Below are 72089 nucleotides of genomic sequence, written 5' to 3'. Positions count from 1 at the left end.
GTGGTTGATTGGTTTTGTGAATGATCAGCATTGTCATAATTACTAGCGAAATCCATTGATTCAGACTACCAGAGAATGTGTGTGTGTGTGTGTGTGTGTGGGGGGGGGGGGGGGGGGTGGGTGGGGGGGGGGGGGACGACTGACAGGAATAACAGGTGAGAAAGATTACATACTATCTTCTCAGTGTACCCAAGAAAATGAAATTTTGACAGAAAATGTTTGGCCGGGTGGCTACACTAATAAAGACCAGTTGTACAGTCCTTGGCTAGCAGACGCGTAAGGTCTATTCTGGAAGTAATGCGGAAAACGTGTTGTACGAACGTGTAATAACGCCTAACCGACAAACAATCGCGGTACAACTAAACTTGTGATTCTGGCAGGGTTAGTGAAGTCAGTTGGCGAACAAATTTTGACAATGGCAGGAATAACTGCAGAATTGGTGATGACAAGATTGTTTGTTAGAACGAGGAAGGAGAAGAAACGGGGACATCACACAAATTATGGAAGACTGAGATGATTCCAAATTTATATAAAAATTTCTTAATACGATTTTTCGATCTCGTGCTTGAGAAGCTGGTGCTTGTAGTAGGCTAGAGGCATTTGATATTAGTACTTTGTGAATTATATTCTGACGCGTTATAAAAATGACCATTTGTGCTGAAACAGTCTCGTTTATTTGGTGTGTCTTACAAAATTGCTCCAATATTTAGAAAGGCCTATTCTTTTTACCTAGCAGACAGTGACAAAATAGACGCAATCAGATCGAGAAACCACACCAATCTTCGGTATTATTTGTGTTAACAGCTTTTTCAGTATTGGATAACGACATTTCGATTTCATGTAGCGAAACGTTTGATGAGGTAATAGATTGTTTTTCAGAAAGGAAAGCACACCATGTAAAGCTGTAGCAAGATAATAGAGAAAAAATGCTAGGAGCTAAGGATTGAAGGAATATCCTATATTTAATTTTATGTCGCACAGTACAGCAAGTTATTAGCTAATAGACAATAAAGAGTGCAAATTTTCTGAAGAGTTCCTGTTCTCCCAATTACAAATAATCCTATCCGCTATTAATTGTGAGGTTTTTGGGGGGGGGGGCAGGATGTCTAACCGGCCGACTGGGAGCAGGAGAGGCACCACAGGACATTTCAGTTTCCTCTGTCCTGAATATAGTTTGATGGCATCCATTACAAAATATACATGTTTCAATTCCACAGAGCGAAATACAATGACGTGCAATAGAAGAATGCTTTATGAAGAGGCGTGGCATTGCACTTTGGCACACTTAAGACCAAATAACATGTCTTACATTTCCTCGAACACACGTTTTATGTTTCAGACTTTTCAGAAAGATGTGTGCTACAAGATTAACATATTTCTTTTTTTAACCCGGTTCGCAAATATCGTAGATCCGAGGCTGATGCGCAGAGCAGTCTTGAGTTATAGTGGGTAGTCTCCACGTGACCCGTGTTTACATTTAGTTATTTCGCTGTTTCCCCTACGTTTACTCCACGTCAAATGTAAAGAAAACAGATATCTGTGGCCGGGAGCTATCAAGTGAATTAAGATACATTGGCATAATTACGGAAGGCTAAAATATGTCATTAGTTTCAGATTCTGTGTTATTTCCACCTTTCTGACTGTCAAGCATTAATCGCCTTGCAGAACAATGAAGTTATTTTTGTCTGTTTGCTAAAGAAATTTGACTTCTATTAACTTTTTCCGCAGAGGCACTCTATTTGAAACGAAATGTTTAATTCCACTAGTTTCAACTGCATTTCAAGTGCAAGTTTTCATCTTCTAGCACGTATTGCGTTATGCCATAATAAAGAACCAAACCTGATATAATACACTACTGGTGCTCCAAGAAAATTTACATCCCGAAAACCACACTACAAAGCTTAATATCAGGTCGAGGTCTACTTCATTGGGAACCTGGACATACAAATGTGCACATTAAGTATGCGCTTTAAATGTGCACATTTTAGTATGGTTCCCGAAATTCCGATGCTCTTGGAGTATCCTCTGATGTCTTGCTTCTTTTATGAAAATGTATGATCTTTTAATGTTTTACACGTGCGTACATACAGGCTTCGTGTGTCATGGTAGCTACGCAAGTGCGGTGTCGCCTGTTATCTGCGCTCTCTGGCAACTGCTGAAAGGAACCTATTTCTAACAGGTCACGGGAAAATATTGCGAATGGTGGTTTGAAAACCATTACTTTCAAAGTAAATATCCTTTTATGTAATTTGAACTACGTGCGAGAATGTACCATGAATTTCTTAAATTACAGAGCATTTGACTCTCATTTAAAAATCAGCTCTTTGATGAAGAGCCATTTAGAAGAATTTTGAACCCAGATCATCAGACATTTATGTCATTATTAAAAATTTTGCTGGCACATTTGTGTGATATGTCTCAAAAGTATAACATGCGCAAAAAAGATCAACATTATATGCGACATCTTACCTTCTCTTGCAGCTTATTAACCTTAGAGACTAATATTATATGTGATAGCTTTGCTATTCTTGCAGCAACACTATGTATATTAATTTAAACTATTAACTTTCCCTGTTTGTGTGTTCATGCTGTGTAACAGTGATGTTGCTGTTGGTTGACTACATCATGCTCTGAATATCCGCTGTCATCGGCTGCCAAGATCACATGACATGAGCTATGACTAGCTTACAGAAACACATCGCAATCTTGATTTCAGTGATTCTGAAAGTATCATGCGGTGTTTCGTGGAATTCCAATGTATACTTTTGTAATACGAAAATACACAACATACATGTTGCTGCACATAAAAGATATTTGCAAAACGTGTCTTTTTCTCAGAGTTTTATTTTCTAAGGTGCCGGGAAATTCTACAACCGTGTATAAAACCGCAACCATTCAAAGGATTGTTAAGGGAATATATACTGTCACTTAACACTGAAAAAGCGTGTTTTCAACTAGGAGAAAGTGTATTTTTAACCGGGAATTTTTCTTCCTTGTCCGCGTATCCACCCTGTTCACTCACCTATCCCAATCTCTGCTCCCACTCCAGCACCACACAGTCTTTTATCCCACCAACACACCCACTGCCCCCCCCCCCCCCCCCCCCCCCTCCCTCCCGCCTGTACCTGTCTTGACACCTGGCTGTGCCATACACTGTGTCCATTGTGAACTATTGTTCTGCGAGATTGTTAAATATACTTGCTCTGGCAGCGTTGTCTCGTGTTTTTTTATGTTGTAAGTTACAACATAATTGGCGACATTAATGGGCATTTTTCGTGTTTGTTACATAACCATGGACCCTGTACAACAGGCTATCTTCAAAGTTGTACAGCAGTTAGACGGACAGAAGCATCAAAAAGCATTATTGTCCGTGTTGTTCTCACGGCAATCAGCTACAAATCTGCCAACGTTCCCACTTTCGACAAGACTGCGGTAGAGTGGGAAGCATATGAGAAGCATTTCTGGCAGCACTTTCCCTCATTCCGGGTTATCGATCCAGCTGGTGTAAAATCAATTTTCCTGTTGTGGATCTCAGCCAGTATGTACCAGCTTTTGTGCAAACTCACCCCTCCCTAGGAACTAGTCCTTTGACAAAATGTGTGCTCTATTAACTACCTACTTTCGCTGTCTCTGCCATGTCATTTCATCCCGTGTGGAATTCAGTCAGTCATTAACAGCGTAATCAGTTGTACTGCGCTTCGGTGGCTGAACTGCAGGGACTCAATAGGAAATGCTGTTTTGTGACTCCATTAAATAATGAATCATAGTCAGAGGAGATGATTAGGGGCAGGATCATTTGTGGGGCTCCAGATGAGGTGGCGAATCAGAAAACTCTCCAATTTAAGAACCCTGATACGTGCGTATCAACTCTGCTCCTTTGGGTGTTTTGGCACAAGTGGCTGGAGCCAGCTGTGGGAAATGACCCTGAGGAGAGTTGCTTAGTAACCATTTCACACTTTGAGTGATACCATTTCATCTTCGTGTGTGCAAACTGGTGCTTGTTGGTTGATTTGATTGTCAGTTACCTTATTTGGCACTAGCATTAGGACTTTGCTCTACTTCTGTGAATTAATGAACTTCCTTTATTTTGTTACAGAAACCTAGGGATCAAGGTGCTTTGTAAGATCATTTCTGGACATGTGAGTGATAGTGTACTAGCCGGCATATCCATATTCTTGTTAAACACTCGCTCACGCTGCTCATTGCTCTGCCGATGGCAGAATGTTTATTTAACAACCATTCACTTATTTCCACTGCTTGGTATGACTGATGGTGCAGTAAACTGTAAGTTGTGTGTACTTGTTGTAATAAGACGATGCATCCTATGCAAGAACCCTCGGCACATGAAGAATAAGTTTATATGCTAGAAACTATTGGTTCAGAATGAGATATATTATCATTATTTCTAGTTAAGGTATTTGTTGCAGAGATCGTCTGACTAGTTGTTCAGTGTCATGTCCATCACTAATTTATTATCACTGTGTAAAAGGGGAAAAAATGTTATTTCAATTTGTTAATTTTAGTAGGCTAGCACCTGTGGTCTGAGCAAATGTTTAAAAATTTTGCTATTACAAAATGGGCTAGAGTTATGTCAGATTGCCCTAACTAGTGATATATATAGCCAATAGACGAGGATTTCTTCCCTAATTCATCATTAGAAAAATATGAGGTCATTTTAGATTTGCAGATTAAACTATTGCCGCTGAAGTTAACACTTTTACAGTGTAGCAGTCGTCTTACATTTACAGATGAAGCTTCAGCTATTGAGGTTTCATACAAATTTATTTTGAAGAGTTCCAAAGAGTAGAGATTGGCAAACAATGCTATTCATTCGAATAGGCTTAAGATTTCCTGATACACAGAACTGCTTGATACAGTATTGATCTTGCTTGATCAATCATGTGACATGTGATTTGTAGCACTAGTGCAATCTGTGGATACCTGAGAAGCTATGTACTAGGTGCTATAACAGTCCAATGCTATCCTTAAAAAATTGTCGATTTTATGAAACACAGGAGGAAATAGCATTAAATTCTCCCAGCTCACACTTCTGTTGCACTTGAATGGGTTTACAATAGAATTCCTCATAAATCTATGCGCTTCAAAAACCGATATATGATCTGAACCCCAAGTAAGTATTTTATTTGTTATGAGAAACTAATGATTTGTGAAGTGCATTGAAAATGAAAATTCGGTAGCTAATCATGTATTAGAATACTGGGGGAAAACGGTACCAGCTTTTAATCAGCTTTAGAACAAGATGGTGACATGCAGACAAAAGGAGAAAGACAATTAATCCAGGATTAAATGTCTAACAAACAAAGCGAGTAACATGAAACTGACTTTGATTGTTATCTCAAGGATAAATTATAGTGGAAAGACCCATTCTGGAGATAGTACCAACAGCCAGCACTCGTGGGATGAGCGAAAGTTCGAGAACTGAATGGAATCGTGATTATGATCTTTATTATGTGTTATTTGCTGTTACATATGGCCTTCACCCTAGAAGATATAGCCGTCTGTGTTTCACTGTTGTTCAAGCATAGCATTCGGGATGTTTGGAAAGGGAGCTTAGTTGATAACTATAATGAGTGTGGGGAGGAGGAGTGGTGAGCGGGCAACAAATTTCGTCTCACTGCCAACCATGGGAATTCATACAGCATACTTTGGCTTTTTACGAACACCTACCATGTTTAAACTGCAGTTTGCCTGAATCCATTTGTAACTTGGAGTTGAATTGACTGTAAATTTGGACAAATATTCAAAAATGCATTTCTGCAGGAGATGCTAAAAGTCTAGATCGAGGCCAGTGGTGTGTTTTCGTGCAGCAATGTTGCCAATGCTCACTGTGAGGTATGATGTAAATGATAGGGGGTTTGTCAGTTTGTTCTACATAGCCAGTGAGAGAATGGTGAAGCAGACGATATGTTTTTGTAACAAAAAGACATTGGAACATTCTCACATCACTGTAGAAGCAAAATCCGCTGTGTTCAAAACATATTCAGAAGAAACAGCCAGATATTTGTGACAACGGAGATGTGTCAGTTTTATAGCGGCCCTGTTAGGATAACGATGATGATCAGAAATAGAGGTAGCACAGTCAACATGCTAAACGAAGGAGGTGGTGAAGGCAAACATTAATGTAAAGAATTTCTTTTTATGTATTTTATTCCTCCTTGTATTATCAAAATGTAGACACCCAATAAATGGAATAAGTTAATAGGTGTAATGGTTAATTTTGTAGGCGTATACCTTATGTCAAAGAAGTTTGTTATTTTGTTTAGTCAGAATACCGTATTTACTTGAATCTAAGCCGCACTCGAATCGTAGCTGCACCCGAAAAATGAGACTCGAAATCAAGGAAAAAAATTTTCCCGAATCTAAGCCACCCCTGAAATTTAAGATTTGAAATTGAAGGGAAGGGAAAAGTTTTTTGTCCATTGTAACATGAGACACAATTTAGGTCGAATGGATGAAGATGCAGCTACAGTAATTTGGTTCAAGTCATAAGCTTTGCAGTTAAGCTTTACCAGGTAGCCATTGCTATGCGTCAGGCGCTGCCGTCTGTATTTATATGGGTACCCTTCCTTTTTCACGTGCTTCATCTGGTTTGAATTGATTGCTTATTTTGCTTTGATCTGATAAGTACCATTCTGTTTGTTATAGGTGTTTACGTCACTCTAAGCTGAAAATGCATTATTGTACTGTGTCATGCATTGTTTGTCGCATTCTGATGATGAGTGTTTAAAACCTGTTGTCGCTCGCAGCACGGCTTGCTTTTGTGCGCACTACCGCCGCTTACAACATAAGAATAATACGAATATAAACAGGACATTATATGTATATTCTTCCGCATTGGCTGTTGTCTAACTCTAGTGTTGTAGTTTATTAGGCAGACAGGATTTAAATGAGATAGCAGCAAATGCAATAGAATACATGGCACAATGTTTACATTTGTATTATTCTTATGGTGAAGAGAATACTGCAAGTTCCTATTAGCAACCATCTCTTGTCACAGGTAGGAAAAAATTCAGAACGTAGAGTTGGCCATATTGACATACATCCCAAACAGTCTTGCCAGTCGTAGTAGATTTTTAGTGATGACTTCAAATGCTGAGTGTGTTGTTGTTGTTGTTGTTGTTGTTGTTGTCAGTCCATAGGCTGGTTTGGCGCAGCTCTCCACACTTTTCTATCCTGTGCAATGCAAAATAGCAACACTTATAAAATATGAATGAAAATAACTTAGAAATTAAACACTGAAATTTAAAACAAAATTTTATTAGGTTTGTAATACATCTTATACGAAATGTTTAAAATATCAGTCATGATTCTGACTCACTGTCGCTCGATCCTTTGTTGCTCTTTTCTTCATACAGAACAGCGTCCTTCGAACCATCTAGTGCATTGGATACAGAACATTTTTTTAAATGCTTGTTTCACAGTCTGATTTGGAACACACTTCCATGCATCATAAATCCATTGGCACACTTGCGACAAACTTGCGCATTCTACATGTGCTGTTGGTGTCCGTTGATTTTTGGAAGCCAGTCTGTGTACATGCATTTAAGCGTGTCCTTAAATGGTTTATTCAAACAAATGTCAAGCGGTTGCAGAACTGGAATTACTGCAAAGTCCGTTTTACTGCAGGTGTTGTATGGCCTGCGTATGCATCTAATACCAACAGACCGTGTAAATCAGGCATTGCACCAGGACAACAATTCCACGCATGCCTAATCCATTAGAGCACCATGTCCTCTGAAAACCACCCAGTTTCGTTTGCTCATGCAATTACAGTTTTTGGAAACACTTCCAATTTTGGTAAAGTCTTTCGCTTGAAAACTATGAGTGTAAGTAATTTATGTCCATCTGCTGTGCAAGCAAGCATGACGGACATCCGCTGTTTTTCACCCCCTGATGTAAGAACACTTATGTCTTTCTTTCCTTTGGCTTCAACCGTATAATTTGACAGCATGTCAAAATGTATGGGAGTTTGGTCACCATTTCCTATCTGACCAAGAAGGTATTGCTTTTCTGTGCGCTGTCTAATTATGAAGAGCTGAAATTCCACAAGTTTTTCTTCATAATTTTTCGGCAGCTTCTGTGCAACTGAAATTCTCCTCTGAAGTGAAAAACCTCAGCACTTCATAAACAGATCAATCCAGCTGCGACCAACCTTAAAATTTTCGATTATTTGCGCTCTAGCAATTTCATGTGCCTTTTTAAAATTTCGGAATTCACAGGCAGGAATTTCTGACGCTGTTCCTTAACGAATTCATTTAAAATCATTTCTAGTGCATGATATCGGTCACACTTTGGACTTTGGCCCACTAAATGATTTCCTGCTACTTCAACATTCAAATAATTTGTCTCTCTGCAGTCACCATAGCCTGATGTTGCTCTCATCAATCCCGTATCGCAGACCTGCAGCACAATTAGAACTTTGTTCCGCAAAAGAAATAACTCCCCGCTTGAATTTGGCCTTATAATGAAAGCACTTCATTATGGTTCACTAACACCAACAAGCACTTCACAAAGTTCCACGAAGCAACAGGTGCCGCTACGTGAAATCTTAATGAGCTCCAGTGTATCAACTCGTGCAACAATCCTAAACCCTTGTGCATTGTTGGTATTTTTGTGTAAAGAAATTTATTTTTGTTGCTAAGAATATTTGAAGATGGACAATACGGAATTTCTATTTACTTCATTGGATATGTATGAAAATGCAGTGGTCGAAGCTCGTGGCGGAGAAAAACCCTCGTCTTCTACCTATTATTATTATTTTTTTTTTTTAAATTTATTTACTGACACAGAGGTTTTGGCGCTAGTATTTATCTTTGTGCCTACAAAGCATGCCTGTGTAGCACTACATATATTTGACGGCAGCAGTTAGTTGTGGTGGCACGTACCAACATTTTTCAGAACTTCCGCTTACTTTGCACTCGATTCTAAGCCGCAGGCGGTTTTTTGAATTACAAAAAGTGCGGCTCAGATTCTTGCAAATATGGTAGGTTAAGAAATAAATCCCCCCCCCCCCCCCCCCCCCCCCCCCCCCCCCCCCCCCCCCCCCGTCTCCCTCTATTGGGGTGGGGGGGGGGTGAGGTCGTCTATAAAAGGATAAATATAGGTATCTTTGTTAGATGTTAACTTATTAAAAATTGCCTTTTAAATTGGTTAATTTTGGCATCATCGCACATTTCAGCAATTTCCATGGCTTCCCATGAAGTTATTTTCTGCAATCACTTTGCCTGCTCATACTGCGAGGTAACAATTGTATACTCGCATTCCATTTCAAAGTCATGTGACCTCGTTAGTTCCTGCTACAATTGGACTGCCAGTTCGCCTTACTGAATAACATACATGTAAATCTACTGGTCTTACAAATATTTCAAAATAGAGAAAATCTATCATTATTACTAATGGGAGAACCATGTGAATCAGCACAAATAAAGGTAGCAGAAAGTATCCTAGTTTTTGGCACTTATTAGTTCTTTCCTCGGTGAAGAGAGGAGGATATGTTGGAGAAGGTTACTCAGACCCTAGGTTCAAAGGAACCTACCTGATGTATGTGAAGACAAGGGAAGACCAAAGCGAGGATAGTTTTTTTGTATTTTCACATGTTTGCATTGGCATTGCTTCAGTTTTGTCTCCTGAAGGTACATAATGGCTAGCCATTACATTTCTCTAATTTTGTAGTTTCCAGAGGTTTTGATACCTTTACCAATAGTGACTATTTAGAAAAGTTTGATGATGGCAATCAGTTGTCCTTAACTAAAATGCACAGTATTTGGATTGGACACATTCCAGTAAATTTTCAGGTGACCCACTGAAGACTGAAGAAGACTTTTGTCCTGCAGTTTATTAGCACTCTGTGTGTATTCGAAGTGTATGTTAAGTCAGTGGTGGCAGGCTTAACACACTACCTGGCAGTAGTTCTTCATTGATGGTATTGCAGAGCTCAGCTGTCTTCAGGGGCGTCACTGTACATGGCCATTGGTGTAATTATTGTCTTTGTCTGAAGCAAATTAGGGAAATGGTGGGCTTCTATGCATAATCCAACTAGCAGTCACTATCAGGCTTCATCAGATTTTCTGCAAGTGCATTTCCATTTATTCTTTAATGATGGAGTCCCATTATAATGTTACTGTGACTATAGTATCTCAGTTATGTTGCTATGACCTAAATTATTGTATGATCATACTCCATTAAATGTCCAGTGGAGATACAATGTTAAAGAATCACAGAATTAGTTGATTGCTTAATATGAGCGCAGTCTTGGTTTGGTGCAGTGATCTCCCACAGTGCACATCATCTGGTGTATGTAAGCCATGCTACATTGCGAATTGTGCAGTTTCTCCAGCGAGGAGTTTGCTACTACTATTTTAACAGATGCACAGAATACACAAAGCACGTTAATATATTACAGTCGATGAGAAGTCGTTTTCAGTCTTCGATAACTCAACTGAAGATACTGACAGTTGCATAGTCGAAATATTGTGGGTTGTAGTTACTGGAGGCCAGCTGCAGCCCTGAAACTTATTTGAATATTCAGTTCAAAAGGAAAATTCACAATATGTGATTGTTCTATACTATAAGGCAGGCTCGTCCAAACTGTGCCCCTGGGGCGCTAGTGCCCGTGATCGCCCACGGCTGGCGCCCCGGGCGAATTCGTATGTCGCTGCAGTGGCCGAGCCGTGCCGCTTAGCTGGCCGTGCGGACCGCTCGAACGCCAGCCGATGGATATATTTGTTCGCCCGTTTTCCCTTCGGGCAGAGGACGTCTCACAAGTGCTTCAACTAGAGCCGATTGACCTGCAGTGCGATATCTGCCTGAAGGACTGCTTTCTTATGTGTAAAACTTTGGATAACTTTTACAGCTGTCTTCCATGAGAGAAATATCCTCTTTTGCACAAGCACACGGCCAAAGTTCTCTCAATGTTTGGTTCTATGTATATTTGTGAGCACTTATTCTCTCTTTTAAAGCTTGCTAAAACTAAGAACCGTTCATTCCTTGGCGATAAAAATTTGACCAATTCTTTGAGGTTAGCAGTCTCACGGAATATTGTACCAAGCCTAGACAAATCGTTTCCTCGAAAAAGAAAAACGTGTAAAATGTTAATTGTCTTCTTTAACAATGTTGACTGTAAGAATTAAAGAGCTTTATAAACCTAATTCTTGGTTAGTTGAAATTATTACATACAAAACAGCAAACTAAGGATCCGATTTCTAAACTCTGAAAAGGTATACAAAAAATTATAGCACGAAGTATAACAAAAAATACTTACTTGTAACTACTAACAGTAAGAATGAGACTCTATATCCCTTACATAAAATTAATTCTAAAATAGAATATTTTGTTTACGTTAGATCTGACCATTGGACAGTCCAGCGCAGAGCAGTGCTGTGAGGTCTCACTCGCTCTGCAGCTCTCTCTCTCTCTCTCTCTCTCTCTCTCCCTCCCTCCCTCCCTCCCCCTCTCCCCCTTCCTCCCTCTCTCCCTCTCCTATGGTAACACTAGTGACACACGGTCGCGGACGGGGCGCTGACCCACACTGCCTTGGGCGCGGGCGCGCCCGCCGGGTGCAATTCTTGGATGAGCCTGCTATAAGGAAAGTGGTAGGTATTGGAGTAGTTAAAAAATCTTTGGCTGGATGGTGGTGCACATCACATCTGAAGTTTCCTTTATGGTGGAGAGCGGTAAAGCACACCTACAGCAGCAATAACACAAGTCTAAAAGGACTGTAACCCATTAGTGCCCAATTTATTTTTAATTACCGTATTTACTCAAATCTAAGCCGCACTTTTTTTCCAGTTTTTGTAATTCAAAAAACCGCCTGCGGCTTAGAATCGAGTGCAAAGTAAGCGCCTAAGGGGAAGTTCTGAAATATGTTGGTAGGTGCGGCCACAACTAACTTCTGCCGTCGAATACATGTAGCGCTACACAGGCATGCTTTGCAGGCTCAAAGATAAATACTGGCGCCAAAACCTCTGCGTCAGTAAATAAATTTTAAAAAAGGCGGAAGACGAGCTTTTTTTTCTCCGCCCCGAATTTCGACCACTGCATTTTCATACATTATCCAACGAAGTAAATACAAATTCCGTATTGTTCATCTTCGAATGTAGCAGCTTTTCAATGTACTACGAAAGTTCGACTGCAACACTGTTTGCGATGTTTGTCAGTATGGCCAATTCTACGTTCTGAATTTTTTCCTATCTGTGAGAAGAGATGGTTGCTAATGGGAACTTTTGTGAATCACATGCAGTATTGTCTTCACCATAAGAATAATACGAATATACACATTTTGCCATGTATTCTTTCGTGTTTGCTGCTATCTCATTTAAATCTTGTCTGGCTAATAAACTACGAAACTAGAGTGAGACAACAGCAAACGCGGAAGTATATCATATCATGTTTATATTCGTATTATTCTTATGCCTAATAGGGATACAGTCAGAAATGAAGCACGGCAATTGACTAGATTTTTGAGTCTAAGATGACTAATTTCTGTGCAGAAAGTAATGTACTAAAGAGGCGTCTGCAAAGATTTTCAAACGGAGAAAAATTTTCGCTAAACTCTCGTTCAGAACAATTCTATCATACGCAGTTTATTACTTGGTTCTTGTTGATCATTAACAAAGAAAGCAGCAATGTAAATAACAACAAATAGCAGTCTCTTGCCATTGTTTCGCTACTGAGACAATTCCTCTTTTTTTTTTTTAAGCAGCGGTAGCACGCGCAAAAGCAAACCATGCCGCGAGCGGCGACAGGTCGTAAACATTCATTATGAGAATGCGACCAACAATGTATGACACAGTACAGTAATGCATTTTCACCTCAGAGTTACGTAAACACCTATAACAAAGAGAACAGCACTTATCAGATCAAAGAAAAATAAGCAATCAATTCAAACCAGACGAAGCACGTGAAAAACGAAGGGTATGCGTATAAATACGGACGGAGCGCCTGACGCATAGCAGTGGTTACCTGGTAAAGCTTAACTGCTAAGCTTACGGCTCGAACCAAACTACTGTAGCTGTATCTTCATTAGACCTAAATTGTGTCTCATATCACAATGGACCAACTTTGTTCCGCTTTGGAGGTGCGGCCTAAAACTTCTCTCCCCTTGAATTTCGAGTCTCAAATTTCAGGTGCGGCTTAGATTCGGGAAATTTTTTTTCCCTTAATTTCGAGTCTCATTTTCCAGGTGCGGCTTAGATTCGAGTGCGGCTTAAATTCGAGTAAATATGGTAATGTATATTTATAACTTTTGGGAAATATGAGAAAATTTTGTTCACTTGGGGCCAAAATGTGAAATTTTGGACTGTCCTCGTTTGAGTGTACTGAATGCTTGGCAGTTGCTTTATCTTTACATTAATCAGGGTGTTTATGCTCTGGAAAAAAACCTTGGAATTTTTGAGAATTCTGGGAGTTTTTCATTGTTTTAGTCTGCAGTTAAATTTTTGAAATTTTGACTGGTAAGAAATGATTGCATAACAAAGAATTTTACTCTGTCCCGCTGAATAATACTGCAACAATAAAATGTAAACGAGAGAATGAAACCAAAATAAAACTTAAGTTGCAAAGGAAATGCGCCATTGTCAACAATAAAACACAGTGCACACACAAGTGCCTGCCTAAAGCAAAATGTGTCAAAGCTTTTAGAATGAAGACTAGGGAATACTTCATAACGGAAAACTGCTTCTGAAGAGTGTGAAGTCACAACTGTCTACATTAAGTCCGTTTTGAGCAGTTGCCAGCAGGCTTCTGCACTTGTGCAGTTGAGTTGATATGAGCAGTACCTTCTCCTGCTTGAGGATACTTGAAGTGGGGCTGCAGCGGTAGCAAGAAGCACACGTGCTAAATAGAAAAATTGTTCTGGCATGTCCAAGCTGCCACATTCGTGCAAGTGCAGAGCAGTCTGGGTTGTAGTGGGGAGGGGGATGACAGTGACCCATGAATATGTTTCGTGATTTTGCTTACAGTTTAGTGATTTTATTTACAGTTCATACATCAAATGAAAACAAAACAGATTTCTGTGACCAGGAGCTATAAAGTGATTTAAAATACATTCACATAATTATGGAAGGCTAAAATGTTTTATTAGTTTCAGTTTTCTGACTTTTTTTATTTCAACGTTTTTGGGCAGTAAAGCATAAATCACCTGGCACAACAATGAAGTTATTTTTGTCAGTTTGCTAAATAGATGCGGCTTTTATTAATCTTTCTGCTGATGCAGTCAATTTATAAGAAGTGAGGTGTTTCATTCCACACTATTGGCTAGTTTCAACTGTTCACTGAATTTCAAGTGCACGTTTTCATCTTCTGGCATGTTTAGCATTATGCCATAATACAGAACCAAACATGAGACAATACACAGTTCTGCTACTCCTAGAAAATTTGCACCCCAAAAAGCGCACTGAAAAGCTTAATATCAGATTGGGGCCTACTTCTTAGTGAATCTGGACTATGAATATGTCCTTTAAGTTGAATTATGCATTTTAGTAAGATTTCCCTTAATGCTATATGTGTACGAACATAGACTTCCTACATCATCATAGCTGCCCATGCGCAGTAATGCCTGTTTCCTGGTGCTCTCTGGTAGCTGCTGAAATGAACCCCCGTCTAAGATGTTGTGAGAAAATATTATGAATTGTTCTTTGAAAAGCATTGTTTTCAAAGGAAGTTTCCTTTTATGCAAGATGAACTTCATTAAGAGTGTTTGACTCGCATTTAGAACATAACACTTTGAGGACCAGCCACTTAGAATAATTTCAAGCCCAGAAGACCAAACATTAATGTCATTGTTTAAAATGTTACTAGTAGATTTGTGTCATGCATCTTAAAGTGTGATACACACTAAAAAGACCAATGTTATATGTGAAAGTGTAGCTTATTAATCTTTGAGGCCAATTTATGTGAAAGCTTGGCTTCTCATGTAGATACACTATGTATATTAATTTAAACCATTAACTTTTCCTATATGTGTGTTCATGCTACCCAATAGTGATGTTGCTATTGGCTGGTGACATCACGTGACATGAACTATGATTGGCTTACAATAGTGCATTGCAATGCTTCGGAAACTAACATGCTGTGTTTGGTGGGATTCAAATTCATATAGTGTATCATAATATGAAAATAATATGCAGCATACTTGTCACTGCACTTCAAACATCTTTCCAACACAGGCACCCCCCCCCCTCCCCTCCGCAGAGTTTTGTTTTCTAAAGTGCTGGGAAGTTCTATGCTGGTGTATAAAACCTTTACCATTCAAAAGATTGATATTTTTACAGCTCTGAGTGAAAGTACACTGTCACTTATGATGGAAAAAGTGTAGGTTCACCTTGGAAGAAGTGTGTTTTCACATGGGGAAACTGGCGTTTGTAACCGGGAGATCTGATAAAACTCTTGGAAATATTTTTTTTTTTTCTTCCTTGTCAGTGTATACTCCCTGTTAATAGAAAAAATGACAAGGGATAAGGAAATTTGTTATAATAAATTCATAACAACATTTCAAAATTATTATTTATTTTACAATAACTCACATTTACAAAAGTATTAACCCCAAAACCAAAATCTAACTTAAATCTAATATGATATTTGAGGAAGCATTCCATACAGAATTTAACATCACACTTCCCACAGTATGTTCTCAAACTATGCTTCTGGATGACATGCAGTTTCTGGTCATATTGTATTTCTAGTACATTAATCCGAGGAGATGAGGCGAGTTTCGTTGGTCTTCCCTTAGTTGACCTTATATCAATACCTTTCTTCAGATATGTTCTGGCACTCTGTCTTATGAAAGAGAAGTTCTTTCATTGCCAGATATGGATTTACAACATCTGTATCTACCATCCATGTAACAAGGCACCAGTATTTTAGCACAAATTGCAATTGTATGTTTCCGTATTAGCCAGTCATGAAGATAAATGCCTCATGAAATTCTTGTAAATGTTCAGTGCATTTGGTTATGGAACACTGAGCTTTCCTTTCTGGGACTTTCTACATTAGACTTTGACTGTAGGGAATACAGTGTCATTCCATTTTGTGACAAAATTTCCTTTCTCTCTCTCTCTCTCTCTCTCTCTCTGTCAAATAAGAACCCAAAATAGCCTGTCCCTTTCTGTTTCATTACATTATCTGGTTGACAGAGGTACTTGTTCTGTTTTCTCTTACCACTTGTACAGAATCCTAGTCCCTTCAGTCGGCGAGCAGATCATGACTACCAAAGTAATCGTTAAAAAATACTTTGTACCTGTTCGGCTCATCAGTAATGGACATCATTTTCAAAACTTCTGTGGAACCCAGTTGTCCTGCTGGTCCTTCCCGCAATATTGTAGGAAGCTGTAACAGCAGCCACCAGTACCACATAAGGTGCACAGATGATATACAAAGGGTATGGGCTGTAGTCTGATAAACTGCTTTATAGGGTGATGTCCGTAGTACCTCTCAGTTATTTAAAAATTTTCTGAAAGGCTCCCCATCTTTGATAATTGGTTTTGTTTTGAAAGATTCCTTACTTTGTTTTCATTGGCCTTTTTATCATCTTTGAAATGTAATACAGATTTCAGTTCAGTTTAAGATACCTGTTACAACTCATTGCATCTTTAATTATTTGAACACGAAGCTCATCATCCTCGGACCAATAATCTCTTTCGCTGGACAATTCTTCAAAAACCTGTACCCGCTCAAAAACCTGTACCCGCGTGAGATCATACAACTTTTCTATCAATTCATCTGACAAACAAAAAACAGAAAAGCTATAAGCCATGAAATGAAAATGTCGGAACCTGATCACACCTATTTAACTTCCTCTTTATGGGCTCTTTTAGAAGATACATGAGGAATGTCTTTGTTGTCTCTTTCATGTAAAATTTATGTAGTACCTACAATACTGCTTACGTAAGTATTTCCTAACAAGTCATCTTCATCTGTCTACTCAGCTCCATCTAGAGTAGAGCTACCATATCTGCTTCTTTTTCATCAGAAAATAGGTATTCTACTACCTCTTCAACAGTTTTAAAAATTTGGTGAACCATGACAAAGAAATCTGAAAAGACCGAAAACTGTAACATTTATCACAGAAGTGCCCAGTGTCCGCAAATGAGAACAGCAAGTTTTCATGCCCTGGAATACAAAATGCAGTAAAGTATTTTGGGCCTATCTAGTACCAAACACTATTACAGTAGCCAGTAGCCAGAAAATGTAGTAGTCTTACCTTAGATTCAGCCACACTAATAAAAGTAAATATAACCAGCAGGCTCTGCAAAAACACTCCACTTTTCTTAATATTCTTGAACTGAATAACTGTAGCAGAGAGAGAAAAACAATACCCATTCTCGAAGGAAACCTCACTTCACCAAAACAAAAGCCTGTTGTTGGTTTTAAGTAGCACACATTGTAATAATAATGGAAAAATAGACTGTCCTCAGTCGAGGACAATGGGAGCAAATCGGTTAAGAATACCATAATTTAATAACAGAGCATTCTTGCCTAAGTGTTGTTGGTTAATAAAGCCACTTTGGCTTCTGTGGAGGAGAAACAGGAGAGGCATTATTAACTAACTTTAATGATAAAAAGCAAAAAAATAATATGGTAGTAAATGAAGCATCTATACTCTGTTTTTATGTAGATACACTGGTGACTGCTCCTCCGTAGTTAGTCTCATCCATGTTTTCACATTGGAATAGCCTTTAATTACTATTTAAAAAAATGAGCACAACTGCTGCTTCCATGTGTCCAAGGAAAAGGCTTTCTTCTCTACAGCTTGTGATTTCATGTAAGTGCTCTCACTTCGATTTGTATTCTCAACACATCCAAATGAGCTGATGAATTCTGAAATTACTTTACAAAGTTTTCTGTGTAGCATTAGCCACTTCATGATTAAAATATCCACCACTGAAACAAAGTAACTGTAGAGCACTATGGGACTCAACATCTGAGGTCATCAGTCCCCCTAGACTTAGAACTACTTAAACCTAACTAACCTAGGGACATAACACACATCCATGCCCGAGGCAGGATTCAAACCTGTGACCGTAGCAGCAGCACGGTTCCGGACTGAAGCGCCTAGAACTGCTCGGCCACAGCGGCCGGCTGGAGAATACTCAAACAGTACATTATCCCCCTTAGTAATCTCTCTGGAGAACCTTCAATTAACATTACATTTGAGCAAAATCATAATAATTGCGAACACAGTAAACACACAAGGCTCCATCAGTGCTGTGGCATACATGATCCCAGAAGGTACCTCGCTGAGCTGAGGAAGAATACATTAAATGAATTGAAGAGCATGTGTTGAGGCCATGGAGGAATGAGGATAGGGTCTACCGAACGTGAGCTAAAAGATGTAATTGTTCCGTTCAAACCAAGTACGAGGTTTGTGATTCTGATTGTCTACAAAGGATTCCTCAAGATGGTTAATGGAAAGGAACTCTAGTCCGTTTTACTCAAGAACTGCAGCTTTTTATCCTTCATTCATTTCACCTGTTCCTTCCCGTCTCAGTGAACTACCTTCCTGGAAGTTGACATTGACCTCGTCAGTGGCTCCTTGAGAAACTATTTACGTGTCAAACCTGTCAATGTCTCTACTTTGACAACTTCCACCCCATCTACACGAAAAAATTCTGGATATCCTGAGACATTGCTTTTACTATGGCAAGCAGTCTCTTCTTGTATGCTGAGAATCCTTCACATCTACTCACTCTGCCAGAAACAGATGTCCCATCAACTCTTTATTTCCACGAACGCTTGCAGCACTGTTGCCAGCTCTAAACTATGAAGAGCTAATAGCTGCAAGCAAAAAGAGCAGCCATCTACAGACCTATGACATCACTGAAACGTTGCCATAAAGACGTTTACAAAATCACATTACATTATTCGTTGAGGTAGCCGTGTGAAGCTGACGTGCCCAGACCACTGAACTGTCATGGATCCACTTACACTGAATCAGCTATAGGAATCTCCAAACTTACCTTTCCAGAAATCTGTTTGTTCCATAGCAGCATCACAATCTTTTCTTTTCATTGCCTACTGCTTCATTTTCTCATTGCTTAACCAGTCCTTGATTACTGCTAGTCCTACTTCAGCAACTATGTTGTGGTAGGAGTGCACGGCAACAAAGGACATCGAGCAAGGTGGCACTGTGGTAAAACACTTTACTTGCATTCAGGAGGATGGTAATTCTAATCCGTGTCAGGCAACCAGGATTTAAGTTTTCTGTGATTTCTCAAAATTACCTAATGCAAATGCCAAGAGGGTTTCTTTTAAAAGAACGCAGCTGATTTCATTCCCCTTTGTTCGCCTACCAGAGCATGGGCTTCTTCTTAATGACCTCACATCGAAATGATGTTTAACCCAGATATTCCTTCCAGTGAAGGAAGTTCTCTGAAAGGCAACAATATTTCAACTTTTTTCTGTTTCTACACGACTGTGTCTGTACTCAGTGCTACCTCTGTTTGGTGAGTAATAATCTATGCTTGTATGCATATATTATATTCCACCCTGAATATTCCATTTTCACTTACTCTCAAATTTAGCTCTTTTCATTTACCTTCAGCTCTTTTTAGAAGTGCTCTGGAATCTGCATCTTGGGTACTAATCTTGTGTTGATTGTTGCAACTTCTGTCTCTCTTGATACTGGATTTGGAGCAATTCGCTCCAATTTTCAATCTCAGTATGTCTTGTTCTTTTACTTCTAAAATGTTTCTGATGACAAAATTTTTAAAAATATTTTTAAAGGATGTAGATTCTACTGTATTCATAAATTTGAGACCCTGGCAATACAACCCTCTTGTTTTTATTCTGCCATGCACATGAACTCATTGTGCTCCCAATGACAGCTGAGTGCTTAATAACAGTTACATCAGATACAGTATTTATTCTAAAAATGCAACCTTGTGATTAATGTGAAATAAGGTAGTTAAGCGATGCAGTACATTTTTAGATGATTTATTCATCCGTGACATGTATATTTTGGATTGTTTTATGGAGTCTCAGAGATTTTATATATTTATTGAATGTCATGTTGTTAATCCACAGTTGCTATGACAAATACTTCATGAGCTTGCACCTGGTTGTAAATAAAGCAATTGATACTCTGGTACCGCGCGCCACGGAATTTGAATCCGCGCCAGACGTCATGGACGTCAAAGACCCATAGAGGTCGCTGCACCATCGCGCCGCAAGCTGTGGCGGTGTGTGCTTCCTGGCCCGCTTTTAGTGTGAGGACGCCACAAGGGAACACGTGGTCCCAGCGGCCAATAGCGGCACCCCCAATAGCGTACTTAAGCTTCGCGGTCAGCAAGCGAGTCTAATCTCGCGTACGTCGGTTTACACCTCGCTTCGCGCTAGACAGTTTTCCTCCTTGTTCTGTGTACAACTGGACGTGTATGTTTCCTAGTGACTCCGTTGTTCGATCTTGTTGTATTCGTTCTTTCTTCGTTGGTCGTGCCTGTCCTCTCTCGTTGTGTTGTTGTTTGTGGGCCTCTCCGTGGGTCCCGCCACGCTTTCCGTCATCGCTACCCCGCGACCGTCCTGGTCGCAGTTACAACAGTACTGCAGTTTTGGGTGCCATTATGATGGTAAGTAAACATTCCTGTTTCACTTACTGTAGAGCAACCAGTATATATTGGATAAAAATGTAGAGATATCATTGCTCTTGAACATTTTGTGTATCAGGGAGACCTCTAAGGATTCAAACAAATGGCTATACATTTTTTCACAAAAGCTTTTATATTTGCATTAACATTTTTTGTATCCCTATCCCTTCCAATTTGTACATCTGAAATATTGCTCAAAACATCATTTAAAGAAAATGTATGAGTCTATTTTGCTATTAGTAATGCACATATTCCATGTATATTGGTGTTGATTGTAAGAGCTGTAGAAAGAAACACACCCCTGTAGGAAGAAATCAGGACCAATGTATGCAGTGGTTCAACATGATACATTTTTAGAACTTTAGTGTTATTTTGAAAAATCAAATAACGTGCTTCCCCTCAACAGTCATCTTGTGTTTATTGGCCTACTACTTTCCATTTGACATACATTTGTTCTTCAAATTGAATTTTAGTTTGTTTCTCTTTTCTAGTGACTGGCATATCTTAAGAGACTATACTTTTGATCATTAATGAAGTGCTCTAAGGAGAAATTCATTGACCAATGGGGAGAGGGGTGGCAAGGAGGGGGATGGAGAGCATAGAATTTGGTCCCATTTATCAAGAAACTGACTAAGTGGTATATCTCCAATATAATAAATGGTAGTTACATTGATAAGAAACTACTGCTTTAATGAGAAACTATGTCTTATTTACAAAATGATTGAATTTAATTGATGAAAGGAGAAAATATAAAAATGCAGTAAATGAAGCAGGCAAAAAGGAATACAAACGTCTCAAAAATGAGATCGACAGGAAGTGCAAAATGGCTATGCAGGGATGGCTAGAGGACAAATGTAAGGATGTAGAGGCTTAAGATAGATACTGCCTACAGGAAAATTAAAGAGACCTTTGGAGAAAAGAGAGCTACTTGTATGAATATCAAGAGCATTGATGGAAACCCAGTTCTAAGCAAAGAAGGGAAAGCAGAAAAGTGGAAGGAGTATATAGAGGGTCTATACAAGGGTGATGTACTTGAGGACAATATTATGGAAATGGAAGAGGATGTAGATGAAGATGAAATCGGTGATACGATACTGCGTGAAGAGTTTGACAGAGCACTGAAAGACCTGAGTCGAAACAAGGCCCCGGGAGTAGACAACATTGCATTGGAACTACTGACGGCCTTGGGAGAGCCAGTCCTGACAAAACTCTACCATCTGGTGAACAAGATGTATGAGACAGGCGAAATACCCTCAGACTTCAAGAATAATTTAATAATTCCAATCTCAAAGAAAGCAGTGGTTGATAGATGTGAAAATAACCAAACTATCGGTTTAATAAGTCACAGTTGCAAAATACAAACGCGAATTCTTCACAGATGAATGGAAAAACTGGTAGAAGCTGACCTCGGCGAAGATCAGTTTGGATTTCGCAGAAATATTGGAACATGTGAGGCAATACTGACCCTACGACTTATCTTAGAAAATAGATTAAGGAAAGGCAAACCTACATTTCTAGCATTTGTAGACTCAGAGAAAGCTTTTGACAATGTTGACTGGAATACTCTCTTTCAAATTCTAAAGGTGGCAGGGGTAAAATAGAGGAAGCGACAGGCTATTTACAATTTGTACAGAAACCAGATGGCAGTTATAAAGAGTCGAGGGGCATGAAAGGGAAGCAGCGGTTGGGAAGGGAGTGAAACAGGGTTGTAGCCTCTCCCCGATGTTATTCAATCTGTATATTGAGCAAGCAGTAAAGGAAACAAAAGAAAAATTCGGAGTAGGTATTAAAGTCCTTGGAGAAGAAATAAAAACGTTGAGGTTCGCCGATGACATTGTAATTCTGTCAGAGACAGCAAAGGACTTGGAAGAGCAGTTGAATGGAATGGACAGTGTCTTGAAAGGAGGATATAAGATGAACATTAATAAAAGCAAGACGAGGATAATGGAATGTAGTTGAATTAAGTCGGGTGATGCTGAGGGAATTAGATTAGGAAATGAGATACTTAAAGTAGTAAAGGAGTTTTGCTACTCGGGGAGCAAAATAACTGATGATGGTCGAAGTAGAGAGGATATCAAATGTAGACTGGCAATGGCAAGGAAAGCGGTTCTGAAGAAGAGAAATTTGTTAATATCGAGTATAGATTTAAGTGTCAGGAAGTCGTTTCTGAAAGTATTTGTATGGAGTGTAGCCATGTATGGAAGTGAAACATGGACGATAAATAGTTTGGACAAGAAGAGAATAGAAGCTTTCGAAATATGGTGCTGCAGAAGAATGCTGAAGATTAGATGGGTACATCACATAACTAATGAGGAGGTATTGAATAGAATTGAAGAGGAGAGGAGTTTGTGGCACAACTTGACCAGAAGAAGGGACCGGTTGGTAGGACATGTTATGAGGCATCAAGGAATCACAAATTTGGCATTAGAGGGCAGCGTGGAGGGTAAAAATCATAGAGGGAGACCGAAAGATGAATACACTAAGCAGATTCAGAAGGATGTAGGTTGCAGTAAGTACTGGGAGATGAAGAAGCTTGCACAGGATAGAGTAGCATGGAGAGCTGCATCAAACCAGTCTCAGGACTGAAGACAACAACAGCGATAGCTATTAGGAAACATGATCACAAACAGTAACAGAGATTATGGTTTTCACACCCAGAGTTGCTTATTATTCAATAAAATGTTGCTCACTCATCCAGAAATTGGAATTTAAAGGATGTACAGTAGGAAACCTAACAATGGTGGAAGCTGTGAAAATGCTGAGTTAAAAGTAATAGACAAATAGACAGAGAGTAAATTGAAACTCTGAGAGAGAAAAAGTAAATGTTATGAACCTTCATTTTTGACAGAACAGAGGAAAGGTTGGGGAGTTAAGATACTAAAAAGGGTGATTACTGTAACCTAAGGTCTGGTAGCTGACAAGAGTCAAACCTGTGTTGTGGAGCAGTTTCCAACTTTGCATGCAACAGGAATAAAATTGTCACCTGGTATCTGTCTGCATCTGTAGAGTTACCAGTGATGAGGTCGGAGCAAGTTGTTCAAGAGGGAGGTGCGTACCATAAATTTTACAGCAACAAAGAGAGGGTGGGTGGACTATAGCAGAAGATGCAACAATATTGTATTGTGCCACTATTAAGTTGTAGATGAGTAAGTCAGACTAGTATGGAGGGTGTGGCTACCACCCTGTTGGAAATTTCTTGTAAACTATACTTGGGAAGTAGTAGTGCAAAGGGAACATATTATTTGTGATTTCCACTGTAATCGTGTAGTGAATTAGTATTGAAGCTGTAGGAGAGTGGCTATTTCACATGGCTACTGTCAATATAAAAGTACTGCTGTTTATTGGTAGTTTGGTATATACTGAAGCGTAGGGTTATTTATCAGTGAGATGCAACACTAAGGGAAGTGACCAGGTGAATCTTCTATTTACAGTAAATCACTGTGGCAGCATTAGGCTTATCATCCACATAGCTGACAGTTCCGTGGACTTTCTTAAAATACTAAGCGATCCATGACTAGACTGAGATGATAACCTGATTTCTATAGCTAATTTGATGTGATATAGGTACTGGTTCAGACAATAAATGTGCCGTAAATAGTTAATGTTTGAAATACAAATGAACTTTAGGTTAATCAGCCAAACATAGTTTGTGACATTTAAGTAAATAAAATGGTATTGGCTTCGCAAATTGTAGAGTCAGTATCAAACCATATTTAATGTTCAATGGTACAGTAATGTTAATATAAAGTATAGAAGGAATTTTGTGTCCTAAATCTATGTACAATTTTATAAAGCTGCTGTTTGAGTCACACATTTTATTATTATTTTATGCAACATGCCATGGAAATTGTAAAAGGATTTAGCACGGTCAACAATATACTTTTTGATTTGTTTGTCAAAATTATTTCATGCTGTGCAGATTAATTGTTGGGAGTGGAGAGAGTAATTTTATTATTTGAACGCTTACCATGAAGTACTAGGATGTTAGAAATGATCAGTCTCACAGTTCAGGTGTTGAAATTATGCAGACTGCACAAAATTGGTGTACCACAGTCATTATCTACAATGCACTTTCTAGCCAAGAAGTTTGTATTTTAGATATTGAAAATGGTAAGTGTGGGTTTAGTATAAACTAGATCCCTATACAATGAATGAAATCAATACACAAAACAAAATATAAAAATAAAAACTCTGAATTTGTTCCACGAAGCACAATAAATTATGCTCTGTGTATCTTCATTAATAGTTACTGATTTGTACAATTTATTACACTATGTGTCAGCCATTAAAACACACAGCCCATAAATTCAATGACTGTTTAAAGAATATCAAGCTTTTTATTTCTATAGGTCAGTCTGAGAAACAAGCTTGGAAGCTGCTTCTGGCTTATCTGCTATGTGAAATTAATCAGCCACAACATACCACTTACTCTGTGCAACTTTCTTAGCATAACTAAAAATTCAGCACTTCCATTTTCCACATTGCAGCAGCCAGATCGAGAACATAGTATTGCACTTAGCTGTTTTGTACTTACATTTTCCACAAAAGGGAAAGTTATTTTTGTGCACAAAATTCACACACATTAAAAGTATAATACAAAAAGGGAATGTTAAAACACAGCATTAAATACGTTTAACTTTTGTTAATCTGCAAAAAACAAACTATAGAAATAAACAAAAATAAACTCAACAATATATAAAGAAACCACAGTACATGCATATTTTAAAACATTCTAACAGCACAGCTGTTCAAACAATAGTAACTCCAACCTGGCAAGGTAAGAGAGCTGGTCACTCACAGTATGTATGTCAGTCTTCATGGCCAGATCTTGTTAAACAATTCCATGAACGAGTCGTAAATCATGAATGTAATTGCTACATCCAAGCATACTCTGCCCAGACGTGGAACTGTTCCTTTATAGAACCTTTGCGACGCATTGGCAAAAAACAAATTGTAAGTAACTGATATTTTTTACATATTAATATTATACCACAGGAAATCAGTGGAAATACTTACGCAAATGGGCCTTCATTCTTCCATATTTTATAGAAACAGTCAAACGTATTTTTGTATTTTGATGCTTCAAGCCCCTATGGAAAAGAAGCCTCATTACGTTTCGCACTTCAGGATACAAAGATGTAAATATTTTATGTTACTTTTGTAGCAAAATATGTAGGTTTTTTTAGTTCTCTTGGATCAGTTAGGTGAATAAAACTGTCATAATCACTAAATAAATTTCTCTATTTATTATGCCATTTTAGCTACTGCCATCAGCAGATATCAAAAGGAACTTCAAGTTTGTGAAACAAGGTTCAGTGTTCCATAGGTTTTGATATGGACACTGAATATTTTTTCGCAACTTCAAAGTTTCTTTTAATACGGTCACTCAACATTGTTTTGCAAGTTCAGATTTTCTTTTGATATCTGGCTGCATTTACCATCACAATTTCAATGGAAGTCTGTAGTGTGAGAATAAAAGTATTAGAAGTTTTATTGAGCTATTGTTATCAATTTGGAAAGGAGAAATGACAGTATTGTAATGGCAGAGTCTTTATTTGCTGCCTCTTATCAAACTGAGTGAATAGTCTAACAAAGTGGTTAAAACACTGGATTTGTCTAGGGATGGATGGGAATTCTGATCCTTGTCTAGCAATTCATTATGGCCTCACTGATGATGGAAAATTCAAATCTAACATTTCTTTCATACTACAAAGACTTCCAGATTTATCTGTATGCACTAAAGCAAGGCTTTTCAAATTGGGGGTCACATATTGTGAGGAGGGGGAGGAAATAAAAAAAAATAATTATAGTAATTGGTTACAGATTCTTTCATGTTGCAGTCACAGTGGCTACTAAGGTTAATGTTCAAATTAATTTGTTGCAGTTTTCAGCCACCCTGTTGCTTTTACATAGTGTGGGAAGTTTGTGAACAGTGTGTTAATACTTTGTGTTTGGTGACTTAGCAAGTTGCTCAGTTTTGTTCACAGTGTTCGCCTGCTAAGAAGTTTAGTGCATTTATACATAGAACTCTGTATAACATATTCCACCGATTGTACCAAGCTTGAAGGTATACTTGAGCGAATTGTGCACTGAACTTCAGTCCCAGCACAAATTTACATTATAAAATTTCAACACATTTATGTAGGAAACGCGATGGCTGTTGAGGAGAGAGGAGAATGGGCTCTGAAACAGCGCTTAAGAGTTGATAAATGTGATGCTCTTCTTGTCTCTCAAATATTCTGAATGTCAGTTTCTTCTACAGTTCAAACTGTCCATTCAAATTACACTGTCATATGCATACTTCATCACTTGATTTGTGTTGTTGTCATTGTCGTCTTCATTCCGAAGATGGGTTTGATGCAGCTCTCCATGCATCTCTGCATAACTATTGTGATTTGCATCCATTTAAACCTGCTCACTGTGGCCTTGGTCTTCTTCTACAGTTTTTACCTTCCACACTTCACTCCAGTACTAAACTGACAATCCCTTTACATTTCAGGATGTGTCTCATCAAATGATCCCAGTCAAGTTGTGCCACAAAGTTCTTATTTCCCCAGTGTAATTAACTGCTTATTCAGTAGTTATTTGATCTATCCACATAAGTTTCAGCATTCTTCAGTATCACCACATTTGAAAAGCTTCTATTCTTTTCTTGTCTTGCTTATAATCCATGTTTCACACTTCCGAACAAGACTTCCTAACATATTTTATATTAACAAATCTTATTTTTTCAGTCTTCATGTTTATATCCTTGGTACTTCCTTCATTGTCACCTATTATACTTCGTAAATAACAAGATTCATATTCTGCTTTTAGTGTCTAAAATCCTAATCCAGTTCCCTTAGCATGACCTGATCTAATTCAACTCCATTCCATTACCCTTGTTTTACGAGGGTATGCTGAAAAATGATGCCTCCAAATTTTTGTGTGAAGATGTTTTAATCTTTTTAAGTAAAACAAATGTTATCTTATCAGTATACATTAGGGCTTTTATTTCTGACCACTGAACTTCAAATTCCCTTCCCACATTTCTCCCTGGGTTTGCTCCACAGTCATTTTGCTGTGCAGATCGAATTACATAGGACGATAAGCTACAATCCTGTCTCACTCTCTTCTCAACTCTTTCCATCTTCTTTAACTCTTGGAACTGCAGTCTGGTTTCTGTACAAGTAGTAGATAATTTTTTGCTCCATGTGTATATTACATTCTTCGAAAACAAATTCCTGAAGTATTTCTACCATAACTAAATAATAATCTGTTAAATTGAATTTACAATCCTTTTTACCATATAAATGCAATATATGAAACGTCCCTCACCAAAACCTCAGGAAGAATTTGTGTTATTGTTCTGTGGCTCAAACCACAAGATTTTGGCTTGAAGCTACAGCAGAAATTCTGATACTGTCAGACTTGCGAACGTCATTTGTTCTGCCATTTACTACCAGTTACTGATGAAAAACTTCACTTTCAACAATCGTGGGCATTAAATCAAGATATGACAAAAGTCTTCAGAAAGCTGAGTGTGTGACAAGCCTGACAGTGACAGACATTAGGCCATACTTCAAATTACATCCATCACATTAAAGGTAAATTTATCTTTTTGTAGAGCAGTTAAATATACTTTCTTACATTCAAACTGTATGTTATCCGTTAATTATTAGCGTATCTTTTTAATTTTATTACCTACTTGTTTGTTTCTGTTGTTGGTAGTTTAATCCACTATTTTAATCATGCATAGTTCTTTAACAATATATTTATCTGGTGCAGCTTTCTTCTGTGCTTCTTTCCCCTCTCCCCAGTAATGTAACTGTTTCTGGCAAAAATATCATTTCTATCATTTACTGGAAAGTGAAGAAGAATGTTTTGAAGGAAGTATTTACAGACAAATAGTATTGTTGTTCTTGGCAGTGCAGTCAAAGTATTACAGCAAAGCTCTTCCATAATTATGTCTAAGAAGACTTTACAGACATCAGAGGAATTGGTGAGTTAAATAATCGTTAATTCAATCAACAACATTTACATTACAGAAGGATTTACTAAAGTCTGCGAATCAAGAGGGTTGGCAGACAGAACTGCAGAAGGACTATGATTGTGTCTCATCAGTTCCACAATTACACCACAGCATCGAGCAGCAGCTGTGTCAGCCAATGGACCTACCTTCATCACTGCAGTTCACACAGCACAGAGATCTAGCTACCCATCAGTGTAGTGTTGCGGTGAGCTGTGCCAAAACCAACTTGAATTTATGTTTTTCATTTTGTGATTGTGGTCGGTGTTGTGGGATAAATGAGGTCATTTTAAGTGCCAAAATCGTTCACTACATCTTCATTAAGCAAAGTGATAGTCACTACTACCAAAGGCAGATTAGATTTAAACCGACTACTTTGTAAGTGTATGCCAGTGTTAACCAAGTCGGGATGACACACTGAGAGAGGTGCCAGATGTGCCACAACTATAAGATTTCTGCTCAGGATGTATCACACTAGTAGTGGTGCTCAGCATGCCAATCTGAGAGGGGCATCATGGGTGCCGAAGTGCAAGTGTATTATACAGTGCATTCCACAGTTAACAGCAAAAACTGACATGGGTAAGAGTGCACAAGAGAAGGGGGGAGGTGGAGGGTGCCAAATGATAAGTTACTTGTGTGCAAAAATGTTCTCGAACTGGTGCCGAGTGTGGCACAACCATCAGAAGAGTTATTAAATACAGAGTTACAATTCACAAATCAGAAACTTAACCAGCACAAGAGAGTCATGAAAGGAAATAAATGATCAATTAGCTGAATTAGAATCTACTATCCTAAAAAATAGTAACGAGTTACATTTTGATGTATCAGTACGATCTGATTTTGTGATAAATCCATTAATTACTTGTTTTGATGAGTTAAATATCGGATCAAAACAAACCTCAGACATGAGTGTCAATCAAAATATTTTGAAACAAGACACACATTTATGTAAGGTAGACTTCTATGGTCCATTTTGTCAACTTTGGAAGAGTGCGGTAACGATTCAGGTGAAATAAAGAGTCAATTAAATGTCGACTTAACTATTGATGCACCTCCTTTGTCAGATATTCTATGAGGGGCAGCCAAATGAAAACCAAACATCCGCCATAACAAGACCATGGAATGGTTCCATTCAAAAGTAATCACACCACACATGTCAAGACATTTATCCCTCCGATATGATCAATTCCTGTTTTGTCAAAAGGTCGGGCTGTGATGAGTCCACAACTGCAGCCACTCCTGCACTTTCTCGTTCGAATGAAACCAACATCTGCCTTTCTTCAGGTCACCAAAGATGTGGAAATCATACCGTGAGAGATCCAAGCTGTATGGAGGATGTTGCAATGTTTCCCAACCAAGTCGCTGAGACGTAGCCTTCGTTCGATTGGCAGTGTGGGGGTGGACGTTATCGTGCAACAAGATGATTCTGTCTGACAGCATTACAACAGCCCGAGGGTGAATGGTAAAGCCAACAGTGGAAACATTAACGCATATCCATCACTAAAACAATTCAAAGCTGTTCCCACAAGTTGTTCTTTGACTGCAGGGACACTTTGCATGTTGAGTTCCTCGAGGGTGGAACCATAAGAAATGCACAGTGCTGTGAAGACACTTTGCAGAAACAATGCACCATAAAGCCAAAATGCCCAGGAATGTTGTTGGAGGGAATTATTCTGTTGCACAATATTGCCCACCCCCACACTCTCAATCAGATGAAGATTACACTTCAACGATTTGGTTGTGAAACACTGCAACATCCTCCATATTGCCCCGATCTCGCTCCGTGTGGTTTTCACATCTTTGACGACCTGAAGAAGGGCAGGTGTGAATGTTAGTTTCAGTCGGATGAGGAAGTGCAAGAGAAGGTGCTGTTGTGGATCCATCAGCAGCAAAGCACATTCCATGAAACAGGAATTGATTGTCTCGTTTCCCAGTGGGATAATTTCTTAAGGAGTGGTGTGATTACTTTAGAATGGACCCTCCCATGGTCCTGTTGTGGCGGGTGTTTGGTTTTCATTTGATGACTGCCTCTTATAGTTAATCAACTTATTCGGGAAAAGCTACTGAATTTTGACATATAGTTGCACCTGAAGTGGAGGAACAAATGTACACATGTGATCAAAAGTATCCGGACACCTTGTGTATTCATGTCGGTTGATGAGGCCCGGCATGAAGTTGGCATTCCAAAACATCCCGAAGCTGATCTATAGGATTCAAGTCAGAACTTCGTGCAGGCCAGTCCATTACAGGGATGTTATTGTCGTGTAACCACTCCGCCACAGGCCGTGCATTATGAACAGGTGCTCGGTCGTGTTGAAAGATGCTATCGCCATCCCCGAATTGCTTCTAACAGTGGGAAGCAAGAAGGTGCTAAATACATCAATGTAGACCTGTGCTGTGACAGTGCCATGAAAAACACGATCACACCGTAGCACCACCACCTCCAAATTTTACGGTTGGCATGACACACGCTGGCAGATGACGTTCACTGGGCATTCGCCATACACTCACCCTGCCGTCGGATCGCCGCATTATGTATCCTGATGCGTCACTCCACACGTTTTTCCACTGTTCAATCGTCCAATATTTACACTCCTGACACCAAGTGAGGCGTTGTTTGCAATTTACTGGTGTGATGTATGGCTTATGAGCAACCGCTTGACCATGAAATCCAACTTTTTTCACCTCCCCATGTGTCATAGTACTTTCAGTGGATCCTGATGCAGTTTGGAATTCCTGTGTTATGGTCTGGATAGATATCTGCGTATTACACATTACGACCCTCTTCAACTGTCTGGGGTCTCTGTCAGTCAACAGACGAGGTCGGCCTGTACGCTTTTGTGCTGTATGTGTCCCTTCACATTTCCACTTCACTATCACATCATAAACAGTGGACCTAGCGATGTTTAGGAGCGTGGAAATCTCATGTACAGACGTATGACACAAGTGACACTCAATCACCTGACCATGTTCAAAGTCCGTGAGTTCCGCGGAGCGCCCCATTCTGCTCTTTCACGATGTCTAATGACTATTGAGGTTGCTGATATGGAGTACCTGGCAGAAAATATGAAAAATGTATGATTTTGGTGGTGTCCAGATAATTTGGATCACATACTGTATAACACATTTTTGCATTGTTGTTGTTGTTGTATTCAGTCCAGAGACACTGGTTTGATGTGGCTCTCCATACTACTCTATCCTGCACAACCTCCTTCATCTCCAAGTAACTTCTGCAACCTACATCCTTCTGAATCTGCTTAGTGTATTCATCTCTTGGTCTCCCTCTATGATTTTTACCCTCCATGCTGCCCTCCAGTACTATTTGTCATCCACGTTTCACTTCCATACATGGCTTCACTCCATACAAATACTTTCAGAAACTACTTCGTGACGCTTAAATCTATACATCTTAACAAGTTTCTCTTCTTCAGAAACGTTTTCCTTGCCATTGCCAGTCTACATTTTATATCCTCTACTTCGACCATCATCAGTTATTTTCCCCCTAAATAGCAAAACTCATCTAAGTGTCTCATTTCCTAATCTAATTCCCTCAGCATCACCCGATTTAATTCGACTGCATTCCGTTTTTGTTGATGTTCATCTTATATCCTCATTTCAAGACATTGTCCATTCTGTTCAACTGCTCTTCCAGGTCCTTTGCTGTCTCTGACAAAATTACAATGTCATCGGCAAACCTCAAAGTTTTTATTTCTTCTCCATGGATTTTAATTCCTACTCCATATTTTTCGTTTGTTTCCTTCACTGTTTGCTCAATATAGAGATTGAGTAACATGGAGGATAGGCTACAATCCTGTCTCACTCCCTTTTCAATCACTGCTTCCCTTTCATGCCCCTCGACTCTTATAACTGCCATCTGGTTTCTGTAAAGATTGTAAATAGCCTTTCACTCCCTGTATTTGAACCCTGCCGCCCTAGAAATTGAAAGAGAGTATTCCAGTCAACATTGTCAAAAGCCTTCCCTAAGTCTACAAATGCTAGAAACATAGGATTGTCTTTCCATAATCTATCTCCTAAGATAAGTTGTAGGGTCAGTATTGCCTCACATGTTCTAACATTTATACGGAATCCAAACTGATCATCCCAGAGATCGGCTTCTATCAGTTTTTCCATTCGACTGTAAAGGATGTGTGTTAGTATTTTGCAGCTGTGGCTTATTAAACTGATTGTACTGATTGTCCGGTAATTTTCACACTGGTCAGCACCTGCTTTCTTCGGGACTGGAATTATTATATTCTTCTTAAAGTCTGGGGGTATTTTGCCTGTCTGATAAATCTTGCTCACCAGATGGTAGATTTTTGTCATGGCTGGCTATCAGTATTCTGATGGAATGTTTTCTACTCTCGGGGCCTTGTTTCGACTTAGGTCTTTCAGTGCTCTGTGAAATTCTTCTCATAGTGTCATATCTCCCATTTCATCTTCATCTACACCCTCTTCCATTTCCATGATATTGCCCTCAAGTAAATCACCCTTGTATAGATCCTCTCATAAACTCCTTCCACCTTTCTGCTTTTCCTTCTTTGCTTAGAACTGGTTTTCCATCTGAGCTCTTGATATTCATATAAGTGGTTCTCTTTTCTCCAAAGGTCTCTAATTTTCCTGTAGGCAGTATCTATCTTAGCCCAAGTGATATATTCCTCCACATCTGTACATTTGTCCCCTAGCCATCCCTGCTTAGCCATTTTGCACTTCCTGTTGATCTCATTTTTGAGACGTTTGTATTCCTTTTTGCCTACTTCATTTACTGCATTTTTATATTTCTTCCTTCATCAATTAATTTCAATATCTCTTCTGTTGCCCAAGGATTTCTATCAGCCCTCATCTTTTTACTTACTTGATCCTCTGTTGCCTTCACTATTTTATCTCTCAAAGCTACCCATTCTTCTTCTGCTGTATTTCTTTCCTCTGTTCTTGTCAATCGTTTCCTGTTGCTCTCTCTGAAACACTCTACAACATATGGTTCTTTCAGTTTATCCAGTGACAGGTGGTGTCTGTGATGTGTCTGGCACTTGTATATCATCGTGCACGGATATTTTCTTGAAACGAAGTATAAATGATGTAATGTTAACAGTCAATAAGGTAATTACTTACAAAAAATACAGTGCAAGTTTAACTACACGTTTGTGGTATGACAGATTAACTTTAAATATTTATGGAAGATTAAAAGACGACGAAAAGTTAGGTTTGGAATTGAAGTCACATGGCCTTCAGGATATATTAAGCAAACTAAGATATGTGGTTTGATTGATGTCTTGGGTGCTCTTCCACAATACCACAGGCACACAGAAATGATACTCAAGTGCCAATCACCTCAGGAGTGATATGTATGGACTATGCCGAGCAAGGCCTGCGAGGCCCCAGCTGTCTATTGTAATTATTCCGTATAATGGCCTCTCCTCTTTCATTTTAATATCTCGTTTAAATTACGCTTCTTTCACTGTCGCATCAATAATAGATAAAAATATGGTAGCTACCGTTTCAGTAACGATCTGTTACATGCTACCTTGCAGGTGTTTTCTGCATCTTTGCATGTAAATAAGACAGAATAGTTAGCCATGGCAGTATGGCCATATTTATCATGTGTAGCATTATGCTCAATGTAGAGCCCCTTAAGTATTCTACTAAACATGGTTGATATTCCTGAAGTAGGAAACTTTCTTTGGCTAACTTTTTAAACAGCTGCATACATTATAACACGAGTATGTTTTCTGGCAATATGCACACAAATGTAATCTCAGTAAGAGTATATTGGAACATCAGCAGATATTACTTTACATGCCATTTGTCAGTGTCTCGCGTGCATCACCATGCAAATAATATGTAATAAGAAGCCATGGAAATTCATGAATGTTTTGAGATGAAAATAATATGCTACATTCTGCATTGAGATAATTACAAATTAGAATAAAATGGAACGTTTATCTGAACATATAATTAAGTATTAAGTATGAGATCCATCCTTCATGAAATCCTCCCCACTCCACCAAGAGTGTCTTTCCGCCGTCCACCTAACCTTCGCAACCTCTTAGTTCATCTCTATGAAATCCCCAAACCACCTTCCCTACCCTCTGGCTCCTACCCCTGTAACCGCCCCCGGTGTAAAACCTGTCCCATGCACCCTCCCACCACCACCTATTCCAGTCCTGTAACCCGGAAGGTGTACACGATCAAAGGCAGAGCCACGTGTGAAAGCACCCACGTGATTTACCAACTGACCTGCCTACACTGTGAAGCGTTCTATGTGGGAATGACCAGCAACAAACTGTCCATTCGCATGAATGGACACAGGCAGACAGTGTTTGTTGGTAATGAGGATCACCCTGTGGCTAAACATGCCTTGGTGCACGGCCAGCACATCTTGGCACAGTGTTACACCGTCCGGGTTATCTGGATACTTCCCACTAACACCAACCTGTCAGAACTCCGGAGATGGGAACTTGCCCTTCAGCATATCCTTTCTTCTCGCTATCCGCCAGGCCTCAATCTCCGCTAATTTCTAATTTCAATTTGCCGCCGCTCATACCCCACCTGTCTTTCAACTTCATCTTTGCCTCTGTACATCCGCCCCGACTGACATCTCTGCCCAAACTCTTTGCCTTTACAAATGTCTGCTTGTGTCTGTGTATGTGTGGATGGATATGTGTGTGTGTGCGAGTGTATACCTGTCCTTTTTTCCCCCTAAGGTAAGTCTTTCCGCTCCCGGGATTGGAATGACTCCTTACCCTCTCCCTTAAAACCCATATCCTTTTGTCTTTCCTTCTCCTTCCCTCTTTCCTGACGAGGCAACCATTAGTTGCGAAAGCTAGAATTTTGTGTGTATGTTTGTGTTTGTTTGTGTGTCTATCGACCTGCCAGCGCTTTTGTTTGGTAAGTTTCATCATCTTTCTTTTTAGATATAATTAAGTACTAACATTAAGATAGGCAAACATGTCCCTGTCACAGCCGCTTCCTGCAAACTACAAATACAAAGGGTACTAGGAAAGTTTTGCAATACAGCTTTGTTCATCTAATTTTTTTGAAGTAATTTCCACCACACTGAATACACCTGTCCATCCTCTAAACCCAGTCCCTAAACCATTTCTTCCAAGTTTCTGTAGGGAGTAAGGCCCCAAGCCCTCAGGAGGTCCTTATCACCTGAAAACTGCACTCCTTTCAGCGTAAGTTTCACATACAGGAACAATGCAAAGCCACAAGGAGCAAGATCTGGACTGGAAGAAGGGCGCTCAAAAAGTCTCAGTCCTGTATCCCGCAAATATTCAGTGCGTGTTTTGGTACGGTGATCTGGAGCGTTGTCTTGATGGAGGAACCAAGTGTCCATTCTTGACGTCGGTCACAGGTTCTTCAAAAATTGGATGACTTAGGGCAGAAACTGCTAAGTGTACCACTTAGCTGTGACTGTACAGCTGTCTTTTCTTCTTTACTGATCTGGATTTTCTAACAGCTACCCAAACTTTGTTTTGAGTTTTAGTCGGCACATCATAATAGTACAGCCAAGTCTCGTCACCTGTCATGATGTTATTCACATACTGAGATTGTCCCTTAGAACACTTCTTTAATGTCTCCTGGCACCAAGTCATGTTGTGTCATCTTCTCTTCTTTTAGTCTATGCAGGACCCAGAGACAACAAAGTTTCTTTAGTTGCAAATGATCAAGCAGAATCAAACAAATTGCTGGTGCATTTACGCCTAAGGTATCCTCTATCTGCTTAAAGGTCACTTGCCTGTCTTCATCTAGCATTTTCCTCACAGCATCAATGTTTTCCTCAATAACTGATGATCTTGGCCTTCCTGTCTGCTCAGTGTCCTCCAGAAGGACGTTTGCTCTTTGGAATTCTTTGTACCACCTGAATATAGTTGAACGATGTGAACACACATCACAGAGTGCAAGAATCATTTCTTCAAAGCAGTGGTCTGTGTTTAAACCATGCGCGAAGTTGCACTGCAAAACTGCCCGACTCTCACTTTGTGACCATGATGCCATAGCAAGCACTCCAAACTATCCCTGTTAGTGAACAAGTGTGCCCACAGACTTGGCACAGCAGGTAAAATGCAAGAATGAAGTATTCTCAGAACATAGCAACAACCAGCCTCCTGAAACTTAGTGTTACATCGTAACGTAAAACTTTCCTAGTACCTTTCTACAAAGTATTTTTGATATCCCAAGTATCTTTGTGCTTTATCTGGATACATTTTGTCTCCCCCTCATCTAGGTTTAATTAATAATGCCATATAAAAGTTTAATGTTTGAGATAATGCATGTTAAGATTACTATACGTTTTTATGTTATGGTATCTTGGTGTCGCTATGATTTTACTATGTTATACATACGGATGGCAGTTTTCTGGGGAATATCTCAAAACACTGTAGATGTTTGGGGTTACTATGGAACTACAGAGAAGACGCATTACCTAAACAAGAATTTTTTTAGGAGTTTAACAGGGGACATGCAGGACGTTAACATTGTCATGTCGATGAGGAAAGAGTAAGAAGGGGAAAGGTACAGTTATAGAGCAGTTCAGTGATGAGCTAACTTTCAGATCTTACCCCACAGAGCCACAACAGCATAACACATTAGCAATAAATAAATAAAGGCATTATGATCCCTTGGCCACATCAAGTATAATGCAGAGGAGAACACTTAAGAGACAGCATCTGACGAAGCTCAGTAACTGGGTAAGGTTTATAAAGGTAGTAAGAGTAAGTCACCTCAAAATATAGGAGAAGAGATTGATGATAATGTGCAGGATACTGTATCCTTACTTTTATATATTTGTGTAATGAATAGTTATATATAAAAACAAAGATGAGGTGACTTACCGAACGAAAGTGCTGGCAGGTCGATAGACGCACAAACATACACACAAAATTCAAGCTTTCGCAACAAACTGTTGCCTCATCAGGAAAGAGGGAAGGAGAGGGGAAGACGAAAGGAAGTGGGTTTTAAGGGAGAGGGTAAGGAGTCATTCCAATCCCGGGAGCGGAAAGACTTACCTTAGGGGGAAAAAAAGGACAGGTATACACTCGCACACACGCACATATCCATCCACACATACAGACACAAGCAGACATATTTAAGGACAAAGAGTTTGGGCAGAGATGTCAGTCGAGGCAGAAGTGTAGAGGCAAAGAAGTTGTTGAAAGACAGGTGAGGTATGAGTAGCGGCAACTTGAAATTAGCGGAGATTGAGGCCTGGCGGATGACGAGAAGAGAGGATATACTGAAGGGCAAGTTCCCATCTCCGGAGTTCGGATAGGTTGGTGTTGGTGGGAAGTATCCAGATAACCCGGACGGTGTAACACTGTGCCAAGATGTGCTGGCTGTGCACCAAGGCATGTTTAGCCACAGGGTGATCCTCATTACCAACAAACACTGTCTGCCTGTGTCCATTCATGCGAATGGACAGTTTGTTGCTGGTCATTCCCACATAGAATGCATCACAGTGTAGGCAGGTCAGTTGGTAAATCACGTGGGTGCTTTCACACGTGGCTCTGCCTTTGATTGTGTACACCTTCCGGGTTACAGGACTGGAGTAGGTGGTGGTGGGAGGGTGCATGGGGCAGGTTTTGCATCGGGGGCGGTTACAAGGATAGGAGCCAGAGGGTAGGGAAGGTGGTTTGGGGATTTCATAGGGATGAACTAACAGGTTACGAAGGTTAGGTGGACGGCGGAAAGACACTCTTGGCGGAGTGGGGAGGATTTCATGAAGGGTGGATCTCATTTCAGGGCAGGATTTGAGGAAGTCGTATCCCTGCTGGAGAGCCACATTCAGAGTCTGGTCCAGTCCCGGAAAGTATCCTGTCACAAGTGGGGCACTTTTGTGGTTCTTCTGTGGGGGATTCTGGGTTTGGGGGGACGAGGAAGTGGCTCTGGTTATTTGCTTCTGTACCAGGTCGGAAGGGTAGTAGCGGGATGCGAAAGCTGTTGTCAGGTTGTTGGTGTAATGGTTCAGGGATTCCGGACTGGAGCAGATTCGTTTGCCACGAAGACCTAGGCTGTAGGGAAGGGACCGTTTGATGTGGAATGGGTGGCAGCTGTCATAATGGAGGTACTGTTGCTTGTTGGTGGGTTTGATGTGGACGGACGTGTGAAGTTGGCCATTGGACAGGTGGAGGTCAACGTCAAGGAAAGTGGCATGGGATTTGGAGTAGGACCAGGTGAATCTGATGGAACCAAAGGAGTTGAGGTTGGAGAGGAAATTCTGGAGTTGTTCTTCACTGTGAGTCCAGATCATGAAAATGTCATCAATAAATCTGTACCAAACTTTGGGTTGGCAGACTTGGGTAACCAAGAAGGCTTCCTCTAAGCGACCCATGAATAGGTTGGCGTACGAGGGGGCCATCCTGGTACCCATGGCTGTTCCCTTTAATTGTTGGTATGCCTGGCCTTCAAAAGTGAAGTTGTGAGTTAGGATGAAGCTGGCTAAGATAATGAGGAAAGAAGTTTTAGGTAGGGTGGTAGGTGATCGGCGTGAAAGGAAATGCTCCATCGCAGCGAGGCCCTGGACATGCGGAATATTTGTGTATAAGGACGTGGCATCAATGGTTACAAGGATGGTTTCCGGGGGTAACAGATTGGGTAAGGATTCCGGGCGTTCAAGGAAGTGGTTGGTGTCTTTGATGAAGGATGGGAGACTGCATGTAATGGGTTGAAGGTGTTGATCTACGTAGGCAGAGATACATTCTGTGGGGGCTTGGTAACCAGCTACAATGGGGCGGCCGGGATGATTGGGTTTGTGGATTTTAGGAAGAAGGTAGAAGGGAGGGGTGTGGGGTGTCGGTGGGGTCAGGAGGTTGACGGAGTCAGGTGAAAGGTTTTGCAGGGGGCCTAAGGTTCTGAGGATTCCTTGAAGCTCCGCCTCGACATCGGGAATGGGGTTACCTTGGCAAACTTTGTATGTGGTGTCGTCTGAAAGCTGACGCAGTCCCTCAGCCACATACTCCCGACGATCAAGTACCACGGTCGTGGAACCCTTGTCCGCCGGAAGAATGACGATGGATCGGTCAGCCTTCAGATCACGGATAGCCTGGGCTTCAGCAGTGGTGATGTTGGGTGTAGGATTAAGGTTTTTTAAGAAGGATTGAGATGCAAGGCTGGAAGTCAGAAATTCCTGGAAGGTTTGGAGAGGGTGATTTTGAGGAAGAGGAGGTGGGTCCCGCTGTGACGGAGGACGGAACTGTTCCAAGCAGGGTTCAATTTGGATGGTGTCTTGAGGAGTCGGATCATTAGGAGTAGGATTAGGATCATTTTTCTTCGTGGCAAAGTGATACTTCCAGCAGAGAGTACGAGTGTAGGACAGTAAATCTTTGACGAGAGCTGTTTGGTTGAATCTGGGAGTGGGGCTGAAGGTGAGGCCTTTGGATAGGACAGAGGTTTCGGATTGGGAGAGAGGTTTGGAGGAAAGGTTAACTACTGAATTAGGGTGTTGTGGTTCCAGATTGTGTTGATCGGAATTTTGAGGTTTTGGAGGGAGTGGAGCTGGAAGTGGGAGATTGAGTAGATGGGAGAGACTGGGTTTGTGTGCAATGAGAGGAGGTTGAGGTTTGCTGGAAAGGTTGTGAAGGGTGAGTGAGTTGCCTTTCTGGAGGTGGGAAACCAGGAGATTGGATAGTTTTTTGAGGTGGAGGGTGGCATGCTGTTCTAATTTACGGTTGGCCTGTAGGAGGACGCTCTGAACAGCCGGTGTGGATGTGGGAGAGGAAAGATTAAGGACTTTTATAAAGGATAGGAGTTGACGGGTGTGTTCATTGGCTGAGTTGATGTGTAGGTGAAGGATTAGGTGGGTGAGGGCAATGGATTGTTCAGATTGGAACTGGTATAGGGACTGATGGAAAGAAGGGTTACAGCCAGAGATGGGAACTTTAAGTGTGAGGCCTTTGGGGGTGATGCCAAATGTCAGACAAGCCTGAGAAAATAGAATATGGGAGCGTAATCTGGCTAGGGCGAAGGCATGTTTGCGGAGGGAATGTAAATAAAACTTAATGGGGTCGTTGTGGGGGTGTCGTGAGGGTGACATGGCATTAGAAGGTGGCAAGTGTAACATGAGGTGAGGTGAAATGAAAATGAAAATAAAAATAAAAATAAAAATAAAAATAAAAAAATAAAAATAAAAAAAATGAAAATAAAAAATAAAATAAAAAAATAAAAAAAACCCTTGGTGCACAGCCAGCACATCTTGGCACAGTGTTACACCGTCCGGGTTATCTGGATACTTCCCACCAACACCAACCTATCTGAACTCCGGAGATGGGAACTTGCCCTTCAGTCTTCTCGTCATCCGCCAGGCCTCAATCTCCACTAATTTCAAGTTGCCGCTACTCATACCTCACCTGTCTTTCAACAACTTCTTTGCCTCTACACTTCTGCCTCGACTGACATCTCTGCCCAAACTCTTTGTCCTTAAATATGTCTGCTTGTGTCTGTATGTGTGGATGGATATGTGCGTGTGTGCGAGTGTATACCTGTCCTTTTTTCCCCCTAAGGTAAGTCTTTCCGCTCCCGGGATTGGAATGACTCCTTACCCTCTCCCTTAAAACCCACTTCCTTTCGTCTTCCCCTCTCCTTCCCTCTTTCCTGATGAGGCAACAGTTTGTTGCGAAAGCTTGAATTTTGTGTGTATGTTTGTGTGTCTATCGACCTGCCAGCGCTTTCGTTCGGTAAGTCACCTCATCTTTGTTTTTATATATAATTTTTCCCACGTGGAATGTTTCCTTTTATTATATTGATGTGTAATGAATAGGGTAGATATACCAAAGAAAAGAGGATCTACATTTAAATAAAAGAGAAGGGAGATGCATACAGGGACACTATCCCAGTGAAAATTTGATGGTGATTAGATGGCCTTTTGAGGAAGGAGGTGTCATTGAGGATTTCTACAGGAGGAGAATACAGTGGGTTTTAAGGCTTACTCAAAGCTGCCTAATAGAGGAAGCCATCTGACTTTCGGTGGTTAATTTGCATACTGATTTGATAAATAAATAATAAGTGTCTGAGATTTGTGTGCTGTCCACAATGAAGGAAGTTAGACATGAAGGAGTATGTTATGCAAGATAACGAGAGGTTGTAGTTCTTTAAAATTGTAACTCCTCTTACTTGAGGGAAATGGTACCATGAATAATAGGTGTTGTGGTGAAATATGAACTGTCTATTGAGAAATCTGACCAACATTAAAATGCCAACCATGTATGGAAAGAAACATGCTACTAACTGTGAAGATGACATGTTAATTTGCAACCTAACCCAACTCAACACTTACACATAATCATTTGGCAAAGCTGTTGTCAGAAAAAGAAAGAGAAACACACACCATTCATCCACACAAGCAAGCAAACCTCAAATCTTTCAACCTGGAGTTTTCCATCGTTCAACATTAAAATATGGTTTGGTAAACCCAAAGACTCAAGTATACCTTAACATATTTGTACAGGTTTTTTATATCTTTCATATGGGTGGCAGCAACAAGAGTTGCCATTTGCTTCCCCTGAATAGAAAAAATTAGTAGGTTTATAAATTCCTTTGGCACTTTAGTCAATTAACCAGTTGGAGAGTACCATTTGTGTTGCTGCTCTCTCTCCATATCCTCTCTGGATATTTAAGCCTGTGTTCACAAGATTGCCAGAGATGTAGTGCACATACAGATAGCTTTCAGATGAAGTTAGACAATGTTAAAATAGTAAGAGAAAATTACCATTACTTAATGTTCAGTTAATATGTTTAAGCAGTGAAAGTTTATTCTGATATGGTAGAGTTGGGATATAAAGTGGACAGTTTTAATTCTCAGTACAAAGCCTACGAGTTAGTCACTTCCAGTTCGTGTTGTCCAATTTATAATTCTAAAATTTTTAAAGTGTGTTAGTCACTACAAATATTAATTAATTAATTATTTATTTATTTATTTAAAAGAACTATGGCAACATCATTCACCCAAAGGCAGGTATATGTAGTGTAACATATCACTTTTGGTAAAGCTGTGTGTTACCAAACACTTAACCCAGCCAACAAATGATGTGCTCGCCACAGTGATAGTATTTATTATTAGTTTAGAATTGTAAACTGTTCAGGAGTTTATCGTTTGTGCATGTACACTGGGACGGATGGACGCCATGCATCTCAAAGGTGAACGACGATGGCAGCTTTCCTACACATTGCTGTGCCTGCTGGCTTGGCATACATGCTACGACATACCATCCTAGATGGGGTGCAAAGGGCCTCCTCTCTAAATTTCCTAAATAGTGTTTGTCGAAAACTACTTCACCCTCCCTCCAGGGATTCCCATTTGAATTCCTGAAGCATGTCTGTAACATTTATGTGTTGTTTGAAACACAGGTAACAAATCGAACAGTACTCAAGAACAGGTGAACCACTCTTTCCTAAAATTCTCCCAAAAAACCGAAGTTGACCATTTGCCTTTGCTACCACACTTCTCACATACTCGTTCCATCGTTCTGAAGCCTGTAATGGCAAGACCTTTTGTCCATCTATCAGTATGGCTTCCAGGAGTCGAAATCTACATCTCACCATCTTGTCTCGTTTGAAGCAGTGTTACACTCTTTCTTATGACCAGCGATAGACTTGTGGACCACATAGGCCTGGTGGTTATTTCTTTCCGATTATGTAGACATTGTGAATTGATTGCACTGGAGCCTAGAATGAGAATATCTTTTTTTCATCTACCAGCGTGAGTAAAACACGTCGTGCATTTTTTTCACCACAGCATGGCTCTCCCTCCTCTCACACCGACCATGAGCAATGCGGAAAACAAATGCTGCCAAGTTAAAGTTTGTTGCACAGTCTTCTTTCTTGGGCCTCCTCTTCAATAATCAACTAACATGTCTAACCCATATCTGTCATATTAAAACAAACTGTGTGTAGAATCTTAATGCTCTCCATGTTCTTATCCATACCTCCTGTATTTATATAGGGCAATGGTCTTGTCATGACTAAGCTCATCATTATTGTGTAAGGATAGCCACAGGTTCCTTTTGTATGAGCCCAACTGACAGTCTTCTGGTGGGCGCTGGAATCCTTCGTCTACAGTTTTGATGTTGTCAACTGATACTTGGTTACTATACTTCCAATTCCCTAGCCATCCGGGGGTCTTTTTGCCCTTCTCAGAAGTGTCACCCCCCAAAAGTTGACCAAGGGTGGGCTTCCAAACTGGAACGCAATTGGAAATTAGGGACCTCCACCTTACTACTCTTGAATGTATCCATTGACGACTTCACGTACTTCCTCCTAATCTGTACCCAGACCACAGGACCAGGGCCTAAAATATATGTTTCCCTCTTGTTTTCCAATGTAGCTTCCTCTTAGTCTTCTCATTGTAACACTCCGACAGAAGCTGCATCGTAAGACCTCTTTACCCTGAAAGTTAGCTGATAATGAAAGGACAACAGACTAGTTTGCCAATGGCTTTTACTCCCTGCTTTAATGCCTTAACCATACTCAGGCTGGGGAGGGGATATTGTGGGGTTCCTCTTGCCACATGTCACGCTCCAGTGGCCTTCAACTGTGCCTGCCTCATTTATTAGCCAAGTCATTACGTTTTACTTTTTAGGTCTGCTGTTTTTATATATTCTGCACTCTTAACCCTGCATTATGTTTTACTTGCAGCCAAGTCATTACGTTTTACTTTTTAGGTCTGCTGTTTTTATATATTCTGCACTCTTAACCCTGCATTATGTTTTACTTGCATTGATCTCCTCTTTGTCTGTTCTGAAGGAAGTTGTTATCTTTTCGTTTTACTCATGTAGGTTGTGGATTATTGGAGGGACGCCTGGCTTGATTTTCAATTTCTGTTTACATCTCCTGAAATTGCTTTTAATTCATAACATTGTCAATGTCCTGAGTGACTGTGTTCTATTTTTGATATGATTTGGTGAAACACTTACGCAATATTTGTGTGTGAGTATTTTTGAGTGTTATGTTGTCTTAGAATGTTGCCACTGAGCATGATGGCATATTGCCAAAGAGATTGTCACTTGCAATTCATATGAGTGGCATTAAAATCCCCGCCAAACCACACAGATTTAGTCTGTGTTTTCCTAAATTTACAAGTGAATTCTTTGAATTTAGCACACTTGATTTCCTTCCCCACCTTTGCCAAACCAAATTTGTGCTACACCTCTAATAATCCTGTTAATGACTGGACAATACATCTAACTCTTCCTTCCTTTTAATATTTTGCCTGTATTGTAGACAATTTATGTATTAGAGATTTTATCATCAATTTAATGGTACCATTACTATTCAAAATCATTTTTTGAATTTCAAGACATGAAATACAGTGATCACACATACTTTTTGTAACATCTTTGAATAGAAGAATAAAGGAAAATTAGTGTTTTTGCAAATATTCTCCTCTCTCTTGTAGTGCACAACAGTTCTCTTTTTTTCAAGTCAAATTAATTCAGGGATTCAATTTAAAGAACGGTGCCCTAAAACAAATAGCATATTGTACATATCTGACTAACCTAAATGTCACGTAGTTTCATAGCTTGGTCATTAGCAGGCTTTGATTATGGATTTGAACACAGAATTAAGTGTATACATGAATTAGTTAGCTAGTTAGTTTCATGGATAATTTTGCACGATACATTGTAATGATGTGGAACAAGTCAATTACATTCACGTAGCAAATTAATTTGTAAATATGGATACATGCTGAACATTTACATTTATTCATTTTAAATATACAGATGTCAGTAATTCCTACCCACCAACTCCTACACATTACAGTAATAGAAATTCTTCTGTGGAATAGGAGGAGTCGTCAAAAAGAAACATGTTCAGATTGTTTCCAAATTTTACTTCACTGTCTGTCAGACATTTGATATTGTTAGGTAAGTAGTGAAAAATTTTTGTTGCAGCACTGTGCACCCTTTTTTATGCTAAAGACAACTGTTCTGTGGAGTAATGAATGTCGTTTTTCATTCTGGTTTTGTAATTATGTACATCATTTTCCCTTTTGAACTCTATTGGATCATTTACAACAAACTACATGAGGGAATAAATATAGTGTGAAGCAGCAGTCAGAATGTGCAACTCCTTAAACAATCTCTACAACATGTTTGTGGGTGAGCACCACATTACTGAGCAATGAAGACTTTTCTTTCTTAAGATGAGTTATCGCAGAACATTATTCCAATGAACAAAAATTTGCGGAATACATCAGCTTACTGATTTGTCTCTCCCCAGAGTTGCAATGATTCTAAGTGCAAATGTGACTGCACTAAGTTGTTTTATAAGATCAAAAATGTACTTTTCTGCAGTTTAAATGGTCATCAGTATAAACACCTAAGAATTTTGAAGTTTCCACTATATTTATTATTTCCTCACCATGTGTTACACTCATCATTGGTGAAACACCCACAGATGTGCACAACTGAATATGTTGCATCTTTTTAAAATTGAGAGTAAGCTCATTCCCAAAGAACCAGTCAGTGATACTGTTTAGAACATTGTTTCTGTATATATGCTTGGATTGATTACAGTGCTAGAGTCATCAGCAAGCACTCCGTCTTCAGGCCACGAGTGGCCTACTGGGACCATACGACCGCCGTGTCATCCTCAATGGAGGATGCGGATAGGAGGGGCATGGGGTCAGCACACCGCTCTCCCGGTCGTTATGATGGTATTCTTGACCGAAGCCGCTACTATTCGGTCGAGTAGCTCCTCAATTGGCATCACGAGGCTGAGTGCAGCCCGAAAAATGGCAACGGCCCATGGCGGCCTGGATGGTCACCCATCCAAGTGCCGACCACACCCGACAGTGCTTAACTTCGGTGATCTCACGGGAACCGGTGTATCCACTGCGGCAAGACCGTTGCCTTAGAGTCATCAGCAAAAAAGAACTAATTCTACTTGTTGTATATTTGATAGAAGATTGTTTACAAATAAGAGGAACAGTAATGGACCTGAGATTGAAAATTACATCTGCAAACTACTTTAGTTGAATTACTTACAAGGGAACCTCCCCATCGCACCCCCCTCAAATTTAGTTATAAGTTGGCACAGTGGATAGGCCTTGAAAAACTGAACACACATCAGTCGAGAAAACAGGAAGAAGTTGTTTGGAACTATGAAAAAAATAAGCAAAATATGCAAACTGAGCAGTCCATGTGCAAAATAGGCAACATCAAGGATAGTGTGAGCTCAGGAGTGCCGTGGTTAGTGTGAGCAGCTGTGGAATGAGAGGTCATTGGTTCAAGTCTTCCCTCAAGTGAAAAGTTTAATTTTTTATTTTCAGACAATTATCAAAGTTCAGGCACGCACACACAATCAACATCGCTCTACAAAATTCCAGGACATGTTCAGATTTGCTTGGACATATGCAGGATTTGACGGTCTACACACGTAAAAATTTGAAAATGTTAAACACATATGTTTTGACAGAGCACAGGGAACATGTGAAACTGTTGCATTCGTTTGTTGCAGTTTATGTGACAAACTCTTATGTTTTCATCATTTTTTTTGGAAACCTAAATTGGGCAAGGTAGAAGAATCTTTTTACCCATTCGCCAAGTGTACAAGTTAGGGGGGTTGACAATATATTCCTGTCATGTGACGCACATGCCGTCACCAGTGTTGTATACAGGGTGTTACGAAAAGGTACGGCCAAACTTTCAGGAAACATTCCTCACACACAAAGAAAGAAAATATGTTATGTGGACATGTGTCCGAAAACGCTTACTTTCCATGTTAGAGCTCATTTTATTACTTCTCTTCAAATCACATTAATCATGGAATGGAAACACATAGCAACAGAATGTACCAGCGTGACTTCAAACACTTTGTTACAGGAAATTTTCAAAGTGTCCTCCGTTAGCGAGGATACATATATCCACCCTCCGTCGCATGGAATCCCAGATGCGCTGATGCAGCCCTGGAGAATGGCGTATTGTATCACAGTCGTCCACAATACGAGCACGAAGAGTCTCTACATTTGGTTCCGTGGTTGCGTAGACAAGAGCTTTCAAATGCCCCCATAAATGAAAGTCAAGAGGGTTGAGGTCAGAACAGTGTGGAGGCCATGGAATTGGTCCGCCTCTACCAATCCATCGGTCACCGAATCTGTTGTTGAGAAGCGTACGAACACTTCGACTGAAATGTGCAGGAGCTCCATCGTGCATGAACCACATGTTGTGTCGTACTTGTAAAGGCACATGTTCTAGCAGCACAGGTAGAGTATCCCGTATGAAATCGTGATAACGTGCTCCATTGAGCATAGGTGGAAGAACATGAGATCCAATCAAGACATCACCAACGTCAGCCCACACATGTTGATTGTGCAAATTTACAATTTGATCACGTTGGAATGAAGCCTCATCCGTAAAGAGAAAATTTGCACTGAAATGAGGATTGACACACTGTTGGATGAACCATTCGCAGAAGTGTGCCCGTGGAGGCCAATCAGCTGCTGATAGTGCCTGCACACGCTGTACATGGTACGGAAACAACTGGTTCTCCCGTAGCACTCTCCATACAGTGACGTGGTCAACATTATCTTGTGAAGCAGCAACTTCTCTGATGCTGACATGGTTATCGTCAACTGCACGAAGAATTGCCTCGTCCATTGCAGGTGTCCTCATCGTTCTAGGTCTTCCCCAGTCGTGAGTCATAGGCTGGAATGTTCCGTGCTCCCTAAGACGCCAATCAATTGCTTCGAACGTCTTCCTGTCGGGACACCATCGTTCTGGAAATCTGTCTCGATACAAACGTACCGCGCCACGGCTATTGCCCCGTGCTAATCCATACATCAAATGGGCATCTGCCAACTCTGCATTTGTAAACATTGCACTGACTGCAAAACCACGTTCGTGATGAACACTAAGCTGTTGATGCTACGCACTGATGTGCTTGATGCTAGTACTGTAGAGCAATGAGTCGCATGTCAACACAAGCACCGAAGTCAACAGTACCTTACTTCAATTGGGCCAACTGTACAGTACAGTACATACTGACGAAACTAAAATGAGCTCTAACATGGAAATTAAGTGTTTCCGGACACATGTCCACATAACACCTTTTCTTTATTTGTGTGTGAGGAATGTTTCCTGAAAGTTTGGCCGTACCTTTTTGTAACACCCTGTAGAATATATCAGACGTGTTTTCCTGTGGAGGAATCGTTGACCTATGACCTTGCGATCAAACGTTTTCGGTTCCCATTGGAGAGGCACGTCATTTCATCTACTAATCGCACGGTTTTGCGGTGCGGTCACAAAACACAGGAACTAGTCTTATTACAGAGAACAGAGACGTCAATGAACGAACGGCAGGTAATAACTTTGCGAAAATAAAGAAAGTAACCTTTTCACTCGAGGGAAAACTGGAACCAAGGACCTCTTTTTCCGCAGCTTCTCACGCTAACCACGGGACCACGGCGCTCCTGAGCTCACATTATCCTTGATGTTGCCTATCTTGCACATGGACTACTCAGTTCGTATATTTTGCTTATTTTTTCATAGCTTCACACAGCCTCTTCCTGTTTTCTCGATTGATCTGTGTTCAGTTTTTCAAGGCCTACCCACTGTGCCCACTTATAACTACATCTGAGGGGGGTGCGATGGGGAGGTTCCCTTGTAAGCACAACTTCCTGCATTCTTTTGGTTAGGTATGATACTATCCATTGGTTGGCTATGCCATTCATCCCATAAAACTTCAATTTATTTAGGAGAATACTGAGATTAAATGTCTTGGATAGGTTGCAGAAAATAACATCCATCACTCTATTATTACTTAATGCTTGTAAAATTTTGTGAGTGAACATGTAAATGGCATTCTCAGTAGGACAAACCTTCTGAAACCCAAACTATGGTTTATTGAGGATATTATTGTTGCTCAGGTGCGATACTATTCTAGAGTACATCAACACCTCAAAAAACTTGGAAAATTATGTCAGAAGTGAAACAGGTTGACAGTTATTGACATCCCTTTTCTCACCTTTGAAAAGGAGTTTAACAACAGCATAAGTAGACAGTTTTGTGGCAGAGAATGATTAGACTGACAGCAGGGTGATACATCTATAGTCCATGGCCGGCTGTACTTATTGTTGTAACTAATATATATTTTTCCTGTTACATTCTCAAATAATGCAAAAAGAATTACTAATTCTGTGCATGCTTTTCTTAGTATAATGTCATCTACATTGTACATAAGGATATTAAATGTAATGTGATGTACTAGTTATGTAACCCAACCTGGAAACAGATACGTAGAATTTTCTGATGATGATTGGGGGGGTGAATAAGGCATATTTTTTCAAGTGGCTGCCAGGTTAAATGTCTTAGGATTTCTGTTGTAATCTCACTGGAAATGAACATGTCTGTGAACCATTTGAGTTCTCATATAACATATATATGTATTGTGTCACTTTTTGTCCTAGTTGATTTGAATTCCTAAGACTATACAGGGTGTCCCATTTCTCTTGACCACCCGAAGTAATTTTTTGTCCAGAAGAAAAATAAAAAATGCATCAACCAAATGATGTTTAGCTATGAGAGGGACACTAACCAACATGACTCTCTTTCTTGTAACTTTGTTCATTACAAAACATGAACACCAGTACAGTTTCTTTTTAAATAGCATCCTTTTTTTTTTTAAATTCAGTAATCCGTGTCCTCTCCCCAAGACCTGTTCAACATGTCATTGTGAAAAATTTAGCACAAAACTGACTTCAACTCTCCTGTGTCAGCATACAGTCCAGGTACCTGGTGTAACGTTACTTGCCCATTTGCTGTATTAATATTAAACTAATGGAAACACAAGAAATATGCACACTGACAGCTGAATGAATGAATAAGGTTGGCAAACTGTAGTTGCTATCCCACTGTTAAACAAAGGAATATTTGAATATAAAATGGTCAAGTGTTTTGTGAAATCATTTAGATAAAAGTAAGAAATAAAACATATTACAGAAACACCTGACACTTTTCAGTGCTTTGAAATTGTGTACTTTCTTTCATCGGGAAAAGCTCATGAAAAGTCACCCTTCATGGTCATCATTGTCACTGTCAAAGAGCAGTTCAATTATAGTTGTAGGAAGTTCTTCCATTCTAAGGTGCTGCTCTACGTCAAACAGTGGAGGGCCTCTCAAACATGCCTACTCTTTGACGACAATATTTGCAATCATAAAATAGTCAGTCTTCTTCAGTATCATACAAAAAGAAACAGATGCATCTTTTGCATAATTTTCCATCATCATCTGGTTATCTACCAACAGCTTATGAATCATTTTGTTATCTGCACATCATAAAAAAAAATGTGGAAACATTCGGTGACCGCAAACATGACAAGACTTTGTCAGTAGTGTCAATGCCTACACAGAATTTTCTCCCTTTTCTATTCTGGATCCTCCTTACATGCTTCTCTTCCTACAGTGTTGTTGGAAGACTTTCCACTTGTACCAGGCGTCATTCAGACACTATCGTTGAGAAGGCATAAGAAGATCAGTGACAGCCAGCAGTGCTGTTGCCAGCTCTTAACTCTGAAGTGCTAATGGCTGCAGGAAAAACAGTAGTCATCTCTGGAGTTGAGACCTCATTGAGGTGTTACCATAGAGATGTTTATAAAATTGCCTTCCTAGCATCTTATGTTTCGGAAATGTTCTAAATGTAGTACTTGGTTGAAAGGAAGCCACTTTGACACTTAAATATCTCACCAATACAAATTTTTGTGTGCACAACAATAGGCCTAAAAGAGATGAACTTTTTGACACTTTATTTACATAGGTAACAGAAGCTGTCTGTGGAATATTTCAGTTTTCCCTCAAATCTGTACTTAAGCTTTTTACTTAAGTTTTTCTTAATTACCCTGATTTCTTTAAAGTAAAATAATGATGATAACAGAATATCATAATAACAATTATTATTAATTTTTTTATTTAGAAAACTAAGCCTCACACTGTTATAAATGATGGTGCCAAGTCAGTTTTATTCCTTTAATGCACCTTGCATATAATTTTCATTAGTAGCCAGTTTTGGCCCTAGGCCATTATCAAATCTACGATATAAATGTTCCGTTTTATTTGGGGACAGACACATTCCCTCACATACACATGTCGAATGATACAGATTTGTCTTGCACACACCAGTCAGTTTGCAAGAACAACTTTAGCAACACATCATGTAGGCATTCATTTAGCAGCATACTATTTTTTTCTGCACTCATACATACATATAACTGTTACAAATTTCAGGAAACATGCATCAATCAAATAGTATGCTTTATGGTTGCCACATGTTCTGCATCTGTAACATTCAACATATATCTGTGTGTCTGCCCCACATATGAAGAAAGAAAAATTTCAGATGCGACACACAAATCACCAGTACCAAAGTTTTGATAATGACTTAAGGCTAAAACTTACCAATATTGTAATTTACACACATGGTGTGTTAAAGGAATAAAACTGACAGCCTATGGCAGTTAAAATGATTCCATCATTTAGATGATACATTGAGGCTGCAGGACCTGTACATGAAGAAATTATCATGCTGTTCTGTTTGATACCGTATATGTCCACTTCCCACTTTTCGTTATTTCTATGAAAATTCTGACAAAAAATATTCCATCAAATCATTACATTTTTCTAAGACAATTGTCTGGCACAGTTGTTAGATTGGTTACTGCTGCTACAGCGGCAGGTTTTCGAGATTTAAGTGAGTTTGAAAGTGGTGTTGCAGTCGGTGCACAAGCGATGGGACACAGCATCTCCAGGGTAGTGATGAAGTGGGGATTTTCCCATACGACCATTTCACGAGTGTACTGTGAATATCAGGAATCCGTTAAAACCTCAAATCTCCATCATCACTGTGGCCAGAAAAATATCCTGCAAGAACAGGACCGATGACAATTGAATGTTCAATGTGACAGAAGTGCAACCCTTCTGCAAATTGCTGCAGATTTCAATGCTGGGCCATCAGCAAGTGTCATTGTGTGAACCATTCACCAAAACAGCATTGATATGGGTTTTCAGAGCCAAAGGCCCACTTGTGTTCCCTTGATGACTGCATGACACAAAGCTTTATGCCTCATCTGGGCCCGCCAACATTGACATTGGACTGTTGATGACTGGAGACACGTTGCCTGGTCTATGGGCCTCATTTAAAATTGTATCAAGTGGATGGATGTGTACAGGTATAGAGACAATCTCATGAATCCATGGACCATGCATGTCAGCAGGGGACTCTTCAAGCTAGTGGACACACTGTAACGGTGTGCAGTTGGAATGATATGGGACCCCTTATACATCTAGATATGACTCTTGACAGGTGACACATATGTAAGCATCCTGTCTGATCACATGTCCACTCATGTCCATTGTGCACTGATGGACTTCGGCAATTCCAGCAGGACAATGCAACACCCTTCACATGTCGAGAATTGCTACAGAGTGGATCCAGGAACACTCTTCTGAGTTTAAATCCTTCTGCTGCCACCTAACTCCCCAGATATGGCCATTAATGAGCATATTTGGGATGCCTTGCAATGTACCGTTCAGAAGAGATCTTCACCACCTCATACTCTTACAGATTTATGGACAGCCCTGCAGGATTCATGGTGCCAGTTCCCTCCAGCACTACTTCAGACATTAGTCGAGTCCGAGTCATGTCATGTTACGGCACTTCTGCTTGCTCGTGAGGGCCCTATACGATATCAGGCATGTGTACTAGTCTCTCTCTCTCTCTCTCTCTCTCTCTCTCTCTCTCTCTCTCTCTGTGTGTGTGTGTGTGTGTGTGTGTGTGTGTGTGTGTGTGTGTGTGTGTGTGTGTGTGTGTGAAATTAAGAACAAATGAAGATACTGTCATAAACATTTCTTACAGATAAACAGAATGTGTTTTTGATGGGATGACCTTGCTTATAGAGTGTATTTCCAGTCTCCAAATAATTGAAAAACACACTGTATGGAATCATCACCTGCACCTAGCCTTTATTGATTATGTGAAAACCTTTGATAAAGTTAAGAGTTACAGTATGAGAAATTTTAGAAAAGAATGGTACAGTTCAGCTTTTATTAAGTATAATTTAGAGTATGTATACACACAACAAAATCGAAGTGCATAAAGGAAGTCAATTTGTGAGAACCACCAGCCAAGAATTAAGATGGGTGTCCTTTATCTAGTGTACGATTCCACTCTGCTTTGAGCGGTGACATCGTACCTAATACAAAGATGCTCGTATAGGCAATCTATGAAAGCAACAGATCATACTCGCAAACAAATGAATGTAGCATGCGATAAAATTACAATCACATTTCACACAGTTACTTACTCCGTCAACAAGTATATCGAAACAAATTGAAGATAATGTAAATAAATAAGAACAATAATAAAAAATCAAATTTTCATATGTAATAAGAATTATTCTGGTAATTTATGAAAGTCAAAAGGTACAGAAAACCTTTAAATTGCATTATAGTAAAGCACATGGTGAGGTCATACTATTACAAAATATTTTAATTGTACTATCAATTAATGAATCTAATGGGAGTAGCACAGGAAAATTGGGGTTTTGGGTGGTGGGAAACTAAAATGTAAAAGAAAACAGGAAAATGAAATGTATAACAAATACAACACAAAGGCATGAAATGTGAACCCGACACACTAAATACTAAAAGGAAAGTCAGTACACAACTCACAAAAAGTAACAAATATTGGAATTGATAACTAGAAGTAGCCTATATAGGTAAATTATAGTTACCGATTCCAAACGCTTTATGATCCATATGCAAATTATTTTTGCAAGAGTTGTATGCACTAAAACATAACAACATTTTTAAATTTGTAATTGCTCTCTGAAAAGTACTGTGGTGAATTAACAAAAATTGAAATCGGCTACAAGAATTGACCTGTATAGGTAAATTCCAGTTGCCTATTTCAGTATTAGTAACTTTTTCGCAGTAGTTCAGAGAGCTATTACAAGTGCAGAAATCCAATTAGCCTACATTTTAGTGCACAACCTGCTGAAAAAACAATCTGACAAATAAAACACTGAATGATTGGAATCGGTAACTAGAATTAACCTACCTAGATGGCCTGTTCTAGTTATTGATTCCAACTATACAATGGTTGATAATTTTGGTGTTTATGCAGTAAATCTGTAGACTAGGTTTTTGAAGGATTTCTAAATTTCTTATTGATCTCAGAACTACTAGAAAAAAGTAACAAATATTTTAGGTACAGACAATAAATTTTTCTCGTTTGCACAGTAGTGAAGAGAATAATACCAAATGTAGAAATCCTGTAACACTTAAGGGCACACACTTGTTGTTAGAATGGTCTAAATAATAAACTGTGGAATGTTTGGAATTGGTAACTAGATTTTACCTATTTAGGTCAATTCTAGTTACTGATTAAATGCAGAAAGTGCACATGCCTGCTGGAAAAACAAACTGAGTAATTTACCCTGGAGTGGTTGGAGTCAGTAACTAAAATTGACCTACATAGCTTAGTTACAGTTACCGTTTCCAATATTTCTTAGGCCCTACTTTTGTGAATATTCATTACTTGTGTACTAGTCCTATAAGATTCAACCATTATCAAAAATCAACACTATTTTACAATATAATGACTTCATCATGCACTATACTGTAATAGATTTAAAGGTTCTCTGTGCTTTTTTTTACTCGCATAAATTAACAATAATAATTTATTTCACACAAGTATGCTTTCCTTTTTCTGTTCTTATTTATTTTTGTTGCCTTCAATTCTTTTTTATATAATCTGTGGTTAAGTAATTAATCGCGTGAACTGTGATCATAATTTTATCATATGCTACATTCATTTCTTTGCGAATATGATGAGTTTCTTTCACAGATTGCCTCTATGTAGCACCTCTGCCTTAGGTATGACGTCACCACTCATAGCTGAAAAGTGGAATCTAACACTAAACTTGAAACCATTATTTAATATATACACAGTGTCATAAAGACATGGCAGAATAAAATTGTGCACTACTATAAACCTAATAATACAGCGATAAATACATTTCTGTTTGCTGATGATCAAATAATATTGGCAGACTCTCATGATAAATTACAGATAGCAATTTGGTATGACAATATCTAAAGATAAAACTAAGTTAACGACATTCCTTGGTTAGGAGCATTTAAGAGCAAAAATAATTGATGATAAACCACATACTTTTAAATAACTATGCTATCTCATACACTGCATCCAATGATCAAGACTATAAAGTGCAAAAATTTCAAGAGTTGGTTGGTATGATAAATAGCACTCTTCTCAATAAGGTTAAGAAAGACTATTAAAATTTTATAATGTGATGGCAGTACCAGTTCTAATGTATTGGTCAGAGAATTAGACTTCAACCACAAGTCAACGGAGGACGATTGAAGCAGCAGAAATGAGACTCCTAAGACAACTAGCTGGTTATAAGCTAGTATATCAGATCAAGAATAGTGAAATCGGCACTGAACTCCAGAGCATATCTGAGAAAATAGAAGGTACAGAAAGATGTAGCATGAACACTTTCATTATATTAAGATGAACAGATGCCTGAATTAATGTACAAATATACACTTCAAGGGGGTAAAAGTTGAGTACCCTGAGAAGAATTGGAAAGACAAGTTGAAGTCTACTTGAAATTCAAACAGATAAGGAAGCCTAAATGAAAACTGGATATAATGACGATATTTTTCTTATTCCTCTTATGAATGTTCAGTCATCTTAGTCTCTGTGAATGTCTTAGGCTGTGAACAGTCTAAGAAAGGACATTCCCTGCACATTTATTTCATGCCTTCTGAGCACAAGACAGTAGTGAGTTCATGTAACAGTAATTTATACAAAGAGAGCAGAGTTATTAGCAAATTAAAGCTTTATCTATCAGTTAGGTGTATACAGACTATTCAGATGGAAGAAGACAGCTTACATTAGATGTTGATCAGTCCCAGTTGGCAAACAGTTTCAACATACTATTACTCAACCTACTGATTATACTAATACATAAGAAATGTCTTTCTTGTGTAAGACACCTTTGACATTATTTTAAGTGTCAGGTAAGTATAAAGTGCATTCAATAAGTAATGCAACCATTTTTGTCTCATTTGAAAAAATGTGGAATTTGTTGTGTAACATTGTGGAAAAGGTGTGTGCACCTACTGAGTTCCTCACCACCTGACAGAAGCAATGAATGATCGACGGTGCAGCATTGCACGTGTGGTTTCACGGCTGATCATGAAATTTTTTTGTTGAACACTGTCACTGGAGATGAAACATAGGTTCATCACTTTGAACTGGAAACACAATAGCAAACCACGGAGTGGCGCCACACCACTGCTGGTAAAGTCATGGTGATGGACTTCTGGACTCAGAAGGAGTTATTCTGTTTGATGCCCTCCCTCATTGTGCAGTGATCAGCTAGGAAGTGTATTGTGCTAACCCCCAGGAAATAGAAGAAATTACTTCAGCACAAAAATTCAAACAAATTTGGCTCAATGAAGGATGTACACACGGGATGCAGTGTGTGGATCGTGGAGAGAGTGTTGATCCAGCAAGGTGTTGGCTTCAACTTCAACCAGCAGAGTGGTATCATGCAGGCATACAGGCCCTCCCAGTACGGTGGCATGAGGCTGTCACATTGAATGGAGATTATGTTGAAAAATAGGATTTTGGAGCCAGAAGAGTAGGGAATATTAAGGTGTGTTGGAACCCCGAATAAAACCAACCTTCTTTCACAAAAAAAAATGTTACATTACTTACTGAATGCCTTTCGTACTGAAAGGGAGGGTATTCAGACTGAATCATATTTTTTTCTTTCTCTCGTTTTCCCATTTCCATCCAGGTTTGGAATAATGAATGTAAGATTCTGAAAACTTAACGAGTCGATGTTCATTTCCAACCTCCAGCCTTTGTTACATAACTGTTTTGTACTTTTTAGGTTGTTATCTTTGGCGTAACTAGACTAATAAGAGCGAGATGATTTGTGTCTTAATAAATAACTTGTACTTGAGAAAGTTGTTCATGTCACAAACTATAGAAACCTACACGATGAAAACTTGAACCCATTGTTATAAGTACTGTGAAGTACAACGTTACTTACTTGCATTCTTGTTTTGACAACATCAATAGGTGTGTTCCCGAAGACAGAGGCAGCACCAGCTATTGCCCCAAATAGACCTGTGAGTAGTTTTGGAACAGGCTGTTTGGGATCACCCTTTCGATACCAGTCTTTTAAAGTTTCCATAACAAAGAAGCGGATTGCTTGATTGCTGCCTTGCTTCATGATTGTTGCTGTTACACCCTGATAGACTCCTCGAAAACCTGAAATAGTACGAAGTGAAGTGAGTGGTCTAATATTTTTAAAGGCTTTATTGTTACAGCTAAAAAGAGAACTTAAGTCGTTAGCACCCAATTTATATTGCCTGCTTTAAATAATTCTATGCAAGTATATTCAAATCACAGAATGCAGTGATGTGTTTAGTAGAAATATTTTAAAGGAAATGTACGGAAAATGAATTTTTCATCTACTATAGTCATTAAGAAATCGTGGGAGTCCATATTGTCCTGAGAAGTAGCTTTTGGTTTATTAAGAACGTCTCCAAACCGGTAACTAATAATTAATTTTTAAAATCATGTGAACTTTCTTTCTCCCACTCTTTGCAATGCTTTCTAAACAATACTGCCAAAGTTTCCTCTTGTCTATTCAGGAAATTCTCCCTCCCTCCCTCTCCACGAGGCAGGGAGGCATGAGGAGTGCTTTGTTTGGATCTGATTCTCAGAGGCTGTTGACGCAGTGGCCGTGCGTGCGAGCTCGCGCGCACTCTGTCGTTTTTTGACAAAGGCTATGGCCAAAAATTTTGTTGTGTGAGTGTGATTGTCTTTTCTATGTGCCTGTCTGTGGCTCAGTGATCATCTTTACAGTGAGTTGCTACCTATCCTCATTAGTAGAATAGCTGGCTACACGAGTGGATTTCCATGATGGGCCAAAACCACTGGCCATTTTTGCAGGTATCTGTAATGGATCACACCTACTGATCTGAAGAGCCCATCATTTCCCACTAATGTGCAGGCACTGCCCATCAGATCTAGTCTCACTGATCTGTCCTCGGCCAGGTCTATTTGTGTGTGGTGTTATGCAACAGATTTTCATGGTTTATCAATGGACCCAGGACTGTGGTGCTCCTCAGCAGGCCAGAGGGCACGGGTGATGGATTTCAGGAATTGCGACTGTCTCATTGCAAGTACCTAGTACGGTGCGGCATTTTGTAGACTTTTATTTATTCTAGTACATTTTGGCACTTCGGAAATAGTTGACATATTACAAAGTATGGTACAATAAGAAGGAGAAAATTGTGACAGTTTGTAAGCTATGTACTCACATGTTTCTTGAATGAAAAACCACACAATACATGTAAAATAATAGACATAACACAAAGGGGTAATAACCACCAATAACGAACATAGCAGAACCAACATTTTATTGGCAGTCACCTACAGTGTCGGTTTACACAACTCTTCGGTGCCATACACACATCTTTCAAGAAACATACTTCTTTCTGAGGTTACACCCGAAATCAGTGTATTTTAAATGTCTTGCAACTCCAACAAAATGCGTATTTTTGTCACCAAATGTGTTTAGTTTTATTGAAATAAAATAACATCGGTGGTCTGATGAAACATATATCCATTAAGCTTGCTTTCTCCATCTAAAGCAGTGCATTGCAAAAGATTTTGATGTTAGTACTGAAGATTTTTGCTCACACATTTAGAAATACTGAAGTCCTTACATATTTTTGTGAACTTGTGTCTTTACCTGCCATTGAGATATCAATCTGCCAGGGAAAAATGCTAAAACTTGTCTGTAAATCAGGGAATTTCACTTGGGGAAACTTGCGGCAGCCCTGAAGAGAAGTAGCACTTGCTGATGACCTGTGGAGATTACACTTTGGAAAACTTGACAGGCTGTATCCAATAAATCCTGTCTTATTATTTATGCCATCTTCTTACAATGAAAATGCTTTTTTTATATCAAGTAAGATTACTATGTGTACACTACACTGTGACAGTACTTGAATGGTTGGGGGGGGGGGGGGGGGGGGGGAGGTGGTTTTATCTATGGTTGCTTAAGATACCAGCAAAAGTCATGCCAGAACTACCACATTCAAAACACTGCCTATCGCAGCAAACAACTGTACTGTAGCCATCACCAAACACTTTGTGTTGTGTGCTACCTTTCTTCTTCTTCTTTTTTTTTTTCCAAAATGAATGAAGATACTAATCCTGATCCATAGCGGGGTTTGAGCGCAACCTTTACAACACAGGGAGGAGTTGGCAATCCCTTTGATCACCAGTATATGGACATAGGCTTCCAACCATGTGGGAATGAGGCAGGGCTTGTTCCTCACATCACTCCTCTTCCTACGGCCAGTCAAAGCTCTTGTCTGTTTACTCTCTGGTCATAGTGTCCACATAATCTCTCTTGCAACAACATAAAAAATGTTGGAAACCGAGAAACATCAGCAGGAATTGTACCAGAAATCAATACACAAATTAAACCTGTAGAAGCCTACTCAGGAGGGAGGAAAGAAATGGGTGGAGAAAAAATGTTGGTCTTCATAGACAAAATATAGTCCTTAGCTCTTCATAAAAAGAGCTGATGTCATGTCTTTAAGGAACATGACATACATTAATGTTTATTTTTAGGTTGGCTATCAACTCTTAACGTGTGTCGCCGTCCTCCTTTCCCAGTCCAGTTTTGTGTACAATTCTGTCAAGTTTCCATCTCAGACAAAGGTATGGACTTTCTAAGGAACATTTTAATAAATGCTAAAGTCAAAACTTGACAAATTATTGCTGAATTAGCAAACAAGTGTTTTAAGCTACAGTTGGGGAAGTGAACAAGTAAGTGCCAGATTAATCAAACAGTTATATTTCTTTTTGCAATTGTTACTGTTGTTGTAACTGAACGCATCACTTGTTAAACTTACCAGACAAAAGAAATTTCAAGAAAGATTTGTTGAAATAGCTTCTTACACTTGTTTGCAGAGGGATATTACAACCAGCCTCATGCACTTTTAAGGAGCTATATTTTATTACCATGATGGCTATGCTCCATTGTGTCCATCTCCAGATGGCAACACTTGCTTTTTTTTTTGTAGTGCCTCATTATTTGTCGTCTTGTGTAGTGCAGGAACAGATGAATACTACTGGCAAATGTGATAATGTACTGCAACATGTGTGGCTCTCTGAAGATGGACATACTGGTCCAAAACCATTTATGGTAATTAAATAATGCTTCTCAAAAGTACGTGTAGCTGGTTGCAGTCCCTTGCAACAATCCTCAATTGAATAACAGCCACAGAGTTTGACAAGAACCAGCATGGATAAAATAACATTCTTATAAATGTACTGGACAAAATCAGCAACTGAAGTAGCAGCAAATACATTGCAGACTGAGATGCACTTATATTCTGAGAATGAAACATGATTACATGACAACAAAAATACTGTGATGCGTAAAAGTAAGCTTTGAGCAAACATTTAATTAAGATTTGTTTACCAATTGAGGGTCAATGTGTGTAAAACAGTGTCAATGTGTGTAAAACAGTGTCAAAGTTGTACCTACCTTGTTCTCTGACTATAACTGCCACTCCATGAAAAAACCCTCGAAATTTTGGTTGGCAGAGCGTTGATCGTTGATGAATTTCACCTTAACAGTTTCCATAGGTGTTACAGCAAGAACTGCCTCACCTACACCAGCTCCAAGCCCACAAAGAAGTCTGCGGCTTGGAGAAAGATTTCCGTCTGCATCGACCATTGCGCTTCTTAATAGATTCAAATGTGCCAAACCTGTATTTCATGTTGAGTAAAAGAAAGACAAGAAATGTGATATTTTGGGTCAGCTGCAGTTTAATTACTAGGTTGTATTTAACATTCTGAGGGAAGCTTCATAATAGCTATAAAAGTAAGACAGAAGTAGTCTGCTAATAAATGTTCTAAAAATATAATAAGGAAACACAATAAACAAATTTGTGAACTTATCTATTTTGTATTTTAATAAAAATAAACAATGAGTTTAAACCATGGTATATATTGTTGTTATTATTTTTGTTCATTTCTACATTTATCTGTGAATGAAATACAAAGACAATAGCAAGAGGGAAGAAGCCTGTATAGAAAGCTCATTTTGTAAAAGCCATTACACTAGTGTTTAGCAAACACTTCCATACCAATCTTAACAATGTTGAACAGATAAACTTAAAATCTTCAGATATTAGCCAATTTGCCAGTAGTGTTAAGGTTTTGGGCCCGTTTGCTATAGTGTTTAATAGTAATGAAATGTAGGGAAAAGCACATGATAGGGGTGGCTAATAATAGACGTTTCTACAAGCTTGGTAAACAATATCAATATTACTACAATGACATTTTTATTACAACACATTTCATTTCCTGTCAGTCATTTTGTCAAAAAGTAATGAGCAGTGACTTGCCTAGAACAAAAGTAGCAAGAATTTTTGGTAAAAGTTTATGTGCTGGACTCCCCCTTGCATTTTTCTGTATGTTGCAGATGTAAACATTAGGCTTAGCTACCAGTCAGTTAATTACCATAACCAGATTTCCTGGTTTCACATTTTTTAGGCTTCACCAACTCGCAACTAAACTGTCACCTTCTGACTTAACCAAGACTTGGGCTGTGCTACAGACCAGTCTGTCACCACAACCAAGATATTGTGCGAGGGGGGGGTGGGCGGGAGGGTGTTCTAATAGCACACTTTATCCGAAATTTGCATCTACCAATATCAACATAGTGATCTTAGACAATTTAGGCTGCAGTGGTAAGGTTACCAATTTGTTGTAAAAGTACTGAGACAAACATACAAAACACATGCAATAGTATATGTTATGACATTCCCTATTTGTAATTTATCTAAGAAATGGGTTGATTGAAGATTATAATGAAGTTAAAACGTGCTCCAATGTTAATAGGAATTACAGCTTTTACTTCACATGAGATACATTGTGCAAACACAAACTGATCAGGAAAAGAATAAATGGTGAATGATAATTTTAAGACAGTTTATAGAATACTGTTATGATATCATTGAGAAGACAGTAAAGAGCACACAAATGAAACCAGTCAGAAAGATAAAAACTTAGTTTTAAAAAAAGGATTTTGGAGATGATAATGACTATCTCAAAATTAAACAAATCAAGAAGGAAAGAGTTTGTTAAGCTACAATTCACATTTACAAGAGGCAGAATTACTCAGGAATGTTTACATCAGAACACAAGTTGTGTAAATACAACCCTTTTGATAACATATAAGTACTGCTATAGGGTGACAGCACTGTCAATAGCAGTAACAGCTGTAAGATTACAAAAGTGTTACTATGAAAGTCAATGATCATACTAGTAACAATTTATTAACAAAGTTGTAATATTTAGAAGAAACGCAAACAAATTACACTACTGACCAATTATTGTATTGATACTGCTATGACACGCTCGATCACGGTAATACTTCACAACATATATTGCTCACCGTACAGCAGATTTTGGAATGGAGCCGTAAAGAAGCACACTGAGACCACGGTAGAGTCCGAAAAAACCATGACTCCGCACAGTCTTTTTAACACAGTCAAATATTCCTGAATACTGTTTTGTAGCACCTTTCTCATCCAGCTGTAACTGGGTTTTTACGTACTCTGTCGGAAAAGTAATACAGATTTCTATGCCACCCGTAATTCCACCTGCAAAAACAATCCAATTAAAAACATTCAGAAAGAGTTTCAACTACCTGAAAAATGCGAAGTGTATAAAATACGCCTAATTTTACAAAGAGGTCCCCGCCCCCCGCTTGTCACTCATGTGCTTGTAATAAACAGTGAACGCTATTATTCATTTACACCACTGCTACTGAAGTGAGCGTTCCGAATATTGTGCGGAAAATAGTTGCTAACCTGCAATGATTCCCTTCAAACCCATGCTCCCAGCCGCAGCTGCGGCAGCTGCACCATTATTTTCCATCCATGGACGCAGAAACGGGTTCCGTGAATTCATTTTTGATTTATCCATGAGTGCGGTCGATGACGTGATCGTATATTCGAAGTACACGGAAATATTCACTCATTCACTGTTGTTTCATTTTGTACGTTTGGTAAAAATCAGCTAAACGATGCGGTAAACACACGCATGTTCAGGCGTCTTCCGCCTCTCTTATGAGCACCTGCTTCTGACAGCGCAACTTCGATGAACTGTGTACTCACATTCACTTTTAACCTTATCCAGTGTGGCTACAGTGCTACCAACGTCACACGCGTCTGTATCAATGATAAAGATGTTGGTTTCGACCAGAAGTAACTGGTTCTTCAAAACTTATTTACAATCCTGACGGAATTTTGGTACCAGTGAACTTAGCTGCGTTACTGATTTTCAAGCACAGCGTCCACGTAAGTACTCAACAATTTTGCGTTTCAGTTGGCTATGCTGCCTCGCTCGAGGATCGTATGATGTCTAACGGCGGGCATTTCGACGTAGTTACTAATTGATTCCACTTTATCTTCATAGCTGAATAAAGCTAGTTATAGTAAATTAGCTGCATCTAGAATCGCCCTATACTGTGCTAGTCTTAGAAATGCAACTTATTCTGTATATTAACGTTCAATATGTGCGGTTTTCCATCATATGTCAGCCGTCAGTCCGTACGTCGTATAAGAATAAACCTGATGTCAAAATTGCGCTATGTATTCTTCCGCGTTTGCAGGAATCTCATTGGATTTCAGTTTCACGTAGGACTGCATCCAAGCTGTCTGGAGTACTGTCAAGTACGATAAGAAAGGTACGTTTTGTGCTGTGCATTGCGAGGACATCGGCTTAGCTATAACAACGGACAACAGCTTTACCGGCGCATTTGACTTGGACAGCACCGGCCAGTTAACTGGTTCAGTTAGCCTGCAGTTCACACTTAAAAAGAGACGAGAAGAGGAGCAATACAGCTTCGAATGTCATTTAATTTTTAAGCAGAATGAAATAATATACTGCAAATCTCCCACAAACAACTAGAACAAAACCACGAAACGTTATCGTTTTTTAGCTGACGTACTATTGTTATTAGAACCAAGAATGATGAAACTCCTGACAAACTCAGAGTAATTTTTCTGCATAAGCTGTATGTAACGTAAGAGAGTACTGAAGGATTTCACCGGAATATTGAAGCCACTGAAGGTATTACTTACAGTCAGTCGTCTCCTTCCTTATCCGAATCCGAGAAATACATTTCAGTTCTGGAAGTGTCACCTGCTACGTTGACAACGAGCCTATCGACAACAGAATCCACGAAGCCAACGAGGCGCAGCATTTTCTCTTCTTTTATGACGAGCCGTTCCAAGCCCCGACAGCGTTCGGCAATGACGTGTGAAAAAGCTGTGTGCGTTAGTTCCAGTACGTCTGGCAGCTTAACAGTCATGTTTCTTCTCTGGTCAAATCCCGCAGTTGGCTCCAGTCTGTTCTGTTGGTTTCATGATGTAATGGCACAGTACCAAATGTAAAAATGCAGCATTTGTATGATGTGCCCGATGCTGTGAAAACGATTGTTTTTCATGTTGGTACGATACTTATCTACCTCTGTGGTATAAAACGATGGACAGTCAAAATTTTTGCCTTAAAAAATTAAATTGTTACGTTTTCTTAATTCAACAGTCTTTCATAAAACATCGATAATTAAGAATTTGTAATTGAAATTAAAACAGAAATTTCGCGTCCAATATGTAATTATAAACAAGAAGACCTGCATTACCCATAAAAATGATGATGAGTTTTATAATTACGAGACGTAAGTATTTCTCATCGAACGGGAAAAAAATGGTAATGCAAAGAGTTACACAAACGCACGAATAACCGCAATTGTTTCACAATCCATTACGCTACCGACTCTACTACACACTCAATGTGGTTTTGTTTGTATCAACTGTATCATATACAACGCTGGTAAAACTTCAAAGCCGATTATCCCCGTAAAACATTAAGAACAGCCTGTTTCTCGGCACTTTTTAACCGTGTTCAACACGCGTGTTTGACCACGGAACAGGAAGCAGCCTCAGCCATTTTCATACTGCGCGTTAACAACAGTCAGAGCACAACGCTGCAGAGGCTGTGACTATACACGATTTTTGAAATGAAAACTACGTAGCTAATGCGTAATTAAGAAAAAACGTTCATGGCTGTTAATACATGTGAATGTCTTAAAGTTTCATTTAACGTAACTTAGTCTAAGTTATCTAATACGTAAGTCGGACCTACTTCCAAGAGCGTAACAACACCAGTGTACGTGTGCTACGGCTTCTGATCAATCATTGCGTTTGTTTTTATCAGGTTTATTCTTATGATGAACGGATTATAGTCAACGAAGGATAATTAGGGGAAAAATTCGTGTACTCACAAATTTTTGTACAGTGGTAAGGGATAGTGTAGTGAGTAACATACTAAAAATCCTGACCGGTGAAGTATTAGCGTGGGTGAGTATTTCAAAAACCGCAGCTTCTAGCGATAATATTTTAATGGTATTAAATTAATGTATATTGTTAAATAAGGGTTCAGTTTATTGAGTGAGTATTTATTTGCAATTATCAAATGAGTTGTAGTTTAAAAAAACTCATCAGCTGGAGCTGTCAACTGTCTACCACTCTGAAGAGACTGCTCCAAGTGCAACAAGCTGTCAGTATATAGTCGGCGATATCGATTTTATTGTCTCCGCTGTCAGTGGCAGGAATACTTTTCGCACTTGAAGGTATCGTGTGTATCACCCAAACATGGGCTCTCCCAACATCTGGAGACGCCCAGAAGCTTAATTAAATTGGCTCCCTGTATAACAATAGTAGGTCACCTACGTCTTATGGAACTCCAGATATTTCAAAACGAGCCAAGCAATGCATTGCAGCAGATTACTGTTTGCGTGTTAGGATGGCAAGAATGTCGGCTCCTTTCAAAGGAACCGTCTCGCCATTTGTCTGAAGCGATTTAGAGTGATCACGGAAAACCTAAATCACGATGGCCAGACGCGGGTTTGAACCGTCGTCCTTCCGAATGCGAGTGCAGTGTGAGTGAGACCATTGCGCCATTTCGCTTTTTTTTTAATCTCATTTTGTTCGCTTTTGTTCGTTGCTTCTGCTCGGGGCGGATGTCGTAATACATCCGTTGAAGTTCGTTTGTTGATCGATTAACTCAGTGTTTTTTATTACAGAGGGCAGCTAACCCTCTGACCGAACACGCTGAGCTACCGTGCCGGCGTCGCTTGGTTCTCCTGGAGCAAACTAGAACAGTGTGCAGTTCCTAAAATCTATCCATATGCTTTCCTGAGTCATCACTCTTCTTACTGGTTTGATGCGGTTCGCCACGAATTCCTCTGCTGTGCCAACCTCTTCATCTCAGTGTAGCACTTGCAACCTACGCTCTCAATTATTTGCTGGATGTAGTCCAGTCTCTGTCTTCATCTACATTTTGTATCCTTTACAACTACCTCTAGTATGTGGAAGGGATTCCAAATGTCTTAACAGATGCCCTATCATCCTGTCCCTTCTTCTTGTCAGTGTTTTCCGTGTACTCCTTTCCTCCTCTCCGATTCTGCACAGAACCTTCTCATTTTCTTACGTTTGTGTTATTAACCTCTAATATATGTATTCAATGTAGCATTAACACACGTTGTGGAAAATAACCCCACCCACCCTTTCTTTTTTCCGCGATTGTCTGTGCGCTGTGTCACTAGCGTTTCATACGGTGAGCTGCGGAAGGGTTGGTAATACTTCGTGAAAAACCCTTCAGTTGATTTTTGCGACGTAGTGCAGTAGAGAGAACGGGGAACTGCCTGCTCGCCCTTCGTTTTCAGATCTATGGAGAAGAGATGTACATGACCATAATATGGCGACTGCTTTCCCTGACACTTTAAACCTCCGCCCCCTCTTTCCACCCTGTTACACCCCCAGAACACAGTTTATCCCTTAATACTGTTCTATTGCCTGTAGTACACGCATTTGAGAGTTGTTCTTAACCCATCTCTTTTAAACAATAAATATCAATTTTATACCATTAAAACACTGCTTTTAATAATAAACTGTTTTTAGATTCCTTGCAGTGCGGAAACTGTCACTCCTAGATAAAATATGAATAGGACATTTCTTGTAGTGCGAAACATTTTCGCTAGTAGCTGCGGTTTTCGAGATATTCAAGAACAGCTTAAAAAAAAAAAAAAAAATACACATACACGTCCCCTCCCCTCCCCCGCCCCTCACTCGCACCCTACCGGTCAGGAATTTTATTATGTTGTTCATTAAAGTCACCCCATAGCATTGTACAAAAATTCGCGACTTCACGAATTCCCTCTCCCCCCCCCCTACCCTGTTGCTGTTGTTATTCGCAGTCCTGACCAAGGAGCTTAGAATCTACGTGAGCATCGTATGTCTGTTGTAATGTTATTCATCGAAATACGAACGTAAATTTGTGTAAAAATGATTAGTCAAACTACAGATGCACAAGCGGCAAGTCTGCTGTTGCTTACTACAGCGAACGCTTTAAATTAAAAAAAAAACTTTTCCTTTAAATATGGGCTAATCGTCTCAGTATTTTCACTCACTAGCTTCAAACATTTACGTTCACAATTCGTGGGTTACAAGGGAAGCATAAGGAAAACCTTATGCATCAAGGCATTACAAGAAAATAGAGGGCGTCCCACTCAAACCTTCCTGATTTCAAAGGCTTAGGAAAAAAAACCAGTAGATACGACAATGGAAAATGCACCACATTGTAGAGCATCTTAAAGAATTTATTTATTTATCGTCAATACACCTCTATATGTGAACCATTTGTAGCATGAAGAATATAGAGTCTATATTCAATTTCTAGCCAAGTTCTTTGTAACATTTCCTCTGCAACTGCATTAGTGATACGATGTCGCAATATAGGAATATCGTCCACTTTGATCGCATACACACGGTCGTTCACGAATCCTCACATGAAGAAATCAAGTGGCGTAATGCTGGGCGAACGTGGTGGCCAGACAATGGGTCCTCCACGTCCGATCCAGTGATTGTGAAACTTCCTATCCATGAACTTGCAAACAGCCTTTGACCAATGCGGCAGAGTTCCATGTTGTTGAAAAATGATGTTAGGTTGCAAGTCTTATATCTGAGGGTACACAAACCCTCCAATATGTCCAGATACACTGACCCATTCACGGTTTGTTCCGCAAAAAAGAACGGTCCAATAATCATGTCGTGCATTAGCCCACACCGGACGTTTAGTTTAGGGCTACCACAAACATGTCCAATGACAATGTGCGGATTTTGCAAACTCCAAATCCGAACATTATGCCTATTAACCCTTTGTGATATATGAAAGGTTGCTTCATCTGAGAATAAACATTTTTCCAGGAAGCTGGCATCCATATCAATATGCTGCAGCATATCCACAGCAAATTGTTGTCAGCGTGGTTTATGGTTTGGTGTCAGATGTTGCAGAATTTGCACTTTGTAAGCACACATACGAAGACGCTGGTGAACTACACAATGCAGTGTTGAAGGAGGTACATCTAGTTACCTAGATGCTTGACGAATTCACTTATATGGGATTTGGCCTGATGTCCTCTGCTGTCTCTTCTGAAACACTGTAATGTGCACCACCAGAATGCTTCAGAACACTTCCTGTTGCCAGAAACTTCTATACCATTCCATAATAGTTTTCACATCAGGTGGATCACATTCATACACATGATGATAATTTCTTTGCACAGTAATCGGCGATTTTGTTTCTGTAAACCAATCTACTGCCTGTGTGCGCTGCTGTGGAGTCGCCATTTTCACTTCATGCGACCATGCTGCACTCTGGCGACGATACTTGGCACTTATGATGCGGGAATATAAATTCTTTGAGATGCTCTACATGTGGTGCATTTTTCATTGTCGTATCTATTGTGATTGTTCTCTCCTGGGTCCTTGAAATCAAGGAGTTTTGAGTGGGATACCATGTGTCGAATGTAGTTCTTAAATTCAGCGAATCAGTTACAGCAAAAATGGCAATTTTGGAGTCTGACCCCTTCCTGGATAGACAGTAAGGTGGCGTGGTCTCCTGACCTTCATTTCTTAAATATTCCATCCTCACAATCGTATTCTGCACATCAAGACGCTTCATTCGAACCCAAACTCGATAAGGTAGAGCCAATTTTGTATGAATTCGTGTAAGCGATATGCAAATCTAATAAGTAAATCGCAAGTGCGCAGCGAGGTTGAAAAAGTCGAGGCTGGCGTACACAACATGACGGCAATAGGAATTTTCGCTCTAGGGAGGCGGCCGACCCGCTGGGAGGCCTGTCCCTTCAGAGGGGTGGGTCGGCACACACTTACTTTGGCCAGAACGACTGCCCAGAAAGAGGGCAGCTTTTGCCAGAGCGAAAGGATAACAACCCCCGTGTTCGACTTAAAAGCAAATTCTGCTACATTGTGTGGGAGCGCCCAGAAGACTCATTTTTTGACAGACCGACTGCGTAGTTACAGGAGGACAGTATGCGCCTAATGGAGATGCTACATCTTTCCACATTGGTCGACTTAAACGAAACGTCATTCTCGCGTAAAAAGAGCAACTTTGACTGGCGGAATATTTCTGACGCAGAGAGCCAGGGGAGTGAGGGAAGACAGCGAATGATATACCCTTACAACTTTTCCAGAAAAAGGAGCCATTCCGTTGTCGCTCTTGGGGCGGGAACACGTAACAAGAGCGAGTGCGCTCATACGTTTACGCAAAGAGCGAGGAACGAAGTCTCTCCTCAGGTGCGAATAGGAGTCTTTGATTTAATCAAGGTGTAGGGGGAGTTTGATTGGCGGAGGTCAATCCAGGTAGAAAGAGATAGTTGTGTTATTTGTCAGCAGTGAGCGACACAGGCAGCAGTTGTCGCAGCTCACGGTATTGTCAGCTACAGTGTATGTGAGCCCCATCTGTCCTCCATAACAGTACACTCCATTACATTTCTCACGGGACACCCTTGACTGTACCTAGAAAAGTTATTCAAGTTGTGTAGGCGCGGCTTCCAGCCATTCTGCCAAGTAAATAACATTCTTAAAGAAAAGGGAGAAAAGAACCTTTCCATACTTTGTAAATTAATAACATTTCTATCCATAAGAGGAAATCTACTTTTTCCGAAAAGAACCCGGAAATTTATTAATTTATAAGAAAAAGTTTCAGTTGATTTCTCAGAATTTTTTTGCTGTAAATAATATTTTTCGTTCGTTTAATGTTTTTCTTACACTAACAAGGAATACTCTAATACCCAAGTAAGCCACTAGTTATGTAAGAGTATAGAATATTTTTGTGTCTTTTCCTTACAGCGGATGACTCCAGAAGATGTTTGTTGCTGACTGTTTTTCAAGCAGTTCTTGTTGGTACATTAGGAGCGTCTGTCTGACTTCTGTAGTAGTGTGAGGCTGAAATTATTTCTTGCAGGAGCCATATGGTAATTGCTGCATAAATCCATCGCGCAACTTGACAAAATAAGACCCACACACTCACAAGACTTCAGTAGACGCCTGTAAGTTTCACGTACTTTTTGTCAAATTCAGTTCCTGGGACATGATACATTTTCAAATTAACTGAATCAGACTTATCAAGACTGGCAATTTTTGAATCTTACCCCCTCTTGGAAAGATTTCTGCAGGCGTCCTTGTAAAGTTCCCTCCGCCACACACCATAAGATGACTTGCAGTATAAATGCAGATGTATTTGTCTAGAGTGTTGATGTCAATGGTTCAAATGGCTCTGAGCACTATGGGACTCAACTGCTGAGGTCATAAGTCCCCTAGAACTTAGAACTACTTAAACCTAACTAACCTAAGGACAACACACACAGCCATGCCCGAGGCAGGATTCGAACCTGCGACCGTAGCGGTCGCGCGGTTCCAGACTGTAGCGCCAGAACCGCTCGGCCACCAGCGGCCGGCAGTGTTGATGTCATACACAAATGAAACGAGTAGGCACACAGTGCAGACGAGAAGAGAATGGAAGCTTTAGAAAAAAAGCATAGCAGAAGAATGCTAACAATTAAGTGGGTACATCAAATAACTTAAGAAGTACTGAATCGAATTGGGGAGAAAAAAAGCTTCACGGCACAATTTGACTAAAATATGGAATAGGTTGATAGGATACATTCTGAGGCATCGAGGAATATTTAAATCGATAGTGGAAAGAGTGGAGGGGGAGGGGAGGGGGGGTGGAGTGCAGGCAATTATAGAGGGGACTGAGGACTGAAGACCGTAAGCAGATTCAAGTGGATGTAGGCTGCAGTAGTTAAAGACTTGTTCAAGATAGACCCGTGGTGAGCTGCTTCGGAGTATATTCTCGGTGGAAGTGTAACTGACACGTTGCGTTGGTTCTTCGCTTTTCATACAACAGCGTCGGCCTAGTTCTGAAGAATGTGGAGCTACGGAATCAGATTTGTTCTAGAGGCTCGGCCATGAACTTCCTCGTCCCTGACTT

The 72089-nt window shown here is 39.7% G+C and overlaps 1 protein-coding gene and 1 pseudogene across 1 annotated transcript; both read right to left on the bottom strand.

Annotated features, from left to right (window-relative positions):
• Window positions 1–24917: 24917 nt before the first annotated feature.
• Window positions 24918–64007, bottom strand: LOC124711132 (putative tricarboxylate transport protein, mitochondrial). The gene is given in 8 exon segments (XM_047241026.1): window positions 24918–25524; window positions 25617–25690; window positions 57679–57899; window positions 61204–61260; window positions 61263–61395; window positions 61397–61427; window positions 63121–63328; window positions 63539–64007. Coding segments are annotated over 8 exon segments (948 nt in total). The 5' UTR covers window positions 63654–64007; the 3' UTR covers window positions 24918–25415.
• On the bottom strand, window positions 46335–46452 carry LOC124712671 (annotated as a pseudogene).
• Window positions 64008–72089: the final 8082 nt, after the last annotated feature.

Source organism: Schistocerca piceifrons, chromosome 8 (assembly GCF_021461385.2).
Source record: "Schistocerca piceifrons isolate TAMUIC-IGC-003096 chromosome 8, iqSchPice1.1, whole genome shotgun sequence".
In the NCBI taxonomy this organism is placed as follows: domain Eukaryota; kingdom Metazoa; phylum Arthropoda; class Insecta; order Orthoptera; family Acrididae; genus Schistocerca; species Schistocerca piceifrons.
The sequence above is the reverse complement of the archived record's forward strand: the minus strand, read 5'-3'. Positions and strand labels throughout refer to the sequence as shown.